This window comes from Stenella coeruleoalba (assembly GCF_951394435.1).
Source record: "Stenella coeruleoalba genome assembly, chromosome: 1".
NCBI lineage: Eukaryota > Metazoa > Chordata > Mammalia > Artiodactyla > Delphinidae > Stenella > Stenella coeruleoalba.
The window spans coordinates 82,201,347-82,262,294 of NC_137169.1; the positions used below are offsets into that span (position 1 = coordinate 82,201,347).

The following is a 60,948-nucleotide window of genomic DNA, read 5'->3' on the forward strand; positions in this document are numbered from 1 at the left end:
TTAAGGACTTAATGCTAATAACAGAAGACAAGTGGATTAATAAGGGTTTGAATACCTAAGCCCCAAACCAGTGCTTCTGAAACTTTAATGCAAATAAATCACCTGGGACATCTATTAAAACGCAGATTTGGCTTCAGCAGGGCCGGGGTGGGGCCTGAGGTCCTGCATGTCTAACCGGCTCCCAGGTGATGCTGAAGCTCCTGGGCCATGGCCAGCATTTTAGCAGGAAGGGCAGAAAGCACTTGTTCTCAAACTTGCTTGCTTATGAGAATCGCCTGGGATGGTTAAACAACTAATGATGCCAGGGCCCCACCCCCAGAAAGGCTGCTTTAATTGGTCTCAGGTGCATCCTGGGCATCAGGATTCTAGCGTGTGGCAGAGTTTCAGGACACTGGTCTAACAAGCTTGTTCCCAGTTCCTTGCTGGTTCCCTCCTGATCCCTTTCCTGGGAGAAGCAGCTGCAGTGCAGGGTAACTGGGGACTTGGGGCAGGTACCTGGACCCATCCTGCTTCATTCTCTGTGGCTCGCCTTCCCATCCAGGGACAGGGGCAATGACTCTGCTCCCTCAGGGGGTCAAGAGAAGGATGGAGCACATTCATGTATTCACGGAGAACTCAGTATAGCGTCTGGCACTATGCGTTATTACTTCATGACTACTCTCGACTGCTAAAGACTTAAGATTAGTTAAGTTTTAACAGATGGTTATCCATTGTGGGCCAGGAGTGGGGAAATGCCTTTGTTTGGCGAGAACTTGGAAGGAAGAGAAGTGGGTCTGAGTGGATGGAATTCAAGACCTACTCCCACAAACTGGGTAACTGAAAGCAGAATTAAGACACCGAAGATCAACTTCTACTCCCACAAGATCATTCAGGCAACATTTCTGGACTGCCCACTCTGTACAGGACATGGTGCTAAGCCTTGGGGAGAATTGCCTAAATTAGAAAGCAAGGATATTTAGCTTTCTAGAACTTCTGGTTAAAAAAGACAAGCTAGGGAATTCCCTGGTGGTCCAGTGGTTAGGACTCCACGCTTTCACTGCTGTGGGCCTGGGTTTGATCCCCAGTTGGGGAACTAAGGTCCCATAAGTCACGTGGCACCGCCAAAAAAAAAAAAAGGACAAGCTAGGCACGTGGTCCAGTAGCTTCCTGATTGCCTACAGGACTCATCCATTTACTCAACCAATATTTAAAGGCGCTTGCTGTAATCTATCCACAAGAAGGCATGTTCCTTCCCCCCAAGATGCTTATAGTCTCGGAGAGGATACAGAAAACAGATAGAAAATTATATGACTCCCAAGGTGCTTTGGGAACCCAGAAGAGGAGCCCCTCCCCACCAGCAGACCAGGCTGAAGAAGGTGGTCTGGGAAAGCTCGTGGAGGAGGTGACATGGGCTGATCAATTTCAGGTCCCCATAGCCTTGCATTCAAAGTCCTTCGGGATCTTTTTCCCACTGACTCTCTCAGCTGTTACCTCCTGGCAGGTCAAGCTCACTTCCATGTACCTATCCACGCTCTCCTGTCTTTGCTCAAGATTGCAGGGTACATGGGAGCAAGGAACGCATTTGTCTTCCTCACCACAGTGTCCCCAGAGACCAGCAGAGACCCTGGCATTTAACTGTGCTCAGTGCTTAAATGCATAAATGTGCTTTCTGCCGGCTCAAAGGCTGTGCATCTTTGAAGATCCAGGTCAGGCCAGGTTTGGCCTCTGTCTAGCCGTCTCGACAGCAGGTAGTGACTGCCACCTACAGGATGGTCCTATATCCTACCTGAGCTCTTCCAGGCTTGGAAGCCTGTTCAGCAGCCCTAGTCAACCAGCCACGAGGTCTGGAATCATTGGTGCTGCCTGCCTCGGACACCTGCTTCTGCCTTAGTTTCCCTTTGTGAGTAGACCCCCTTCTCTGAATACCAGCCTACTGGTCCGAGACTTTCAACCACCTCTTCTCAAACCCTTCCCTTTGGGGACTGGATCATGTTCCATTTATCCTCAGCTGTGATTCTTGCCCTCTTGTGAATGGGCTGACGGCACAGAACCGGAACTGATCCAAGCCGGACTTTGTGACCAGTGCCCTGAACCCCAGTGACCTTCTCCACCAGTGCCTGCTGCAACCCAGGCCAAGTTAGCTGGAGCCTTTTAGACACGGTGCACTGGACTGCTCAGCTGCTACCATTTCCCCAGCCCTGTCTTATCTTCTTCTTCCATCCCTCCAGTCTGTGTGCTAACCCTTACCTGGAATTCCTTGCATGCAAGTTGGCCCTAGGTCAGGTAGCTTTTTCCAAATGCAGTCTTCCTCCCTGCTTCGCCCTCTCAGGATGTAATCTCAGTCTCTCTCCCTGAAGTCCCAAACCACGGTGCCTGTCTCACTTGGACACCTTTTTACCTTGCACCACAGTTGTTTGTGTACCTGTGTCATCATTTTTACTAGGCAGCAGGCCAGGCACATGTCTTTTTCTTTTGTATGGATTTGTCAACTAGACCCTCAATCACTGCTTGTTGAAGAGATGAAGTCGTGAGACCAAGCACAAATCCAATGAGATGTAACAGTGTCCCCGACCCTCGGGCCTCATTCCATCCAGCCTGTATATCACCCCCCTACCTGAACCATTCTAAAACACAGCCATTCTCATGCCAAAAGAAACTGTAGCTCCCCATTGGCTGTTGCATGAAATCCACGTGCCTCATCCTGAATCAAGCTTGCCCCAGCCCCTTTGCCACATGTGGCCTCCATCCGACTTGCCCAACCTCCTGACACTTCAACCCCCTCACCCCAGCTGTACTTTCTTCAGGACCCATTTGTCCCTCTTTTCTGTGTTAATATCGAAATTTCTTCATCCTGGCACTTTTTTTTTTTTCCCTTTGCCTATTCCCATCTTGCCACCTAGTTTAGTTATTGGCCTGGCTGAAACTCAGCGCTAAGATTTTTAGGATGAAAAAAGCCATCATTCAAATGTTATGAGCAGATTTTGTCTGGCAAGAGAAGAGTCTTCACAAATCCTTCAGGGAAAGATTGTTTTCCCCTTGTTTTGGGAAACCACGCGGTGGGACACATGAAAATAAGAATCCACCCAAGGTTCTGGGGGGAGAACCGTGAGGGAACCATGAAGCTGGAGGTAGATGTTTTCAGTCTGAGAAGCTGAGCGGTCTGTTTGGTACATTATGTAGATGTGATGTCTATAGCTGAGTAGGAGTTGGGTAAGGAGGCGGAGAATGTTTCTTGGGTTGCAACAAACTTAACTGATGCTATATCTGAACTTTGGTTTGTTCCTGCAGGATGTGAGATTTCTTTATTGAGAGTTGCTTGCTAATAATAACAACAAACAGTTGCCACACACTTACCATGTGCCAGAACAGAGCGAAACCCTTGCAAGGATTAACTCCTATCGTAACAACTTTAGGATTTTTTGGATGAGGAAAAGAAGGCTCAGAAAAGTTAAAGATCATGCCTTACAATTAGAGGCAGAACCAAGATGTGAACACCAGGAGTCTGACTCCACAGCCTATGCTCCTAACCTCTACTCTCAAGAGTCTTTGATTTTTAAAAATCTCATCCTTTAGCAGCCGCATAGCACGCAGGGAGATCAGGTCGGTGCTTTGTGACCACCTAGAGGGGTGAGATAGGGAGGGTGGGAGGGAGACGCAAGAGGGAAGGGATATGGGGATATGTGTATACGTATAGCTGATTCACTTTGGTCTACAGCAGAAGCTAACACAACATTGTAAAGCAATTATACTCCAATAAAGATGTTAAAAAAAATCTCATCCTTTAAAAATTTCTTTCTAAAAAGATAATTAGTATAGTATTTATTATATACTTATTACTTGGAAATGCAAACTAAACAATGTTTTACTGGTAAGGATGCCCAATCACATTTTGACACTTTTTCATATGTCATCTTGCATTATTTTGCTTATTGTTTCATATTCACAGGTATTTCTTCCAAGGAATCTGAAGTATCCTTGAAGGTAGGGATTGTGTCTTAAACTTCCACTTTTATCTCCCACAGTAGGCCCAAATGTATCCTCCCTAAATACTCATTGAATTGAATTAAACTGGTACTCCAACGACCTTCTCCCTCTAGAGCAAAGCAAAGCAAGTGAAAATATTATAGAAATATATAGAAATAAAAAATATATAGAAATACAGTAGATTTCTAGAGCTTCTGGGGAAGGCTGAAGCTGCTTCCAAGCTCTGCAAATAGAACATAGAAATTTAAAAATAATCCTTCTGTACAAACATGAAAAATGTTATTGCAGACTCCCAGAGGCGTATAATGGATTTGAACTTTAAAACAGCAAGATGAAGTAGCGCTTAATTTAGGGAACTCATATTGGAAACTGCAGCGATCAGCCCACTCACAGGCGGTTATAGTTCATGCTTTGGTTCCCTCTGTCGGTAGAAAGGAAGAGGTGTTGTTTTTTGTTTTTGTGTTTTTTTCCTGCAGGAATTCTTGGTTCAGGTTGTGTGATGGCAGCTGTTCACAGCATGCACTGCCTGAGAAAATTCAGCTCTTAGATTTAGGAAAGGGGAAGAGAAAATCTACTGGATCTTTCTCCTTAGATGGTAACTAAATACACATTTTTATTCCTTTTACATACTACCATTGCTGCCTCTAAAGTCAGACTCATTACAAACCACTTATTAATTGTCAGAGAACACACAGAGAGTTTGTTCTGCCATGGCTTTCCCAGGCTTCTAATTGTAAGGCGTAAAAAGTACACCTTGATTGCTCACAGCGTTGGTCACACAAGCCTGGTTTTCTCACACTGTCTGCTAACCCCATATCTTGGTAATGTTTTCCATGACACAGACAAGGCGTTTTGATCTCAACTAGTGAAAGGAATCAAATATCTAAAAATTCTTTGTTTGATTTATTAAGTGGAATTAAGGACACACGCATCTTTCCTTAGCATGTGATTTCTTTCTCAATTCCCCCTTCCCAGAACTTTTATATATGAGTCTGAATGGTTACTTAATCATATCAATGACTCATCATTTGAGATTTGGCTCCAATGCCCTCAGGAGAATTCCTTTGTATGGTATTCCAAGGAAGCATTAAGTATCACTCCTCCCCTGTTCAGCCATGTGCAATTCCAAGGACCAGTGAAGACTCTGAGATGCCACTAGTGCCTGACACATTTCAGAGTTCAAAAAAGCTTTGTTTAAACCAATACAATTTGAAGTCATTTTCTATTTTAAGGGTTAATTTGGTGTATGTCGGAATTCCTCCTTCCTGCATGTGAGGATATTTGTTTTATTTCATTCATCTTAAAGGGGGCATAACAATGTTTTACATAAAATGCTTACTGTCAAGGAACTTTATGTATTATGGTAGAATGAAAGAGACATGCCTGGCATCAATCAGGGCTCTGCCACTGTTTGGAGAGGCAATGAACGTGGGCCCTTAGCATCCTTGCACATTCTTGCTGAGTGTGCTAAGAATGTAAGATCCTGCTCATTTGGGCCATTCTTCAGAGTTGTGTTTGCAGTGAGCAACCTTGAGGGATGAGGGAATGTCCTTCTGTGGGACAAAGAGCAGGCTTGCTTACTGCTTGCTACAAACTGGTAGGTCCCCCAAGCTCCGCATTCCTCTTCTATAATGCCACCCATTTTGTGTGCAAGCATCCATCTGGGCCCACCTGCTTCGTTCCTGGGAGAACTGGGGTTCAGAGAACCGACACGATCATGTTGACACTGGCTAATGCAGATTCCTCAAAGTTCTTGACACACCAGGGAGGTGTCCCTACACAAGTTATTCAAACTCCTTTAGCTGCAGTTTCCCTTCCTTATAAAGAGGACGATAGTATCTGGCTCATAGCATTGTTGTGGGGTGAAGTTAAATAAGAATGTACAGATCCCGACTCCACTAGACCCTTCCTGGGAGCTCCCTTCCCTCTTTAGAACACGGACGGAGACTGCTTTGCTTTGATGCCTGATGTAGCTGGGAAGCGTGGAATGGAGTGGACCACAGGTCACAGCAGCAGCTCCGCAATTTCTATGTAGGCGGGGCTCAGAAAACCGCAAGCCGATTGGAGCGGGGACCAAGAGTTTTGTATGCAGAGGCGTTTGCAAGGCAGCCACGCGATTTTACTTACATCGTCTCTTTCAAGTGGCTTCGGGGTCTTACTGATGCGAATTACAGGAGCACTGAAAAATACCCCCTCAGACCGACCCTCTGATTCGTGGCGACCGCGCCCTTTCGAGCAGCGGGGAGCTCGTCCGGACTCCGGCTGCGCCGCCTCCTTCGGAAGCCGGCTGCCTCCGGAAAGCCACGCGGCCACTCTCGGGCGCGCGCCCCCCGACCGCACACGCCCGCTCACGCATGCTCCCGGCGCTCCCACGCGCGCAGGCCCTTCACCGGCGCCGCCCACGCAGCCTCGTGCTCCGGGCGCGCGGGCTCCGCTGCTGCGCGGCGCCCGCGGAGGCAGTTGCCGGAGCTGGGATGAGCTATCGGAGGATGCTGCAGCGCGGGGCGCGTCGCCCCCCTCAGTCCACCAGAGCCCGGATACCTCAGAAATTCGGCTCTGGGTCTGTGGGGAGCGAAATGCAACCCAAACACCGTTTTACCGAACCCCGCGCAAATAAACACGCACAGGCACTCACACAGACGTCGCCGCGACCCGCGCTTGCCGCGGCGGATCCCGGCCACGGGCGGCCAAGAAAGAGCCCGGGACCCGGGAGGGGCCGCTGCCTACGCCTCAAAGTCCAAGGTGTCGCCGCTCGGGATCGGCCGCTAAAAGGTGCGACGTAAGTGCCCGGCGTCACCGGCCCGGCTTAACGGCTCAACGGCGAGCCTGGGGCCTGCATCGCCGGGGCGGGGCCAGGCCGGGCGGAACCGGCCGCGGGAGAGCGGGTAGGCGGGGGCGATCAGGCAGGAAGGGAGCTGGGGAGGAAGAGCGCGGGCGTGATGTGTCTTGCGCGGCCAGGTACGGCGGTGCCCAGGGCGGGCCGGAGACGGGGCTGCGGCTGTCCTCAGACGCACCAGCCGGCACCCGGCGGACTCGCGCCCGCCCTTCGCTTGCAAGACTCGCCGGTTTCGTTAAGAGGTGGTCTCCGGGTGAGGACGGGTGCTTGCGGCCGGTGTCTGTCAGTGTCCTGGCCTCTGCGATACAGACCGACGGCTAAGGGGGCGGTGGCAAGGGCGCGGGGCCGTCGCCTCTGGCTTAACAGAGCAGATGCGCAGAGAGTCCAACAGGTGGCTCCGTGGCGCAATGGATAGCGCATTGGACTTCTAGAGGCTGAAGACATTCAAAGGTTCCGGGTTCGAGTCCCGGCGGAGTCGCAGTTTTTCCCCCAGTACGTAACTTATTTTCTACACTTGACATTTCTTTCATTTTCCTGAAGGGTTGAACTGGCCTCGCATCATCTGCCCACTGCCTTCGGCTTCTGCAGCTCTTTCACCTCGAGCTGCTCGCACCTCTGGTCTCTCCTTTCCCCTGCTTCCCTGGCTCAGTGGCTCTGGGCCTGGGCCCTGCAGACTCCGGAGCCGGATCCGGGAACTGGGAAGAGCGGCCTGGGCGGCGGCGAAGCAAAGCCTCGCGGTTTCAGCCTGAGCAGAACGCGGGGGAGGCCCGGGTCTAGGGTGTTTTGGGAGACCTGCCCCCAGGTCCCGGGGGTACGCCCCTCGCCAGGAGCGCGCGCGTGGCTGCTAGGGAGGGGTGAGCAAAGGACGAGGAAACGCGCCCACACAGTGAGCTGCCCCTCCAGCCCAGAAGGCTTACGAATTGACATGTACTTGAATCCCCAGTGGGATCCTGTCAGAAATGCAGATTTCTGGGCGTCCCTCTCATTCAGTCGATCAAGGTGGGGCCCAGGAATCTGACTTTCGAATAAAAACGCCCTCTCCCGTCCTCCACGATTCCGGTGCAAAGAGACCCGAGGTCCACTCTGCTTGTCAGCTGCTCTAGGCAGGGATGACTATCTTGTACTTCTTCTCCTGACAGTTCATAGCTTTGCACGAGGTTAGGGTTCCACCTCGCTAAAGGCGAATGAATGAATGAATGAAATTTTAAAAACTCATTGAACAAACAAGTCATGCAAAAAAATACAAAATCCAAAATTGTCAAAAAAGGTACAGGGAAGAGTAAACATCCTTGTTCTTCCTGTATCCCAGCCTTTCAATTCTCTATAAGCCATCAGTGAAAATGGTTTCTTGGAAGTATTTTCAGATTTATTTTATGCACATGTCAGCATTTCTATATCTATTCTCTTTCTTTGTGTTTGTTGATGTTACTGATATAGGTGACATAGCATTACGATTGGTAGTATATTATGCTTGCTAGTTCACTTATTAATACAATAGAGCTGCCTTGTTCCATTGTACCTAATGATTTAATAGTCCCCAATAGTTGGTCGTTTAAGTGTCCAGTATTTTCCTGTTACAAACAATGTTTCAGTGAACATCCTTATTCGTACATCATTGTACACAAGTGCAAACGTATCTGTAGGATAGATTCCTAGGAAGTTGAATTGCTGTGTCAAAGGTTTATTTGTGCATTCTTTGATAGATACTGCCAAGTTGCTCTCATAGAGATTGTATCCATTTTACTCTCACTAACAATGATAAAAGTGGCATTTCAAATTAGTGTAGAAGAGGAAGAAGGTTCATTATCAGTGGTTCTGGGACAAAATTCCCACTTCACTCCTTTTACAAAAGTATATTCTGGATGAAGAAAATACAGGTATAAAAATAAAACCAGGAAAAGCACTAAAATAAAACGTGATGAAGTTATTTAATAAACTGAGTGCAATAGAAGAATTTAAAAAATTGATAAATACAAATATATGAATTTCTCTAAGACAAAAAATAAGGTACCGTAAACAAAATCAAAAAAACTGGGAAAGAATAATTACAATACATATCACAAAAAAAGGGCTGGTTTCCTTAAAATGTAAATAACTCCTACAAACCAGTAAGAAAACGACCAACGATGCAATAGAAAAATGACCAAACTCAAGAACAGATAAATTACAAAAAAGAAATACAAATTATTGTATGTATAAAAAGATGCTCACCTTCATTCATAACAAGACATGGATTGAAACTACAACTAGAAACCATCTTTCAGCTGTTTCATAACATGTAGGGTATGTTGTTGGTGAGATTTACATTTAATTTTCTTCTGTAAATGCAGCATTGTTTAAAATGGCCTCCGGAATTCCCTGGCAATCCAGTGGTTGGGACTTCACGCTTTCACTGCCAAGGGCCCGGGTTTGATCCCTGGTCAGGGAACTAAGGCCCTACAAGATCCCTGCACGGTGGGTAAAAACAAAACATTTTTTTTAATAGAATGGCCTCAAGCTGGAAATAACCTACATGTCCATCAATAATGAACTGTTTGAAGAAAGTAAGGTAGAGCCTTGTAATTGAATTGAATACAACGCAGACGTTTAAAAAATGAGGAAGATCCATATATACTGCTATGGAAAAATAACCAAGATTATATGAAAAAAATTGATACGTAAATGAGTACTTAATATTCTTTTTATGTTAAGTAATGCTAATAATAATAATAGTAATAATGTATATTAGCATGACTGTGTGTGCAGAGAAAATTTCTGGAAGGATATATGAACGGTTAACAGTGCTGGGCAGGAGGGACAGTGGTATGAAGGGTGGGGGTCTTTTTACTGATTGCCTGTTTGTAATGTTTGAGTCGTTTTCATAATAAGCCTATCTTATCCTTGTAATAAGTTAATTTTAAAAAGATAGAGCAAAAAAATTCCTAAGCTAATGAGGAAGGAATAAAAAGCATTTGGTGCCTGTTCTTAAGTTCACTTTCCAGTAGTCAGCCCTGATACTGCTTATCCATTAAAGATTTTCTGAATTTGATTTAACAAACATTTATTAACTCCTTATGTTCTGCTCCGTGCTGGATCTCAGCCATAAATACACCCTTTAGGAGCTCCTCCTACTAAGCATAGAGAAATATGTAAACAAGATATCTCTTTACAAGGTGATTCCAGCAGGGACCATGTCCTGAAGGTCTTGTACACCATGTTAAGGAGTGTGGACTTCACCCTAAAGGCAATAGGAAACCATTGCCTAGCTTTTTTCTTTTTTAAAGTTTTTTTTTTTTTTTTTTTTTAGATGTTGGGGGTAGGAGTTTATTAATTTATTTTTGCTGTGTTGGGTCTTCGTTTCTGTGCAAGGGCTTTCTCTAGTTGTGGCAAGTGGGGGCCACTCTTCATCGCGGTGTGCGGGCCTCTCACTATCGCAGCCTCTCTTGTTGCGGAGCACAGGCTCCAGATGTGCAGGCTCAGTAATTGTGGCTCACGGGCCTAGTTGCCCCGCGGCATATGGGATCCTCCCAGACTAGGGCTTGAACCCGTGTCCCCTGCATTAGCAGGCAGATTCTCAACCACTGCGCCACCAGGGAGGCCCCACCTTTTTCCTTTTAAATTTTTCTTATAGAAGTATAGTTGAGTTACCATGTGTCAGGTGTCTGGCAAATTGATTCAGTTATACATATACATATACATATGCATTCTTTTTCAGATTATTTTCCAATATAGGTTATTACAAGATACTGAGTATAGTTCCCTGTGCTATACAGCAGGTCCTTGTTGTTTATCTATTTCATATATAGTAGTCTCTGTCGATTAATCCCAAATTTCCCTCCCCCCCTTTCCCCTTTGGTAACCATAAGTTTGTTTTCTTTAGTTGTGAGTCTATTTCTGTTTTGTAAATAAGTTCATTTGTATCATTTTTAAGATTCCACATATAAGTGATATCATATGATATTTGTCTTTCTCTGACTTCACTTAGTATGGTAATCTCTAGGTCCATCCATGTTGCTGCAAATGGCATTATTTTTTTATGGCTGAGTAATATTCCATTATATATATATGGAATATATAATATTAATATAATATATAATATTCCTTGGTGGTCCAGTGGATAAGACTCCACACTCCCAATGCAGGTGGCCTGGGTTCGATCCCTGGTCAGGGAACTAGATCCTGCATGCATGCTGCAACTAAGAAGTCCGCATGCCACAGCTAAGAAGCCCGCATGCCACAACTAAAAAGCCTGCATGCCACAACTAAAAGATCCCACATGCCACAATGAAGATCCCACGTGCCACAGCTAAGACCTGGCACAGCCAAAATAAATTAAAAAATAAATATATTTTTAAAATTCTATACATAACACCCCCCCCCCCACATCTTCTTTACCCATTCTTCTGTTGGTGGACATTTAGATTGTGTCCATGTCTTGGCTATTATAAATAATGCTGCTGTGAACATCAGGGTGCATGTATCTTTTTGAGTTAGAGTTTTCTCCAAATATATGCCCAGGAATGGGATTGCTGGATCATATGGTAACTCTATTTTTAGTTTTTTAAAGAATCTCCATACTGTTCTCCATAGTGGCTGTGCCAATTTACATTCCTGCTAACAGTGTAGGAGGGTTCCTTTTTCTCCACACCCTCTCCAGCATTTATTATTTGTAGACGTTTTAATGATGGCCGTAATGACTGGTGTGAGGTGATACCTCATTGTAGTTTTGATTTGCGTTTCACTGATAATTAGTGATGTTGAGCATCTTTTCATGTGACTGTTGGCCCTCTGTATGTCCTCTTTGGAGAAATGTCTGTTTAGGTCTTCTACCCATTTTTTTTATTGGGTTGTTTTTTAGATATTAAGCTGTATGAGCTGTTTGTATATTCTGGAAGTTAATCCCTTGTTGGTAGCGTCGTTTGCAAATATCTTCTCCCAGTCCGTAAGTTGTCTTTTTGTTTTGTCTATGGTTTCCTTTGGTGTGCAAAACCTTTTAAGTTTAATTTTGCCCCATTTGTTTATTTTTGTTTTTATTTCCATTACTCTAGGAAACAAGTCCAAAAAAATATTGCTGCGATTTATGTCAAAGAGTATCCTTCCTATGTTTTCCTCTAGGAGTTTTATAGTATCCAGTCTTACATTTAGGTCTTTAATCCATTTTGAGTTTATTTTTTATATGGTGTTAGAGAATACTCTAATTTCATTCTTAAACATGTAGCTGTCTCCTTTTTCCCAGCACCATTTATTGAAGAGACTGTCTTTTCTTCATAGATTATTCTTGACTGCTTTGTCATAGATTAATTTTGACCATAGTGTGTGGGTTTATTTCTGGGCTTTCTATCCTGTTCTGTTGATCTAGGTGTCTGTTTCTGTGCCAGTATCATACTGTTTTGATGACTGTAGCTTTGTAGTATAGTCTGAAGTCAGGGCGCATGATTCCTCCAGCTCTGTTCTTTCTCGGGATTATTTTGGCTATTATTATTTTTGGAGTCTTTTGTGTTTCCTACAAATTAAAAATTTTTTTGTTCCAGGTCTGTGAAAAATACCATTGGTAATTTGGGATTGTGTTGAGTCTGTAGATTGCCTTGGGTAGTATGGCCATTTTAACAGTATTGATTCTTCCAATCCAAGAACATGGTATATCTTTCCAGCTGTTTGTGTGGTCTTCAATTTCTTTCATCAGTGCCTTATAGTTTTCGGAGTGCAGGTCTTTTGACTCCTTAGATAGGTTTGACTCCTTAGATATCACTTATATGTGGAATCTTAAAAAATGATACAAATGGGGCTTCCCTGGTGGCGCAGTTGTTGAGAGTCCGCCTACTGATGCAGGGGACACGGGTTTGTGCCCCAATCTGGGAAGATCCCACATGCCGCAGAGCGGCTGGGCCTGTGAGCCATGGACGCTGGGCCTGCGCATCTGGAGCCTGTGCTCCGCGATGGGAGAGGCCACAACAGTGAGAGGCCCGCGTACTGAAAAAAAAAAAAAAAAAGATACAAATGAACTTATTTACAAAACAGATACCTAGGCATCTTATTCTTTTTTTAAAAAATTTTTTTAATTTTTATGGCTGTGTCGGGTCTTAGTTGTGGCATGCAGGATCTTTGTCAAGGCATGCAGGATCTTTTGCTGCAGCATGCGGGCTCTTCATTGCAGTGCGTGGGCTTCTCTCTAGTTGTGGTGTGCGGGTTTTGTCTTCTGTAGTTGTGGCATGTGGGCTCCAGAGTGCATGAGCTCTGAAGTTTGTGGCACACGGGCTCTCTAGTTGAGGCGCACGAGCTCAGTAGTTGTAGCACGTGGGCATAGTTGCCCCACAGCATGTGGGATCTTAGTTCCCCAGCCACGGATTGAACCCGTGTCCCCTGCATTGGAAGGCAGATTCTTTACCACTGGACCACCAGGGAAGTCCCTCTTATTCTTTTTGATATGATGGTAAATGGGATTGTTTCCTTAATTCTTCATTCTGATACTTCGTTGTTAGTGTATAGAAATGCAGCAGGTTTCTGTATATTAATTGTGTATCCTGCAACTTTACTGAATTCATTGATGAGCTCTAGTCATTTTCTGGTGGCACCTTTAGGATTCTCTATGTATAGTATCATGTCATCTGCAAACAGTGACAATTTTACTTCTTCCTTTCCAATTTGGATTCCTTTTATTTCCTTTTTTTCTCTGATCGCTTGTCTAGGACTTCCAAAACTATGTTGAATAAAAGTGGCGAGAGTGGGCATCCTTGTCTTGTTACTGATCTTAGAGGGAATGCTTTCAGCTTTTTATCATTGAGTATGATGTTAGCTGTGGGTTTGGATGTGTGTTCTGTATCAGCCCTCTGTTCACATTGTGGCTTCCAGGCTGGAATAGCACAAGACAGGAGGCTCTACAACCAGTTCAGGGCAGTTAAGGTCATCTAGGTAAGAAAATTATGAGGGCTGGAACTAGGGAGGTGTTTGGGGAGTGTGATAAGTACACAAATTGGAGAGAGATTAAAGGAGTCCAAATTGATGGGACTTGATGAATTAAGGGATATATAGAGGAGAGAAAGGGAACAGTCAGAAAAGACTCCCATTTCTAATTAGGGCAGATGAGTGGATGCTGAAACAGTCACAAAGGAGACAGAAGGAGAGAGAAGTGGGTTTTGGGGAAAACTAAGTTCCTATTTCTATGTGTTGAGCCTGAGGTCTCTGTGGAACATCCTGGAGAAGATGTACAGTTGGCGGTTGATATTCAATGCCGAGGACATGGCAAGCTCTCAATAAATATTTATTGAATGAAAGAACTAAAGGAAAGTAAATATGTAGGGAGAGAGGAAAGGAAAAGAAGGTCTGCAGCTGAGGAGACTGATCTAGGCTTGAGATTTAAAATTTATTCACCTACAGATGGCACTTTAAGCTCTGGACACAGGTGAGATTGTGCAAGGAGAGTATAGATCGAGTAAGGAGAGATGAAGGTTGAAGACAGAAACCCAGAGCACAGACAGTTGAAGGATAGGCAAAGAATGAGTTCTTCAAAGAGAACAAAAAGGGTAGCTAGAGAGTTAGGAAGAAAACCAGGAGAAGAAAGCATTATCTCCAAGAACTGATGGAGCAAGTTTCCTCTTCAGGAGAACGGAGTCAAGAGGAAAAGGAAGACATCTCACGTTTTTGTAAACACCTGCTTTATGCCAGCAACTTTATTTAACCCTTGCCATTTAATTATCCCTCCAATCCTAAGAAGTATGAATTATCTCTATTTTATGGATGAGGAAGTTAGGGTGCGAAGATGTTATGGGGGTAAGGTGAAAGGATTAGCCTCGGCATGATGGAAAAGTGCCTGCTCTTCTGAGGCAAGTAGGAAGAGGGCAGAGGAAAAAGCATGAAGGTGGAGAAGGGAAAATCATAGGTGTTCATGTTTGAGGACCTATTTCCTTTGTGCCCTCTTTCACTGCTATACCTCACACACCCAGGATTCCAGGAAGGTAGTCACAAAGTGGGAGCTGCCCCAAAGGTGGAGACATTCCCATCCTGTGCCACCTGTACCCAGTACAGACTCTAAAGACCAGCGGCTAGGGGTGGTTTCATTCCAGCTTCCTCTTGGGCTTTGTACATCCATCAGCATTTTTAAAATATTCTACAACTTCATCCACCTTCTATTCTATTCTATATATATATATATATATATATATTTTTTTTCTCTTTGAGTACTGGCTTTGTGCAAGGAACCATATTGGAAAGAAATACAAAGTTGAGTAAGAGTGCATTTTCTTACTCAACTTTTCGTCCTAGTGAGGGGCAGGGGGCCATGGATTGGTGATTCCATTAATTAGGGTTGGTTTTGCTATGAGTGACAGGAAACCAAAGTAACAGTGGATTTGGCAAGCTAGAGGTTTCTTTTTTTTTTTAAATAAATTTATTTATTTTCAGCTGCATTTGTTCTTTGTTGCTGTGTGCGGGCTTTCTCTAGTTGCAGCAGGCAGGGGCTACTCTTCGTTGTGGTGTGCGGGCTTCTCATTGCGGTGGCTTCTCATTGCAGAGCACGGGCTCTAGGTGCGCGGGCTTCAGTAGTTGTGGCACGTGAGCTTAGTTGCTCTGCGGCATGTGGGATCTTCCTGGACCAGGGCTCGAATCCTTGTACCCTGCACTGGCAGGCCGATTCCTAACCACTGCGCCACCAGGGAAGTCCAAGATAGAGGTTTCTTTCTCATGTGAAAGTCCGGGGAATGGCAGCTGCTTGATCATGAGACCCAGGCTCCTTATTCTTCCATCTTCAACATGCAGGTTCCACCTCATGGTCCAAGATGATTGCTCCTGCCCCTGCCATCAGGTCAGCATACTAGTTAGTGGGGAGAAGATAAAGGGACAGAGCCCCATTCCAAGCTCACCCTTCTTTGAAGGACACCTCCCAGAAGTTGCACATACCACATTCACTCACATCCCATGGAAAGGTGGGAATCTTAGCTTTTTTTTTTCCCCCAAGGTGGACACAGTCCCAGCTAAAAACCATGTGTTCTGTAACTGTAAAAGAAAGGGGAGAAAACGCAGTTTCTGCTGTTGATGCTGAAATAGGTATGCAGATAGCTATAGTGCAAGGCTAAAATGAAAGTGTGACAGTTACACGTACTAGCTCTGTGACATGAGGCAGGTTACTTAACCTTTCTGTGCCTCGGTTTCTTCATTCATAAAATGATGAGGTTAATAGTAGCACCTACCTCTTAGGTTTACCTAAAGGTAACCTAAATTGTTACATATGTATGTAATATGTTTCATATGTACATACATACATAATGGTTACATAAAGTAAGTTGAAAGTCCTTAGAACAGTGCCTGGCACTTAAGTAAGTGCTATATAGTGTTTATTAAAAACAAAGTAAAAATAAGCACAAATGGAAATTTCAAGAATGTACATATCGGTGGGGAAAAATCTGAAAAAATATTTTATGAAGAAATGTAGAGTGTCAGCTCAGTGATGCCTGGGATGGTCTCATTCCTTCCCTGGGCACCGCCAGCACCTGGCACATTGCCTTGCACAGAGTAGATGCTCAAACTACTGGTTTCTGAATGGGCTTGAAAGGTCAGTAGTATTTTGTTAGGCGAGTTGGAGGCAAGGAAAATATTTTAGGTGGAGTTACCCATATGAACAAAGATAAAAGGTGAAAACTCACTGTATCCAGCACAGTAGCTGGCATGCAAAGCACTTGGTATATGTTGACTGACCACTCAATATCAACTAGTTTGGTTTGGCTGAAATCTGTCGGGTCTAGGCAGAAAGACACATCACTTTAGAGAATTTAATATGGGGAATTGTCACACAGGTGATGAAAGTGTAGGCAACCCAGATATTGCAATAGTAGGAAACCTCTATCACCCCTAGTGCCAGGGGGATAATGAGAGGAGACGGTGTTCCCAGAACCCAGAATCCTGGGGTATCCAATGGTGGGAGGTTGCCTGGTGGGAGGTGGGAGATGGCAGAGCTGCAACCTAACCCAAGGCAGAGAGGGAGAGAAATACCCTGACTTCTTGCTTCTCCTCCCCTTGTCTTAGGTCAGTGTCTCACTGCAAAGTCATTTGGCATCTGGGAAATGTCATTTCCTGTAGTCGAGAGCAGAGCAGTGAGAGAAATAGGCAGATGACCAGCACAAATGAAGTTTGGAGCATGAGCAGGGAGTGATGAATATAAACCCCTGATGGTGTCATTTTAGTCTTGAATGTCAGATCTTGAATGTAGGGGTTTCCTCATGTTTTGTTAGGCAGAGGTAGGCCATAGAAGGTAAAAAAGCAAAAAGGCATCACTAAAACTGTTTTAGGAAGGCTTCCCCAATGGGGAAGATGGAGAACAGGGAATAGTAGCTTCCCTTTGAGTACCTGTCACGTGCTAGGCACGGTGCTAAGCACTTATTCATCTCAGAAAGATGATGTATCTGGTTCTGGATATGTTGAGTTTGAGATGACGTCACGATACATGTATGGGCGTATCACATAGAACAGGAACTGTGCATCTGGAGCAGGGGTGTAGAAGTGTAAGGATGGAGACTTTGGAGCCTTCCGCGGAGAGGTGAGAGCAATGCAGAAGGAGAGGGAGGACGAGACATTCAAGTTAGTATAGCGGAAGAAGCTAAGAGGGTAGGCATTATGGGGGACCAACGAGCAGTGGGCAGAGTAAGAAAACCAGTGAAGGGAAAAAGAATAAAGGGATAGGAGAAGCTGAAAGTTCATCTTCCCGCAGGAGCAAAGGGAAGCTGGAGCTTCAAGAAGGAAAGTCAGGAGTGTCAAATAACATTTCCTTGCCAGAAGAGATGAAGACAGAGGGAAAAGCTATTGAATATAGCAGCTGGATGCATGGAGGAATCGTTTCTCTAGACAGGTGAGGTCACAGAAGGAAAAGTGGGCGTTTCCTTGGCTGGGAGTGGCAGGTGAGAGTATCAGAAAAAGAAAGAAGAAAGAACAAGACTAGTGGCACCTACAAAGACATGTCTGACCAACGGATCCAGATTGATTAGGGAGGAAGAGGTATCCTAATGGGGGTGGAGGATTGGGAGAATGAGAGGGGCTGAAATACTTGAGATCATGAGTTTACAGTCTTTGGAGGTGGGGCCCAGGCATCAGTACTTTTGGAGCCACCTCGAATAATTCCAAAGTGCATTCAAGGTTGGGTTAGAGGGAACTGGAGGGAAGGCTAACAGGATAACAGATTGGGGTAGTCAGAGTTCAGTATCTTGGCCAGTTTCAAGTAAGTCCATGATGGTGACTGACTGAGGTGGAGTGGAATTGAGGGTAACTGGAATCGATGAGATTGAGCTTGAAGGAAATGCAGGCTCATCTTGATTAAAATGCCTTCGGCTGAATCGGGATAATGATTTTCACTAAAGGAAAAACCAAGAGGCAACCCTAAAGGACTACAGTCAGGTAAAATATGTGAAAAGCGTTTAAGTTGTGATTCATCCAGCAGTCACCAAAGCACAGGTAGAGGCACTGAGCCAGTTGTGTATCTTTTCATCTCACTTTATTTGACATCCACTCCCTCCTGGCAGGTGAGGGCAGCTGATAGTTGAAGGTGGGTAAAGTGGCAGATTTGGCTGGAAGGGCAGATGTTATAGATAAATCGGCCAAGGTTTTGATGAGCTTCACATTACAGAATTAAGCCATGACCTGTTATCATTGTCTCATAGCCAGCCATTTTGGTGTGTGTGTGTACACATATATAAAAATGGGAAAAAATAGGTCTTCCTGATAATACCAAGATATAGAAAACTTTTATTAACTACAATGTGTATCTTGTTTTTGTTCTCTTTAGTACACTACTCCTGTGAACTTCCCTGGGTTATGGGGGTGGAGTAGATGTAGGAGGGTGGGGCTGAACAAAACTTCACATAAATTTTTTTTCATATAGATGACTGCGTGCACATATTTCTTTCCTACCATTTAAAAAGGTTGAGGAACACCGCTCAAAGTCATTTATAGTATCCCTCACTGCATATGAGAGCTAAAATTCATATGGTAATTGGACTAAATCTAACCATAGTTTTCATATCCATATTTCATTTTTCTTCCCTTAATGAACAAAACCTCAGAACTTCAATACATTGCATGGGGTTTGAGGTCAGGATTTTGGTGCCTGAAACCTACCAGTTCCTGCTTTGCAATTCTGCCAAGGAGGTTGTAATCATAAGGAAGATGAGCCAATGGAAAAGAGAGTATACCACTCATGGAACAGCTTTAGAGGAGCAGCCCCGACCGCAGGATTTCTCAGGTAAGCCGAGATTGAATGACATGTTCCTATCATCCCCTGCCATTCACAGAGAAAGCCTGGCTCAAGAAGGCCCCAAGTCTAATTTCCCACCTCGTTTGGAAGAGAGGATGAGAGGCCTGCCCTCTAATAGGGCAAAAGTGACTGACTGCAGATCGTTTCTGACCTGTTAATACAGCAACTTTGTTCATTTGTAAAACTACAGCTCAGTGAGTATCCTGGGCTCACTTCAATCTGGTTAGCAACTCCTCTTCCCTCAGGAGGGGTGACTAGGAAGGAGGCAGGTGGGGAAGAGCAGGACTTCCTAAACACTATGCAGTGCCAAAGTGTGTGGGTCATGTTTTGGCTTTATAGCAATTTCTATGCTATACTACCATTAAACTGAAGATAAATTTCAATTGTCATCATGCTTTTAAAAGAAAATATTACAAGGTGTCAGGCATGTCAGGGAATGTCTTAGGCCTTCCAGATCTGCTCAGCAGCCCGCTGAATACCACTGAGCGACCTCATTCGATACCATGTAGAGCAAAAATCACCTAGCTAAGCCCTGACCCACTGAATCATGAGATACAATAAAACAGTGGTTGTTCTGAATCACTGAGTCTTGGGGCAATTCTATGCAGCGATAATTGGAATGAACATACATCATCCACCACCCATCACCTGAACCTAAAATAGTTTTGCCTTTTTCACAGTTGGTGTTCAGTATTTATTGATGACCATTTCCCTTTCAGAACCTCCTCCACTGTCATCTAAAAATTCACATTTCATAGTTTGAGACATTCCAGTTCTTTGATAAAACACTGATCTGCTTAAGACATTTAATTGCAGGTCATGCTACTGACCCTGCTTCTGGGAAGCTATTAGAAATTGAAAGCATTCATTCTTCACTTAAGTTGTGTAACAATGAGACCTGAATTGTACATTCTAGTCAGATGCTTGGGGAGTTCATAAATCATTTTGTTTCAATACTAACTGAACGCTTTCAATAAGGTGTTGTAGGTAGTTATTCTGAACAGTAGTTGTCATTGCTTGAGGGATTGAACTGAATGAGCATCTGCACATATTCCAGAAGTGGTACTGAAAATTTTTTTCATGTGATGTTTTCTTATAATTTGCTATTTCTGAGAGTGGGACCCCTTGAATTTATCCCAGTTGCTCAAAGTTTCATTAAACGTTTCTATACAGTCTTTCTTCCTTTTAAAACCCTGCCATTTATCCTCTGGACAGCCAAGCATGGCCTGTAGTCTGACATCCTTGTTATGAGACCCATGCAACACTTCTTCAGGTCTTAAAAATAGGTATAATGGTGTTTCTCTAAAGCAGCTGTTTTGTTTTTATATTATGGCAGAACACTGAACACAGAGCTGATTTTTGTGTTAGATGCCAGGAAGCTCAGAGCTTGCCTTCATCAACTGTTAGTTTTCTAACTTCTTCCATCTTCATTTTCCTTTCCCTAATTTCCTCACTTTAGAAAATAAAAAAAAAACTAGCTTTGTAGGCTTTTTTTTTTTTTAATAAGCTGTCTTAAAAGCACTTCAGAAATCTTTCAAGACTGTAAGGTATTCTGAAGGCCCTCCTTTCATTAGCACACTACATCAGCACTTTGTACGCTTTACAATGCTTTTCATTTGAGAAGTCAATGTACTTCTGATAGTCATTAAGCCTTAAAATAGTTCCAGTAAGTGGACTGAGTTTAGTGACAGAAGCCAAAGTCACTAAAACTTTTTCTCAACAGTTGCTTTGCTTAAAAAAACAAGACAAATACATACATTATTCAAGTACAGACTTTTGTAGAAGGCTGGGAGCACTAAGAGACTTCGTTCTGACCTTTACCTAGTTATATATATATATATATATATATATTTTTTTTTTTTTTTTTTTTTGCGGTACACGGGCCTCTCACGGTTGTGGTCTCTCCCGTTGCGGAGCACAGGCTCCGGACGCGCAGGCCCAGCGTCCATGGCTCACGGGCCCAGCCGCTCCACGGCATGTGGGATCTTCCCAGACCAGGGCATGAACCCGCGTCCCTGCATCGGCAGGCGGACTCTCAACCACTGCGCCATCAGGGAAGCCCATAGTTTGATACTCAGTTTTGAAGATTTAAAATAAATTTGTGAAGAGCACATTTGAGATGAAGCTACTATGCATCTTACCAGTTTTAATTCCTTAAAGTAAATGTTAATAGAGATCACTTTAAATGACTTTTAGCTGAAGCATTTATTTCACTGGATAAGGTATTTTACATTCGTTGATAACTCTCTACTTTGTTCCAAGTTACTTTATGTGGCTTACAAAAATACATATAAGATAAAAAAAAAAGAATCAATGGAAACAAAAAAGGAGCGTGTTAAAATGTAACTATAATACATTTGATCCTTGAACAACACAGGCTTGAACTGAGCAGGTCCACTATACATAGATTTTTTTTCCAATAAATCCATACTAAAGTATTGATATTACATGATCTGCAAGCAGTTGAACAGTTGGTTCTCAGATGCAGAACTGTGGATACAGAGGGCCTACTGTTAAGGTTTCTGACTTTCAGCTGCATGGGGTTCAGTGCCCCTAACCCCCGTGTTGTTCAAGAGTCAACTGTACTCAAAACACGTACTGAGAGCACCTCTAAGGTGGGTTAGTGAGAGCTGAACTTGGCGCTTAGGTTCACTTCTCGGTCCTCATCACTGCTTTCCAATCCAGAGCTCTAATGCTGCTCTGTGTGGGAAGGTAGTTCTCCAATCTTGCTTTCCCTGTAAAATGCACTATAATGTACCAAATATTTGTCATAACTGCAGTTTTGAAGTATCACATAATTCAACCTATTCTAGCATTCATTAGTCAGAAACCAGCATGAAAGTTATGAATAAAGTTGACACACACCTTGAGCCTGAGAAAAAACTGCGTAAGTCCTCAATTGCGCCGAGAAACACCATACAAAAGGATTGACAGCTTTGACTGTTCTTATAGCATAGTAGCATGAGCTGAAGAAACGTTCTACTAACAATGTCTCCTTCTGGAAGAATGTGTAAAGGGTAAATTATTTCTTGTTTTTATATTTAATTCTCTCATAGCAGGTCCTTATTTTACCCAGAAGGCAAAACTTAATATTCTTGGAATAAAAGCTTTTCTATAAAAGAGAACAGATAGAGATGTTTCACTAACTCCACCTATGAATGTCATTGTTTTATTACTAGGCTGCTTATGATCCCAAGCAGTAAACACAGAATAGATTTCTTATTTACTGAAATCCCAAGAAAGCAGTATGTTACAAAACAGATGTCCCGTGAATAACGACATGAAGGAAACAATAACCCACCAGGAAGCATGAACAGAAATGACCAACACTCCTTGGGTGTCGTGAGTTGCTTTAGCCAGGATGCATATTTCTGCCACTGGAGATGAGATAGGCTGGGCCACTTTACCTCCTGGCCAAATTAAAATTATATTAATACTATTTCACTGGAACACAACATTGAATCTGGAGAAAATCTATCTTTCCTCCTGTTTCAGTTGCTAAGAAGGAAAATAGCTCTCCTGCTTCTACCTTTAACCCAGACTTTCCAAGTAGTCTATCTATCTTTTAAGTCCTTTTTATAGCTTCATTTAGTTCTTTGGTCATATACTAACATACACATGCTCCAAGAACACTTTTTTTTTTTTTTGCGGTACACGGGCCTCTCACTGTTGTGGCCTCTCCCGTTGCAGAGCACAGGCTCCAGATGCGCAGGCTTAGCGGCCATGGCTCACGGGCCCAGCCGCTCCGCGGCATGTGGGATCTTCCTGGATCAGGGCACGAACCCATGTCCCCTGCATCGGCAGGCAGACTCTCAACCACTGCGCCACCAGGGAAGCCCCAAGAACACTTTTAACATTTCTTTGGTTTCAACTGTGACTGTCATACTGGCAACAAGATCTCTGTATCCCAGCTTCACCAATTTTCTGGACTTGAATGTGCAACTGACAAAAGGGCACCATCTCCCCCCTACACACACATCTCTACATAATAATTACAATATTGCTCACGTATGTTTGATCATATTACTTTAAAATTTTTGAATGTTAGCAAACTTTATATTTTTTAAATGTTTTAAATTTTCTTTAAATAACCAAATGTTGAAAACTTTACAAAAATGTTAAATGACTGAGGTTATTTTCCTTTTTTTCCTCCTCAAAGGGTCTAAGCATGAGTGGATCCTTTGTAGACACCCCTATTTTTATCCCAAGGGGCATGTGATTAATCCTCTCTAAAATCAACTTTTTCCAAAGAGAAATCCCTATATATAAATAGGGCCAGGCTATGTTAATTTGTGTGATGGTTGTTGTCAGTTTTCAAAATATCTTTAGTAATAAATAAAGGGGAGATGTAAAATTTTGTGATTTGCTTGGTGAATCTTAATTGCGAAACAACTTCTTCTTTCGAAACTTCTTTCCTGCTGCATTTGCTGCCTTTTCAGCCATAATCTCTGAGTACTTCCTTCGGTTATATCTAAAAAGAAAAACCAAACCTTTAAGTTCTAAAGTATGACACACCAAACATTAGAAGTTAATGTAACCTTTTGGTGGGGAGAGGGGTGGCGGCGGCGGGGAGGCACTTCTAAATTTCATTTTTTTTTTTTTTGTATTTTCACTATATATTCATCACATCTGCACTAAGTTCCACCATGTGTAAGAAGCCATACTAAGTGTTGCGGACAGAGCAGTGAACCAGCCAGCCATAGTAGTCCCTACCCTCAGAGCTTGCAGTCTAGTAAGAAAAAAACGGCAACGGTAGAGAAAGACTTTTGAAAACTTTCAGCCACTAGAGACCCACGCTGTAATTTCTGAGACTGCCATCATGAAGATTACAAAATATAGGTCAATTTTAAATAAGCAAAGACTCAATCACCTTGTACCACACACCTCTGTGGGGAAGGAAACAGACACGCTTGAGAGATAGGAAAATGGGAGGGACTCTGACAGTTTGAACATGGGACTGAAGGGAGAAGAGGTATTAGGACTTGCCCTAATGGACAGAGGGTGATGCCGTTTGGTCATGAGATACAGAACACTGGGAGAGGACCAGAATGTACAGGGAGGATGAGGTCAGTAGACCCCAAGTTAGCTCTTAGAGGGGCCTGTGAGATACCCATTAGATATTCCTGAGGCAGTAGCTGGTTATGGGCTCTGGACTCAGGAGACAACTAGACTAGACATACACATTTGAAAGTCAACAGTATATAGATTAATACAAACTCTGTGGGGATGAGATTTCCAAAGAGAGAGAAGTGAGAAAAGAGCATTGCTTGTTTCTAAAAATTTCACCATAAACCAGACTCATTAAATAGTTTACGTGACACTCAAACTTGTTTTCCATGTCTATATATTACACCAGTTTAAAAAACCTTGATAAACATTTTCACTTTTGCTACTAAACGAATCTAGAAGTCCGGCAGAGGTTTCTATATGAGGTATGCTTTTAAATCTATACTATACACATACCTACTTCAAGGACATTTAAACATACTCAAATTGCCCCATCTCAGGAAAAAAAAACCAACTCCATCCACTAGCTGTGACTCTCTCATCTTGCTCACAACCAAACTTCTTCAAAGATTTCTCCCTTATTTCTTCAGCTCACTCTCAAGTACCTTACAGTCTGCTTTCCTCCCCATCACTCCCCTGAAAACTCCTTCTGCCAAGGTTACTGTGACCTCCATGTACTAAATCCAAAGTTTTTAGTTCTTACCTCAACTGAGCTCTCAGCAGCACTTATTACTGTTAGCCACTCCCTCCAGCTTACACCTGCCCGTAACGTTCTCTTTCCTTGACTCCCCCCCACCAATTTATTTATTTATTTGGCTGCGTTGGGTCTTCGTTGCTGCGCGCAGGCTTTCTCTAGTTGTGGCGAGCAGGGGCTGCTCTTTGTTGTGGTGTGCGGGCTTCAGTAGTTGTGCCATGTGTAGTAGTTGTGGCGCACAGGCTTAGTTGCTCCGCGGCATGTGGGATCTTCCCAGACCAGGGATCGAACCCGTGTCCCCTGCACTGGCAGGCAGATTCTTAAGCACTGCGCCACCAGGGAAGTCCCTTTCCTTGACTTCTATGACACTGTGCTCTCCTGGTTTTCTTCATGCCTCCCTGGCTATTCTTTCCCAGTCTCCTTTGTGGGCTCATTCTCCTCTAGTCAGCCAAATACTTTCATGCTTCCCTCTAAAGCAGTGGTTCTAAATTGGGAATGCTTATGCCCCACAGGGGCCACTTGAAACTGCTTGAAGACATTTTTGAGTGTCATGAATTGGGGGGGAGGGGAGTGCACTACTGGCATCTAGTGGATAGACACCAGGGAGGCTGTTAAAGATCCCACAATGTACAGGACAGTCCCCCCTAATAATTATTCCATCCAAAAAATATAATAGTGCTGCTGTTGAGAAACTCTGTGCTAAAGCATTTAAAAATTGTCTTGAATTTAAAGTTTATGCATATTCTAAGGGAAAGCACACATATTATGAAGTGAAACATAAATTCCTTTACCTTCTGAACTCAGAATCGGCCAGCAGTTCCTCCACAATAGTTCTCTTCCTTTGTTTCCTGGGAACTCGTGAATGGTAGAAGTCAGCTGGATTGTCAACAATGGTTCCAATCTATGAATGATTGATTGAAATAAGTCATGCTATACCTGAAGGCCAAGTATCTTTCGTATCTCAGGGTAGCTCTAACAAAGTATATTTATAGAAAGTAATGGAAAACACAGCTTACAATTTACCAATATTAAAATTAGTTTTGCCGTTTCTTAAAGAAAAAAAATCACTTATTCAATCTGCACTGGGTCCTACTAATGACATTTCTTCATTAGAGTTTACAGTAAAACCAAAATTCCTTTTATATAAGTGCTAGACAGTAAATTCTTGATGAATAGTCTAAATAGAGGAGGAAAAGTGGGACAGATAGTCTTTTGTTTTAGTTTTCCAATTTAACGAAATTGACACATACATTCTACTATATACCTATTTGATCTCCTAGGTTATCATAATTGCTGCCAACTTAGAACCTTCTTACTGACCACTCCACATCTGTTCGTATGTTCAACCAAGTAAAATTTACAATGTCTACTATGTGCCAGGCACTGTGCTAGGTGTTAGGGAAACAAAGACAAAGAATATCTGGTCCCTGCCAGTGAGGGGGCCAGAATCTTTTTAAAAAATTTTATTTATTTATTTAATTTAATTTTAAAATAATTTTTAAAATTAATTTATTTTTTTTGGCTGCATTGGGTCTTCGTTGCTGCTTGTGGGCTTTCTCTAGTTGTGGCGAGTGGGGACTACTCTTCGTTGCAGCGCACAGGCTTCTCACTGCAGTGGCTTCTCTTGTTGCAGAGCACAGGCTCTAGGTGCGCGGGCTTCAGTAGTTGTGGCTCGCGGGCTCTATAGCACAGGCTCAGTAGTTGTGGCGCACAGGCTGAGTTGGTCGGTGGCATGTGGGATTTTCCCAGCCCAGGGCTTAAACCCATGTCCCCTGCACTGGCAGGCAGATTCTTAACCACTGCACCACCAGGGAAGCCCCCAGAGTCTCAAGGAAGATCCGAAGGTACACAACTAAAAAATTAAAGCATAACCTAATATTATGCTGAACAAAACACTCTAGATGCTCTGAAAACTAAATGGCGAATTCTACCGAATGGAGGTAAAGAAGGTTTTACAAAGGATGACATTTTAGCTTGGATTTGTATGGGTAAAATTTCACCAAGCAAACATGGCAGAGCCAAACACTTGTAAAGTCAGAATGACTAGACCAGTCTGTGCATATCCTGAGAAAACTGAGTAGCTGAGTGTGTTGGAGCTTAAGAGGAGACCATGTGACCAAAAAAGGGGTAGTGAGCTGGTTTGGGTGCACATGGTGAAGGGCTACATTAAAGGGTATAGATATAGACTCTATCCTATAGGTTATAAGAATCACTGAAGGTACCATTGAATATCTTGATTATCATTGAGCAGAGGTGTGTCATGAAACAGACTGCTATTTTTTAAAGGAAAGATGACTGCCTACAATGTAGAGGATGGACCAAAAGGGAGAGCAGACCTGGAGGCAAAGGACTATTACAGTAATCCATGAGTGACAAGAAAGGTAGCCAAGAAGAATGAAATGAACTTGAGAGCTACCAGAGGGTGAATCAATTGGACTTTCATCTGAAAACACTTTGGAAACCAACTTTTAACTTGTTTTCAGAATAAAGAACCTTGAAAAAAAGAAGAGTTTGGTGTACGTGAGTCCCTCTTTCCTGCCCCATCCTGCAAGGAGTCTTGCTCTTAGGCTAATAATACTCATATATGGTACACCCATCTTGTAAGTTTCATAATTTTTAGAGAAGAAATTATGAAAAACTAGTTACCGTTCGGAAACCTAGTTACCGTCTGGAACACCATCTTGCTATATGGAAAGCCATTACAAGCTGGTGGCTGCCTGAATTGGGTTCTGGCCATTATTATACGGCCCAAGCAGATGTGCTCTGTAAATATTCATTTAAGAGTAAACAAATCACTATAGTGCTTTCCAAACTAAAATCCTCAGAACATCACTACCATTATTCTGTTTGCTTCATACCTGGAAGTACTTGGGGAAGCCGTCTCTATCATTTTTCTTGTAAAACCTTTTTGGGTCCATGCTAGCTCTCATCTTCAGTGCTTTGAGATCATTTTTCAGTTCATCTGTCAGTTCTGGAGCTTTCATACCAAACCAGCCATCACCTGCTGTTTTTTGTCGCTCTTGCTGAAATTCAAATTTCAGAAACAATTAGAAAATTCTGATTTTAATAAGCAGTGTATAAACTATACCTCACTCCCCCTAAAATTATAAAGAAAATTTCATGAAAAACAAATAAGGTTACTTTACAGGAATGTATATATTATCTCCAGATTCACCTTTCATAAAATGATTAGATCACAAAAAGTGATTTCTCTGATAAATCAGGCACAGCACTGTCAGTTTCTTAAATGAGGGCTCCTTAAAATTTACTTTGTATCTTAGTAAGAACTGCTGACTTGTTGCGAGAGTAATCCACAGCTTCAATTTTCATTGTCTAGAATACCCTACACAAGATGTAATGTATAAAAAACATTTTTACTTCTGGAGCTTTTATGTAAACATTAACACTTTTACTGAGTCACCGAGTTGTCTCAGAAAGTTACTCACTCCAGCAAGTCCAGAAATTTCTATTATTTCTAAAATTCAAAAACTTTGTTTTTTGAAAACTCCTAGCAAGTTATTTGCTTAATTTCATTTTTTGTTCATTCACACAACAAATATTGGAGTGTTTACCATGTGCCAGGGTGCTCTGGTCATATTAGTGACATTACTGGAGCACCATCCTCAAATTTCCTCTTAAGCTCTCTCAATAATTTCTTTATCCTTATTAGTTGAAATGGAAGTAGTCCCCTGTATTTTACTAAAGAAAATACCTTCTATGCTTTCAGTTGGCAGACTAAATAGGCCAGTGTTTTTAATGGTTACATCCAGTTCCCTACAAAAGCCCACAACAGAGCTCCCAGCCTTCTGTGAACAGTACCCATAAGCCAAGAGGTGTGGTGTGGACAGTGACCTCATATGCTGGCTGCCACTGTTTTTAAGGATGGTAAAAAAAGAGCTTTCACTTTGTGAAAATCTATAAGAAACGCTGTTTATGGAACCATATTTTACGGGCTCTTAGATATCTGTAACAATTTTCTTTGGAAACGTATATATTTTAGTTGTACAGCCATGTTAGATAAACTGAACATATATAGTCAAACACATTAAACATTCTAAATAATGAGTCACTGTACTCACTCTGCGTTTTTTCTGAAGTTTATACTTTGATTCACTATATGGTGGGACACAGTAGTTTTTTTCAAAATCAGGAGTAATGACGGCTTTCTGCAAAAGCTGCAAAAATATTAAACTGGTTTTAAAATGTCAGAATGTCATTATTGTTTCAACATTATTGCCTTATAAAGGAAACATCTCCCACACTGAAGACTACTTCAGATATATTAACCTTCTATATGGACAAACATACTACTGCAAACCTGCTCCTGTCCTTAAATTTGTAAATTATATCAAAATAAAAATGCTTTAGAAGACAAACTGAAGGGTTTAGGCAATCTATAAAATCAATATTCATCTCAAATTTCTTCTTCTAATCTGAATCTGCACACACCAGATATATGTTAATGTGTCCACTTGCATTTCATTGGTTTGCAACCAGCCACCTGCACCAACCAACTGGAAACGAAAGACAATAGGAACAATGCCATACAGTTCTTGAACTCCCTGGAAAAAAACCTGACTAGGCTTTAATAAGTTCTTCGATGCTGGTAAAACCGCTTTCTGTGATCTGAGGAGACCAGCTAGACTACTGATAAGAAACAGCAGTATAGATTTTGATTAAACAACATATGCTTTTTATGGTATACCAATGAAATTATGCCATCGAGCAAATCTGCTTTTGGCAACCCAACAATATATCAAAGATGCTCTTTCAATGTCAATTCATACAAAGATCAACTTCATTCTTTTTAACAGCTGTTATGCACAATTTTTCTTCTTGATATTTAGTTTAGTAAGTCTCCATTACATTTTCCATGAAACACTGTAAACACCATCTCTGCACACTTGTGATTATTTCTGTAAAACAGATTCCAAAATGTGTCATTTAAATTTTCATAGGGACTACTAAATTGCCTTGCATCCAAGTAGTATAAACTCCTACCAAGAGTTAATCAGTACCATTTTCTTTACATAGCCAACACAGGAGATTATCCTTTTGTGTTTTGTCAGTGGTACTTCATGAATGTTTCCATTTGCTGTTGATCAACTTTTTGTGTATTTATTAGCTATGTATTGTAATATAAGTCGTCTTCTGGGGTATGCCTGTATTTTGGGGGGGGGGTTATTTTTCATTTTTATACAGGGTTGTGTTCTTATTAATTTGTAGAAATGTATTTTGTATCTTGGTATTAACCTGTGGTCTTTTACTTGTCTTTAAGGTGTTTTTATTTGCCTAAGTTTTAAAATTTTAAGTAGTCAGATCTGTTAATCTTTTCCTAAATGTCTTCTGCATTTCTTGTTACTTGCCTAGGGTTATTAAATACTGTCTTAATACTGTGTATGTGACTAAAAGGAACCTGAGGGTTATTAGTCATTTCCCCAGTATAAGAACTAAAGACAGCTGCTCCTTAACCCTCAAAACAGTTCACAGGAATACAGCAAATATTAATTTGGTCAATAACATTTGAAATTATCAATTTAGAAGTCAATTATCAATTCAGAAATCCTCAATTCAGGTTCAGGACTAGAAGTTGCTGGGTAGCACAGTAGCAGTCTAGACTTTCCTATCAGAGAAGAGAGCATGACATTTATTTAATAGATTATTAAGAGCTGGTTGTGTGTCAAGTACTATAGTAGGGTTTAGACTGGTTCTCAACTGAGAGCAACTGGCAATATCTGAAGACATTTTGAGGTGGGGGGACGGTGCACTGGTAGAGATGGATGCTACTGGCACCTATGGGGTAGCGGCCAGGGATGCTGCTAAAAAATATCCTACAAGGCACAGGACATTTTCCCACAACAAAGAATTATCCAGTCCAGAAATAAAAGACAGTAAAAAAAAACAATGAATACCACATGATCAATAATCACTTAGATCTATACTGGGTGTTGCAGAAGCAGAGAGGAGGTAGGGGGAAGGACTAGGGTCAAAGAATGCTTCCTAAAGGTTGTGATTTATAATCTCTGCATTGGAGGTAGGGGGAAGGACCAGGGTGTGTTCAGGGAACTATAGTAATTTTCAATGGTAAGAACACAGCAGGTGGACAGTCAGAGCTAGAGGAACAGAGGCACCTTGAATGCTCTGAGGAACTACTACAGGACTTAAACAGAATATCATGGTCAGATTTGTATTTTTAGAAAAAGAAATCCAGCAAGACCATGGAGGATGGCTTGAAGAAGAGTAAGGAGGCCACTACAATAGTCTAGATGAAAAACACAACAGATGTCACTAGTCAGTGACAGTGGGGTGGAAAGGAGGGGGGCAGAGTAGAAAGTATGTAACAAGCACCGTCCCCTAGGCTTAGTTGTTGAGTGCAAAAGGGAAACAGATTTTCCCTTGCAAAAGGAGTAACTGGTTTAGGTAGGGAAGAGAAGGGCAATTAGTGAAGTCAATTGCCTGAGCACATCTGAATGAACAAACAATAGGCACCTGGATTTAAAGACCTGGGTAGGCTGCAAGGCTAGAAAATACTGATACTAAAGATTTGGAAGTCATTCAAGGTGACAGCTGAAACTGAGGGTTTGGATGAGGTTACCTAACCTGTAATTTCTTTCTGAAAATATATGTACCATTTTATGTCTATGCGCACATGTGCTTTTTTTCCTGGTGGGGTTAGTGGGCACTCGCAGCTTTCAGATTTTCAACACAGTCCAAAGCAGTTAAGAACTAAAAGTATAGCAAGAAAAGAAAAAACACAACCCTTGGGATCATAACTGGTGATTGCAAGAAGAGTAACACTGATCCTATATCACTCTAGTTTTCAAGCCTCATCTTCTATAGCTGGGACTTTATAATAAAAAAGAAGAAATGATTGTCCTGGAAAGAGGGAAAAAAGAAGCACAGTAGGCTAATGTGGTTGCACTGTAGGAAAATTAGTCTCTTACCAAGGACTAATCATTTCTAGAAGTGACTGGTTAGTTCTATGAAAACCAATGGGATGCTTTGTGCAACTTACCTCATTTTTCTTTTTCTCCTTGATCTGTGTTAGGGTTCTCTTGTTCAACTGTAGCTTGTCTGCATTGACATTAATATACAAACCACCCAGCTGCTTAATACTCAGACCAGGATCTATGCTGCTGCTAGTCAACTTCAGACTGAAAGAGAAATGATCACTTTTAAGTGATTAAGAAATGATCTTTAGATCATTTAGTAGTTCAAAATGGAAACAATTGAGACTGTATTTTTATTTAGAAGAAAATTATGGGATGAATAATGAATTAAGCCTTTTGGAAGCACATCAAAATTTATTCCCTAGTTTTTCTTAGAAGAGGATTAAGGCCATATTACATGACAACAGACTTCATAAAGGGATTTTATAAAGAAAGAATTACAGAAAAGAGGAGGAAATACATCTGGCAATTTGCTCAACTTCACGTATACGTAGTGAGTTAATATACGTCCACATACTTCCATCTCCAAAGCCAATGAGAAAGACAGGGTCTTCTACTCCGAACTTCTAAGTTATCCAAATTTGGAATGTTTTTCTGGGTAATTTAAGGGCATTTAGTAGTGCCTCTAAATCAGTGAGTTTTAAACAATGAGCATTCGTACCTTCCACTGGAGATTTAAAAAAAATGTAACTGTCAAACCCTGGATCCACCAAATCAATCTTCTGCAGTTGGCTTGGGCTCCTGCTATATTTATGTAATAAAAATTTCTACTTTATATTACTGAAGAGTCCTTTTTATAAACAAGTACACTTGGACTTACAGTCAGTTTCTTTCCTAATTATTCATAAAAACTGAGCAGTTAAAAGTTTTGATAATCAACCTCTACTGGAAAGTGAAATCATTCAATTGTAGTGCCTTGGCAGTGATTCTCAACCCTGAGTGTACATTACAATTATCCTGGGGAGGAGGTGTGGCTTTTAAAAAATAAGTACACCTGAGACTAGCCTCAGCGATTTCACTTGTTTACAGTGAAGACTAGGCATGTTAATGGATAGTTCCTTACCAACGATACCTGTATTTCCAGTGGATACACTGCCACCAAGGGCCTGTGCCTAGGAAAAACAAATTTGAAAAACAAACAAAAAAGAAACTAAAGAAATAGCCCCCAAAGAGTGCTTTTCAATGGGTGATAGATGGGATTATAGGTTATTGTTTTTCTCAGGTTTTCCTCTATTTTTCAATTTCTCTACAATCAACATGTGGAAAAAACCAAGTTACCTCCCTTCCCTTTTATATGTTGCTCTTAATAATCGTGCAAGAAAACCTTAACAGGTGATTTTTTGTGTGTGTGTGTGTGGTATGGGGGCCTCTCACTGTTGTGGCCTCTCCCGTTGCGGAGCACAGGCTCCAGACGCGCAGGCCCAGCGGCCATGGCTCACGGGCCCAGCCGCTCCGCGGCATGTGGGATCTTCCCGGACCGGGGCACGAACCCGCGTCCCCCGCATTGGCAGGTGGACTCTCAACCACTGTGCCACCAGGGAAGCCCCAGATGATTTTTAATGTACCACCAAACGGAGTACTTTTAGCTCTCATTGGTGGGAAAAATATGACTAACAAAGATACCCACATAAACAAGGGAAATGCTGGATAAAAAAGCTCTTCCATAAAGAACCCAAAGTAATAATTTTTTCAATTTCTATGACTAATACTTTTATGGTAAATTAGCCACTTCAAACATGTATCAAAAACTTACTTTAAAAAATAAAGATAAAACTTACAGTTTAGATTTTGTGCTATTTAGTAAGTTGTCTTCATCACTAAACTCATTATCTTTACTTCTGTCACTGTCTGATGGTTCTTCTTCACTTTCTTCCTCCTCCTCCTCTTCCTCAGTGGCAACCTCACTTGCCTTGTCTTCTTCATCCAAGCAAAAATTTTTATCAGCACTCAATCGAGGAGTTGTGTCAATTACAAACAATGCATTGTCAGGTGATGTATTTTCTGAGTCTCCATTTAATGACTCTTTTTGACCACTATTTTCAATGAAACACACAGTGTCCTCTTCATTCTCACTGTTTTCAGACTGCTGGCTTTCATCACTGCTGAGAACTAATAAAACAGAATCATCTTTATCCTGAGATGTGCTGGGCTCAACTTCACACAGCTTGGTATCACACTCAAAATCTACATCCCTTTCTTTGCTCATGTCTTCGCCAACACCTATAACTGTGCACTCTTCTTCTTCATCATTATCATCACCATCACCAAGCTCTATCCAGTCACTTGTTTTTATGCTGCTGTTTCTCTCTTCATTCCATCTGTCCACTTCCACAACTGCAAATGTTTGAGCTAACGATTTCATTACAGCCTCACAGTTCAGGTTTGAGGATGCTGAGGTGGTTTTGTTACTTTCAGGGGTTGAATGCCTTTGCGAAACTAACTGCTGAAGGCTAGTGTCCTGAAGTTCAGAAAGACTCTTCAACTGAGAATTTTTCTCATTAATTTCTTTTCCTGCATCTATTATTCCTTTGGCTTCTTCCTCTAAGCTCTTACAATTCTCCTTTGTTATTTCTTTGAGAGGTGAAACGTTGTCTTGTTTTTCCTCTCTTATATTAAAACTTTGGTGTTTTTGCACTATTAGTTTTTTTCCTGAATTTCCAAAGAAGGAGTCATTATCAGGGTCATCATAAGTTTCATTATTAGAGATATTTGGCTTATTTATCTGAGAAAGCGATCTTGCTAGCAAACGAGAAGTTCGTCTGGTATCTGAATCCTCTAAATTCACAGGTGTATTTATGATTTGCTTTTCATTTCCTGGTACAATCTTAGTATCATTCTCCTCAGTTTGTGCCTGTAATTTCCTTTGCATACTCCTTGTTGTTCTCCTAGTTGCAATTCCAGAAAATGAAGAAATGTCTGAGCATGATGACTCAGCATCAGAATTAGCTTCCACATGGGATTCTTGGTTTGGATAGGTTCGGGATTTAGCCTTACTTCTCCTGGTTCTTGTTGTTATTTCTGTGGGATGCACAATTCTAGAAATACCTGAAATATGTGATTCTGCTTCAGAGACTTCTTCTTCAGTATGAGACTCACTTACTCGAGTTATTTTCAGCCTTTTCCTTACACTGGAAACTGGGGTGCCTGCAACTAAGATCTGCCTTCTCCTAGTTACTCTTAAAATGGGATCCTGGGCCTCAGACACAGAAGAACAGTTTGACTCTGCTTCAGAGATCTCTCCATCAGTAGAAGGTTTGTTCATTCCTGGTAATGAACCTGTAGTTCCGCTCTTCCTCTTCCTGGTTTTAGGAGCTGGACTTTGTTCCCTACTAGTCTGTGACTCAGCAATACTTGGGTCATCAGATGGAGATTCCTTCTGGCCTTTTGGATGTGCCTGAATTCTTGAGGCAGCAGAATTCTACAAGCCAGTGAAAATACACTGTGATTTAGGTAGGGATGGGACAAGAGCAAAGTGAATGAGGCACTCCCCTCAGAAGCAAATTTTGAGAGAGCACTAAAAAACTCAGTAAACAAGATTAATGCAAAACAATAACAACAACCATCACCACCCACAATTTAAAAAAAAAAATCAATACTTAAATACTGGATCTGACTGCATTTGCAGGCCCCGCCTCACTAGCGTCACCTAAGTCCTGGATCTGACTTTAGGGAACAAAACAAATAATTGAAAAAGAAAATTTTCTCCACTCAAAGTCACATATGCTAGGTGGACCTACATTCCGACATAACATATAGGAAAAGACGAAAGATGGAATCGGTCGCGGTGCTTACGTTTTCATACCTAAGCGAATTAATGCTCCCTTCCCTTCATTGCAATATCAGAGGCAGCGGACGACTAACGCCACTGAATTACTAGCTGGCGTCACCACAGCCCTCCCCACGCCAGAAGGAGGTGCTGTCGGGGCACAGCCTGTCTTCCCACGTGAAAATGGTGCCTTCTCCATCCAATCCAGCTAATGAGGCTCACGCTTGGTGGCCGAAATTAATCCTCCTTAGCACGGTGTTAGCAGTAAGATTAAAAGGCCTGAGCTGTGCATCGGCATTACGGAGCTGAACTACTGCAAAATAAGTTACCTAATCTCTCTATTCCCTGCCAAGCATTACGTTAAAAGACCCTAGTGAGGTCTGAGGAGGAAGCTACAGGCTTAGCGCGGAGCCTAGTACACAGCTGCGCGCTGCCAGTTCCGGCTTTTCTGCCGCTCCTCCCCAGGCTCCGCGGGACCCCAGCGCCAGCCACCTCCCTGAGCACCGTCCTGCGAACCAGCGAGAAGAAATGAGGGAGGCTTGAGATCTCCTACCTTCTGCTGGGAGCTTTCAACTGACGTGGTTTGGATCCCGGCCTGAGGCCGCGCGGACCTAGTAACCACCATCCTCCAGGCTTGCAGCCGCCGCAGCGGCCCCACCGCGCTCCGGAAGTGCGTCAGAGAAGCGCCACACTCGCGTTTTCCCGCGAGAATCCCGGAACTCGAGAACTCGTACCGCCTCCGCCCCTCCGACCTAGGCCAAGGCTGTCTCACCCCGGGAGCCGGAAGGAGACGGGTATTAGCGTTCACGGCAGTGCGGTGGAAGACCCAGCAGCCTTGTGCAGGGAGAGACCGTCCCGGCGTGGCCTAGGGCCCTCGTCCCCGTTACACACGAACGAATTGGAAAATAGCATCATCTGTGGGAATGTAAATTGATACAGCCACTATGGAGAACGGTATGGAGGTTCCTTAAAAAACTAAAAATAGAATTACCATATGACCCAGCAATCCCACTACTGAGCACATACCCAGAGAAAAGCATAATTCAAAAAGACACATGCACCTCAGTGTTCATTGCAGCACTATTTACAATAGCCAGGTCATGGAAACAATCTAAATGCCCATGGACAGACGAATGGGTAAGGAAGATGTGGAACTATATACAATGGAATATTACTCAGCCATAGAAAGGAACGAAATTGGGTCATTTGTTGAGATGTGGATGGATCTAGAGACTGTCATACAGAGTGAAGTAAGTCAGAAAGAGAAAAACAAATATCGTACATTAATGCATATATGTGGAACCTAGAAAAATGGTACAGATGAACCGGTTTGCAGGGCAGAAATTGACAGATGTAGAGAACAAACGTATGGACACCACCGGGGGAAAGCAGCGGGGTGGTGGTGGTGGGGGGGGGTGGTGGTGGTGGTGATGGTGTGATGAATTGGGTGATTGGGATTGACATGTATACACTGATGTGTATAAAATGGATGACTAATAAGAACCTGCTGTATAAAAAAATAAAATTCAAAAATTCAAAAAAAAAAAAAAGAAAATAGCATCATCTGCTCTACTACGTCCATCCTCTCATTTGTTCAGCAGAGGTCTTAATGCAGCCATGGGTATGGCCAAAGGAGACGTTTGCATTATTTATAATACCTTAAAAAAATCATATACTCTTGTATTACTTGTGAAGTTAAATATAAAATAAAATTTAAAGACGTGATTCGGGTAAAAGATGTATATGTTAAATGCCCAAGAATTCGGAGGCTAGTTAGGAAGCTATATAATTTAAAGGTGCAATGGTGAGTAGAAATTGGGAATAAGCAGAATAGAAGAAATGTTAAATTGTAAAGGAGAGAGATTTAAAAAAAAGTTTTTGCAGTGAAAGGAAGAGAATGACTAGAATCAAGAGACACTTTGATTTTTCTTTTAGGATAAAGGGTGGAGAGCTAGGATATGTTTGAGGGTAATGGAAAGGGATTGAGGAAGTAAGTAAACAGTCGTTGGAGATGAGAATGAGCGCCTCATCAAATCTCCCTTACTTTAGAACAGAAAACCAATTTTTTTTCTTAAAGTCACAAAGTACAGAATTTTCAGTGGGCAAACTGCCATTCAGCTAAATAGCTCCTTTCATAGTTCCTCTTGCAGCCAGATACAGCTAGGTTTGGACTAATTACGGATCAATTAAGTGTTGTGTAGTTCTCTAGGGACATCTTAAAAGAGAGGAGGTCCTCCTTGCCTTCTTTAACTTCATTTCACTCTGTAGAAAGTTGTGTTCCCTGGTTTTCAAGCAGCAATCTTGTGCCATGAAGATGAGGGCCATGCTTTAAGGATGGCAGAGCAGTAGCAAAGAAAAAAATTGAGTTTCTGACAAGTTGTGGAACTGCTGTATCAGTTCTAAATAGCCTAATTTTGGAGCTGTTTCACCTGAGAAAAACACCTCTTTTTAAACCAGTTATTTGGGGGTTCTCTGTGTTTTGCAGCAAGCCTAATCCCAACTAAAGAATGGAATTAAAAAATGGAGATGGAGGAGTTAGCCACAAAAGAATGCTCCTTCCTTTGAGGCAAGAGGGAAGAGTTGATAATTGAAGCAGAGAGGAGACTATAAATGCAGGGAAATTAAAGGGGGAAGAAAAGGAGGGGATTTGAGGTAGATAACAATCTCTGTAAGAAGGTGATTCATCTGCTCAGAAGAATGAAAAAAGTTTAGATTGACTGTCATGGGGAATGTGGTAAGGAGCAAAAAGAAGGAGTTTTAGTAGGGCCAAGTAGCAATGAGAGTAGGTAAAAGAAAGAACAGAAGATGGGCTAAATCTGAAGAGGATGTGGAGTGGTGTAGAGGAAGGAAGATGAAGCAACTGGAGGTGGGTGGTGGAGACAACAGCATCAATCATAGTAATAGTAGAGCACTTACTGTATGCTGGGTACTAAGTGCTTTACATACATTAACTCATTTAATATATATGACAACTTTAACATGAGCAAATGCATGAAAATAGAAATTAAGATCACAGGTGTGGGTGTAGAAAATTGGGAGAGTATTAGAACACCAGTGTGTATTGTTCACTTACAAGCATGGCCCCTTTAAAACGAAACAAACCAAAAAAACACTCCCAAATATTTACAATCTAAAAAGTTCAAGAAACAAACATTAAATACTAAGATTAAAATGTTAGTACATATTCATAATATAAGAAGACTGAGCTGGTCTGCTGATCAGGGGCAAAACTGCAAAGTATTGTTTTTGTTTTATGCGAGCTTACCAGGTCTGCCATGTTTCCCTATCTCTACTTTCTTTACTTGCTCTCTTCTTTACCCAAAGTGGATTTGGGGAAAATACAGTATAAAAACACAGTAATTATTACACAGGCCCAAAGGGAAACTCTCCCATGACTGTCTATATTTTACTAACTAAAACTCTTAAATTATAGGGTTGAATCTCTCTCTGGAATTTTAGGCATTAACCAAAAGATGAGCGTTTTAGTGCATAAGCCTTCTAAAAGCACATTTTGCATTATTACATACAAAACATTACTTTTAAATTAAGTTTGACGGGTAAGATGGTCTCCAATGATCCTATCCTCTGGTCTTCATACCCTTGAGTATGGGCTAGACCTAGTGACTTATAATGAAAAGAATGTAACAAAAGTGATGGGTGTCACTTTCAAGATTAGGTTACAAAAAGAGCTGGCTTCCATTTTGCGATTTCTCACTTGTTCATTCTGTGCTTGTTATGAGCTGCCCTACGGGGAGGGCCATGTGGCAAGGAAGTGAGGGAGGCCTCTGGCTTACAGCCAGAGAGGAACTGAGTCCAGCCAACCACCTCACGAGCGAGCTTGGAAGCAGACCAACCTCAATCAAGCGCACAGGAGAGACTGGAGTCCCAGATGACCCTGACTGCAACGTTTTGAGATACCCAAAACGTTGAGGTACCCAGATGCAGCAACAGATACTACAGTCAGTATTAATTTTGTCTGTTCTAAAAACTTCATGTAAAGGAAATTATGTATTTTCATGTCCAGCTTCTTTTACTCACTGTATTTGAGACTCATCCACGTTATTTTGTATACCAGTAGTTATTTTTTATTGCTGATTATACTTCAACTATCCATTCAACTGTTGATAAACATGTGGGTTGTTTCCAGTTTTCAGCTATTATGAAGAAAGTGCTATAAACATTCATATATGGCTATTTCAGATATATGATTTCTCTTGAGTAAATACCTAGAAGTGGAATTGCTGGGTCACATGGTACATGTACGTTTAATTTTGTAAGAAATCCCAAGTGATTGTATTAATACCATTTTGCAGTCCCAACAGCACTATGAGAGTTGCTTCCTCCACATCCTTGCTGCACTTGGTACGGACAGTTTTTTAAAATTTTAGCTATTTTAGTGATATTTCATTGTGGTTTTAATTGGCATTTCCCTGATGACTAATGATGTTGAACATGTTGTATATTCTTATTGACTATTCGTGTCTTCTTTGGAGAAAAACATGCTCTAACATTTTGCCTACTTTTTATTGGGTTGTCTTAAGCTGTAAGAGTTCTTTACACATTCCAGATACAAGATTCTTATCAGATATATGATTTTCAAATATGTTATCCTATTTTATGGGTTGCCTTTTGACTTCCTCGATGGTGTTTCTGAAGTTTTTTAGAAAATTTATTTTATTGAAGTATAGTTGATTTACAGTGTTGTATCAATTTCTACTGCACAGCAAAGTGATTCAGTTATATATATAAATATATATATACATTCTTTTTCCATTCTTTTCCATTATGGTTTATCTTGATGGTGTTTTTGAAGTGCAATTTAAAAAATTTGATTATGTCCAATTTATTTTTCATGAGAAATATTTATTACAAGTATTTCATCCCAGTCTGTGGCTCACATTTTCACATTTTCAAAATACACTGTTTTCTTAAGTATATTTTGAAGAACAGAACATTTTAATTTTGATTAAATCTGGCTATTGATATTTTCCTTTATGATTACTTTTTTGGTGTTATCAGAAAACTCAGAAGCCCGTTTTCATTTTCTTTCTTTATTCTAATTTCATACACATAAAAATGAATAGAATACTTCAAATGAAAAAAACGTGACCAGAGGGAAAAACAGATTATTTCTAGGGAAGAAAATCCAGGTTTTCATTAGCAAGAGTATAAATGCTGGAAATCAATAGAATGTTATCTTCAAGATGCTGAGGGCAAGTGTTTGGAAACTTAGAGTTCTATAATGTCAAATGATGATTTAAGACTGTTAATAAAATAAAGATATTTTCAGACAAACAAGACCTAGGAGGTTTACTGCCCAAAGACCTTCAGTGAAAGAATTACTAAGGATATACTTAAGAAAAAAGTAAATGTAAATGGAGTAGGGGGCAAGAATCAACAGTGAGCAAAGAACAGAGGAAACAGAGCTGAGTCCAAATAAATAATGCTTATTGTAAAACATGAACCTTCTTAAAATAATGGACCAAAACACAGACCGAAATCTTGTATGACATTTTATACATTTATTCATTGCTGAGGGATACATATTAAGGTTTTGTTTGACTTTTCTGGTAGTGAAACCACATAAGCTATATCCTAATATATTTAGGGGACTGGGGCAAGTTTCTGTCTCTCTTTTACAAAATGTGACTTTTCAAACCTTACCTACTCTTGTCTCACTAGAAGCCATTCCTTTCTATCTGGCAAGAACAAGCTCTTGAAGAAAGTGTTTTCACAGAATTTCTGAAGTTTACATATAAACTGTTCATTATTCAATATCAGTGTATTTACAAACCAGGCATACCCCCACCCCATCTTACGATCCTACTCTGAGGCTAGTTCCTGCAGGGGAGCCTTTCTCATCCTTATCCTGCTTCCCAGCAGTCCCACTCCTTCCACATGACCCCACTCCCTTTTCACTGCTTCTGTCATTAACAGATGCAGCCCTTTATTGCTCTTGTTCATGTACAGATCTCTCTCGCCCCCAAAATATACTTATCTGCTCCTTGAAGATAGGGCTGTTTTCATCTGTTTCTGTCTGCCAACACCTTGCACACTGCCTGGTACATAGCAAGAATTCAATACATCTTTGTTGAATGAATGTATGAATAACGTTATGGCTTGGTATTTCATTATTTTTCATAATTTATTTTCAAACCATACTCAGTTTGAGTTTAAATAGTTCAAAACCAATATAATGTTCCAAGATGCTTACAACTATTAAAACAACTCAATTAAAAAATATACAACTCACAATTTAAATTCATAAATAGGTAAATTAAAAATTTATAATCATTTAATAATGCTTTATATTTTGCCTTCATTTTAGAGTACACTACTAAAGACACATAAAAGTAGAATTATCGAATCAAAACATTTTCCCCTCCTAAGTATATTTCTAACTCTGAAAACTATAAAAAAAATTAATAAAAATTATAGTACATATTTAAAAAAAATAAAACTGACATATCCTGCCACCAACTTTATGGGAAAATGGCAGGTACAAGTTCTGGTATGTTAGGAACTTTGAAAAACATAGATGTGGAATCGTAAGTTGGTATATTTGAGTATGAAAACACAAATGGACTAAATTCTCATTAAAACTTCAAATTTCTCTAAATGTACATTTGGCAGAAAGATGAATTGTCAGCCAATATACTATATATATATACACACAATATATATATCAACTGCTTACATTCCCAAATATTGAATCTGGGTGGAAAAGTTAGAAAGAAAATCTGCTCTAAAAAGAAACATAATTAAGACTTAGACCTTTATCACTGAAAATCAAGATCCTATTTCAGTTACTACTTGGCTCTGGTAGGGAAGTCTGAATCATTCATTCAAAATAGAATAACTTCATTTTCCACTTCACACAGCTGTCTAAAATGATCTTTCCCATGAATGGAAAAATTATGAGCTATTATTTGTGATTCAAGTTCTAGCACTGGCTATTCCTAAATTAATTCTCTATTATCATACTGGCACAATGTGGTCTTCATAATGTACACCGTGTGAACATATTTTGTGAGACACCTTGGTCCTTCTGTTGACTACGGTTTCTTAGACAAGAATTCAAAACAGACTCATCACAGAAAAAATTCCAAGTTACAGTACATTGTGTTATAAAGTAAGGCTCCAGTGTATTTTGGACATGTAATAACAAGCTGAAGCTTCTTGTCATATTTACTGGAAAAAACCTTATACCTTGGGTCACTGGATACACATGTCCCCAGAAAACATATCTGTTATATACACTATTGTTAACTTAGCTTTCAGCTTTAAGCAATTATTTGGTAGTATTATCACTCTATTTTATGGCTTTTTAAACATTAAGTCCCTAAATACTTGAAAAGCATTCACTATATTCTGATAGTTCACCAAAAAAAGAAGTGAATATCAGCTTAGAGAAGATAAAGCCTTTAAAAAAATCAGTTTTTTAAAGAAAAGGTTATTAAATAACAGAAATTAAAGGTATAGAAGCGAAACAAACAAAAAATTCATTAAAAAAAAGCCACACATGATCCCCTTCACAAAATGAATCTATAATCTTGCTACTTTGTCAAGAGTTGAGGAAAAAACACACAAAAAGCTCCTGCTGAAGTCTGGATGTATTAGCAACATACGTTTTTTTCTATTTTCAGAATGACCTTTCAAACAATCCATTTTTGTAAGTCCAGGGTTTTAAAAAATAATAAATGTGATATTAAAGTGCCCTCTTAAAATATCTTGGCCAATTCACTGTATAGGCTTAAATTAAAATGAGCATTTGTTTAAAGACTTACATTACATGGAAAAATGTTGTACATTTCCAAATTAAAAAGTTAACTATATACATTTAATAACATTACATACAATTAATATAAAGGCTATACATAAGGCTTTAGGAAGCTCAAAGTCTAAAGTTTTAGCAGGTAAATCAGCTGATTTCACATTGCAATTCTAATGATCAAATTATCCAACTAGTAAACCACAAAACATTACTTAGAACAGGAAAAGAGTCTTATTTATTTATCAATTTTTAGTGTATTTATTTTGAATATGGAACCACAGATCTTTTCCCTAAGTTGAAAAAACTTGGGCAAAATTAGTTTTATACATTAGTTACATGTATGTGTGTGTGTATGTTATGTATGTGTGTGTGTGTATATATATATATATATAATTATCTTAGTTTTATAAACCATGTATTAATATACATGGTTTAAAAGTATTAATTGAGATACAAGAGATTTTTAAAGAATTTTTCAAACTATTTGGGTTACAGATACAAATTTATAGAATTACAAAGACCTATAGTATATGCCAAAGAGGTCACAGCTTATTTATTTGCTATTTTCTGGTTCTTAAACTAATAAGGAATTATACTAAATGATCTACAGTCTCTTTTAGTTTTAAAGTTTGGGTTATATTGTTTTGATTTTAAACAGTTAAGACCATGTCTCAAAGTTATCTAAATAGACAACATGATCCTGAATTAAAGATTTTTTTCACCCCTTTTTTGGCTTTTAGTCCCTTGTAGTCAGTTACTAGTGGGGAACAAATATTGCATATTTTACTCAACTGATTCTTAATCCCTGTGCTCCCTCCTCTCTCCAGAACCCACAGTGCCCAGCACATGGTAAGTGCTCAGTACTTATTGAATATTTTTGAATGAGTAGCAAAATATTAAGGACAGATCGAGAAGTAAAAAGAATCTGGAGGTAACAATAGTTGCTTTTATAAAACCCCCAAACAATAATTTCAAAGCTCCTAGTCTCCTTTACATATTTACTTTGGTTTGTCTTTGTAATAACAGCAAGAGCAAATATGGCACAAGAATACAGGTTAAATCATTACAGGTAAACTGCAAGCAAGGGCAAATAAAAAAATTTAAGCTTCCATTCACATATTGAAGAAAGGACTTTTATTTACACTACTAGTAGATCCCAGCTATTCCAGTTACTCTGAGATATAATCATCTTATCAATGACAGGAAAAATATCTTCCAGTATTTGTTTTAACAACTGTAATTAAATTGCTTAGTTATACTGTAGAGTAAGAAGCAATTAATGAAATTTTTAGAAATAAAAAATATGTATATATATTACCCTGATGCCTAGGCCAAAATATATCTAACAACAAATTTTCTTGATTTCTACTGTCATAAAAATAAAGGAAAAATATATTGCAAGTATCTTCATTATAGACAATTTCAATTAGAAAACAATAGTTTAATGAAAACAATATAGTGGTTCATGTGAGTGAACTGATATGGAAGCAAGAGAAGTATTCAAACTTGACAGATAACATATTGTCAAATATAAAGAATATCTGCCTCAATGACACATTTACAGGCAGTAATTAGATTTTTACACATCTCAATTTTATCTTATATTCAAGGAAAATACAGGTCAGTAGGTTATGATCCTAAATCGTAGTTAAAAACCCTTTCTTTTAGCTTGTAAGATGTAGCCTTTTGATTTGATAATTCCTCTACTTTTAACAATGACTGAATATCGCAGTAGCCACAGTGGCACCCACTCATGTGCTTGAATGTCAGGGATGCTTTCCTGAAGTGCTTCTTGGAAACTTGCTTCAGAAAGCAGTTCTTAAAACAAACAAACAACAAATAAAAACCCAAACTGTTAAACTTGAAAACAAAAGCACTTTACTATGTAGGTAAGCATTTAAATACAACAAAAGAAACACCTCAAAACTGAATATAAATTATACTTATCCTTAATGTGTGCTATGAATCTGAACCAGAATATCAGAAAGACCCAGACAGTTCTTTAGAAAGTATCTATACTTGTAACCCAGCCAGGTTAATTCATAATTTCTGGTGAGTGGAGCCTGGATATCTGTAATTTTTGAAGATCTCTAGGTGATTCTAATGTACAGCCAGGGACAATACAGGAAAGTACAAGGAAGGAAAAGAAGTTACCCATAATCCTAACAACCAAAGATGGACCATTTCCATTGCCATGTATTTCCATCCAACTATTTTTCTGTATATATTTCTGTATATATGTATGTATCTAGCCATATCTTAAAAACTAGAAATCATACTGTAGTTATAGCTTAATTTGCTTATTTTTTTCACTTATATTATGAATATTTTCCCATGTAATTAAATATTCTGTGAAAGCATGTAATTAAATATTCTGTGAAAACATTTTTAATAATTCTCCCAATATTACATTTTATAGATATAATTTATACACTTTCTTATTGTTAGTCAAAAAATTAGGTTTTTCCTAGTATTTTGCTAATAAAAATAATACTTAATGAACATCCTTAAAATGCATGCCTGGCTATGGAACGACAAGGTCAAAGTACATTTTCTGAAGGCTTGATACATAGTATATTGCCAGCTGCTTTCCAGAAAGACTGTACTTTACACTTAATAGATAATATTGGAATGCCAATCTTACCATATCCTCACTGGCACCAGCAATCATTTAAAACATCTTTCCCAGTGGTTATCTTTTAATCAGCATCTCCTTGATGAAATTATTATTTTCTAATTCCACATTTATATCTAAACCCTCTACCATTGCTCTGACCTGCCACTCCCCTCCTCACTTGCTCTTCTCCAGCCACACTGGCCTCACAGCTGTATCCTGAAATCCTCAAACATATTCCCACCTTGGAGCCTTTGAATCAGCTGCTCCCTCTTCCCTGAGCACTCTTCTTCCAGATACCCACATGGCTCTCTCCCTTCTTGCAGGTCTCTGATTAATGTACCCTAGCAGAGAGGCCTCCCCAACCATCCTATATAAAACAACAACCCCTAACCTGGGCACTCTTTCCTCCCTCAGCCAACTTTTCCCCATAGCATACACCACCATTTATCACATTCAACATTTATCTTAATTTGTGTCTCATCCCATCAGAATATAATTTCCATGAGGGTTGAGATTTTTGACTTGGTGCTGTATTTCTAGTACTTAGAACAATGCCTGGCACATAGTAGGTGCTCAAATGTCTTTTGAATGAATCAGTCAATATGGAAAGATTCCACTGGGGTCTGAACCAACCCTATAGATAAGGATTAGGTGACCATCTATACAATATGATTTGGGAATGCCGAAGAACATGCCCTAAAATGAACTGCCGTGATATTTGAATAACATCAATAGTAAACTCTCAGTAAATATTAGCTATTGTCATGTGCCAGTCACTTTTCAGAGTACTTTATTAACTCTTTTAATCCACATATTAACCCAAGAGACAGGTAATATTATTTCCCTTCACAGGGGGAAACTGACACAGAGAGATTAGATAACTTGCCCAAGGTCACACAGCTAGTAAATGGTAGTTTTAATAAATGAAATGCAAATAGCTCTTGGAAAAGTAGCATTAACGTGGATTTGTTTACCAGACTGTCTAACCCTGAGGGAATGCGGCATAATATAGATTAGATTTAATGGGAATGGTGAGAGGAGGAAGGCAAATAAAAATGGGAAAGTTCCAAAGTCAGAATCACCTACTTCACAATTTTACCCTGACCGTAGTTAAACTATTACCACAACTTCTAGGACAAAGAATAATGGAAAATAAACCTTTCTGAAGAAAAAGGGTAATTTTAGAACAGAGGAAGGCCTTTAGGTGACTTATAAACAAGATTCTATTTTAGATGACAAGCAGAGTTAAATGTTTTACAACTTGATCGCTTAAAAAATAAATCTGACACAAAGTCAGAGAACTATGCTATTCATTAGCTACATACTTTTTTTTTTTTTTTCCGCGATACGCGGGCCTCTCACCGTTGTGGCCTCTCCCGTTGCGGAGCACAGGCTCCAGACGAGCAGGCTCAGCGGCCATGGCTCACGGGCCCAGCCGCTCCGCGGCATATGGGATCTTCCCGGACCGGGGCACGAACCCGCGTCCCCTGCATCGGCAGGCGGACTCTCAACCACTGCGCCACCAGGGAAGCCCCAGCTACATACTTTTAATTCAACTATGTTAACTCTTCAGAATCAGTAAACACGACAAAACTTTTAAGAGAATTGCTTCATTACAGATCAAATTGTCTGAAGATCCATCTATAGTATATGCAGGATCAAACTATAAATTCTAATTAAAGGGTTTAGAATTAAAATTAAAAAGACAGCCAAATGTCAAATTACACCAGTAAAACAAAAACATTCTTCCCCCCAAAGGATTAAATCTCTCTTTTCATATACATGTGCAATATACTTTTCCATAACAATGATGTATTAGCACATAATCCACATGCCCACATTTAGATAACGTGGAAATAAAATACTAGACACCGTAGTCTTTTCCTATTTCCTTTCCTACTGGAAAAAGGATAGTGTTTTTCAGGTGGAGGTGGAAGGGGGTACAGGACCACCCATCAGTTGTTGGTAACAATTACAGTTGGAAGAGTCCCCATGAGTAAACAGAAAAATGATATATTATTTGCCAACGTATAGAAAGTTAAAATTTCAATGGTTTATATTTTAGAACAAATCAGCACAGCAATTCTTTGATTTTCACTAAAATGACCTTTTTTAAAAAAGTGAATCTAATTACTCATGTGTGAAAGCTCCGCTGGAGGGGAAAAGTCCCTATGTCCTATTCTGGTACGACTTAAATGGAAACTGATAAGAAAGTACAGTTTCAGTCTGAAATACTACAATACTAATGTTTCAAGTCAGAGACAGTACAGTATGGTGGGGAAAAGGCTCCAAATTCAGCCAGGACCTAGATCTAAGTTCAAACTTTGCCCTATGCCAGCTGGGTGACCTTGGGTAGTTTCTTAAACTCTAAGGCTCTATTTCTTCATCCATAAAGTGTCTAGTTTCAGTTGCTGTAAGGATTACAGATAATCTCTCTGAGACATTTAGCATGATGCCTAGCATTTGAGAAAGAATATCAAAACTCCTCCTCCACTTCCTACAAAACAGTAAAAAAAAGAGGCTGAGGCAGACTGCTAATAAGGTATAAAGTCTTAAGAGGTTATCCATAAGCATCCTAAAAATAAACTGAATCAAACCACCTATATAATGCCATCTTTTTAGAAATGAAAGTAAAAACTGAATGTTTTTCTCCAGGAATCACCTATAAAATATAATTGCCTCCAATTTTTTATTAAACTAGAACTTCTACAAAAATGTCATGGAAATTTAAAACTTTCACGAGATATATCTCACTTAACTATACCAAAAATACTGTTTCATAGAGCCTGTATATTTAGTAAGTAAAATGCTTAGTATATTTACCTTTGCTCCCTAAGAAAGTGTGAAAACACAAAAATGGAGCAGACTGCTAATGAAGTGTAAAATATTATCTTCCCAGCTTTCCAAGTTATCTTGTAAAATGTTGATAAAAATTATTCTACAAAAGGCAGACAAGCCATTCTCATTAATCAAATGTTTCTGATTAACATCAAGCATATGTCTTGATATTAATGATTAATAAAATATCTAATCAAATACCTATCCTAAGATGCTGAAGTTTCAAACTGAATTTTATCTGCTTCTTTTTCCAGATATTTATCCTTTTTAATTAAGTGGCCCTTTGGTGCAATCTTTGCTATACTAGACAATATTATATGTGACACTACTTAGAATATCTTACAAGATCTTTTCTGTGTAGCTTAATATTTATAAACCTCAGCAGACTGGATGTTCAGGAAATGACCCCTTCACTTCTTTTCCCATTGGTACAAAGACAAAATTAAAGCTTTCTGAAACTAAAATAAAGGCATATATGTTTTGAACTAACTATTAAGAATAGCTCTAGGTGACAGCATTGTACCTTTATCACTGTACACAATTAAAAATTAAATTTTAACAAGTAGCTTCTTATAAGATAAAAGCTCATGATCAATCTCTATAAATGAAAATCTCAGTCTTACCTTTTGGATCATTATGAGTCAAGAGCTGTATGTCAAATTGTTTAGCAAATGCAGTCAAATCGGGTGGCATCACACAGCAGGAGGCAAGATTAACTTGGTTACTATTTGGTTTTACCTAGAAGTGGAGGAAAAAAAAATGACATCTCCATTAAATTAAGTACTACAAAAAGTAGAAAGCAATAAAAGGATTCAATTTTAGAACATATGAAATATCACATTCTACAGTACTTAAAGTTTATAAAATACTTTTACATGTATATATTTATTAATGCATGCTGTTCTGACTCAGTGGTAACAGAGGAAGGAAAAATAGCTCTACAAGGGGGAAAAAGCCAATATATTACTACACTGTTAAAAAAGTCTCATGCTCGAACCTGCCATCTAATACATCTGCCTTGGAAACTAACACGATTCTAAGTGGTATGGTTCCACCTACAAAGGAAATATGTCTTAAAGATAGAGGATCAAATACAAATGATAAGTATGTTTAATGTTGAAGTATACAATATGGTTATTAGTCAGACATTTGAAAAAGAGAAGAATCAGGTAATTTCTAATAGATGCTCTAGTTAATTTATAGATACATTTCAGATCATCTAAGTCTCTCCAACAGGATCTTAGCCACATTCTGGCTATCACCAAGCCAAAGGGACAAAGGGCAACTTTTCTCTAGGGTCTTCCTGCCCATAAGAAAATGAAAAGGCTGGGGATTATAAATGCAAAGGAATAAAGAAAAATACAGAGAGTAAACTACTTGTAAGCAAGTTCCCTAATCATTTTATAGGTTATTAGGCTAGAGAGTGGCAGTGATTGATTTATGACTCCATCTCCACATCAAGTTCTGTGAACAGAAGGTCTTATATATCTTTAAATAACAGAGCAAAACATTTGTTATATATGATATTCTCTCACTTAGGAAATAAGAACCATGGACTAATAAAACCTAAAGGAAAACATAATATTTTTATCACATAATTAAAACTGAAGGAAAGAGCCTTAATTCATTTGGCTATGAATGCTTCAACACACACTTTCTAGTGTTATTGTCAAAGCCTGCTTCAAAACTCCCATATCTGGAACAGTCACCCCACAGTGGTGTCCACTATGTGCATGATGTTTAATGGGATGCAGCAAAGACTGTAAAAGACAGGCTCCTCCTGGAGTGCTCATGATCTAGACGTCTTTTACCTGTGCCCACTGATACAGCTGTTCCAACTGGGTTTTGTCCAGATCAGAGGTACCTATAGCAACGATCTTTTTGCTGTGGACTAAGTTTTGTAATTCTTCCCAGTAAGGCTGCAAATGCTCCAAGGAAAGATTAACTCCATCTTCAATAGGAGGTGAAGCAATGATCACAGAATCCAGCTGTGCAACTCCAAGGACTGAACAGGCTGATGTGAAGGAAAACACAAGAGGATAAATGTTTGTTACATAATAAAAACAAGTTGCTTCTAATGTCCTTTAAGTACCCCACTGAATTCTGTCCATATAGTTCACTAGTATTCTACATAACAGATTATTTCATTAGGTTTCATAATTCACCTGTCATTTAGAACATTTCCATCTTTTTAAAAAGTATAAAGTGCCCATTCATCTACTTGGTCTATGTGGCAGATATGTGGGTTTCTTTGACCTGCCTCATTCCTGGGGAAACTCACAACTACTACAGGTTCCTCTTTCTGAGGAACAGCCCTCCTTGTTTCCTAGGCCCCAGGACTTTCTGGTAGCTTCTGACCTAATAGTCTATAACTGGTAGTCAGAGCAAAGAATAAGCTTGAGACTCTGAGTGAAAGACTGAATTTATGGTCTTAACCTATATATTAATCTATGTTTATAGATGTAGATAATCTCTTAATTTTTATAAAAATAATTTTAAGAGTTTATTTTTAATGATTATTGTTCACTCCATGGTTATATTAAAGAGCTATTTAGTTAACTGTTCAATGTATATAAATACTGGAAGAATATTTTAAAATAAAAAACACTGAATAACTATAATGCCATAGTAACCTAACCAAGTGCTGAAAATAGACAAAAATGCTTGTTTCTGTTGTGGTTATTCTTTTGATATTTCACCTGTAGTACTAAAAGAGCTAAGAATATGATTAAGGAGAATTTCTATCTCTAAACATATAGTTAACATTTAATTATGTTACATCTTTTACATTCCTTTTATATATCAAAATATGACCTTACATAAGTTGATGTGATTCTACAGAAGCCTTAACATATTAGGCTGGAACTTTAAAAGATAAAATTGCAATGAGCTCATTTTCTTTTTTACCTGGACCTGAACACAAGATATAACTAATACACCTACACTAATTTAAAGTCCACATGACAATAAAGTTGAAATTTTGCTTACCCATGTCAACTGCATTTCTAGTTGATGATGAAGAGTTTGATCCTACAATGAACAGTTTTGCTGGGTGACAAAGAAAACAAAACAGATTACTATATTTGAGTAACATTCTACTACATAGTAGTAATACTGCTAAAATACTAAGATGACAGATAGTCCTGAATGAATTTTTTCCTTTCCTAGTTGCATTGTTTTATAGTTTTCATTTTAAGACCTAAAAGTATATTTCCACTGTAATTTTAAAATTATATGCTAGTTGCCAACAATAATCTGATTGTCAAAACAAAAAAGCAAATATTAATTTCCCCTTTATTAGAAGGCAGGGCAGATAAATATAGAAACTTATTAAAAATGTATATTTTTATGAATTAAACATTAATGGAGCATATTATTTTCTCCAATAAACTAAAGTCTATATAAAGCCTAAATTAGAATTGCTTATAACGAGAAGAAAACTGAAAAAAACACCCCAAAAACCAAAAAGAAACAGACACTCCACAATCCTACCCTCCTAATATTGAATACAATCATTTTCATTTTTAGACGACATTACCTTCAAGTTCTTGGTCATATAAAGCAGAGTATATATTTCCTACTTCCACATACTTGGTTTACCCTTATGTAACAAATATTTTTACATCTCTATGCAGTATTATCTTAATTTTTAAAAAAATCATAACAATAATGTATTCACTCTAGAAATGAGGAAAACCTATAGGAGTAGGGGGAAAAAAAGAAAAACCAACCAACCAAACAAAAAAACCTCTACCGATAGTCTCATCACCAAAAGCAATTACTGTTTAGATTTTTATGTACTCTGGATTTTTCTTTTCTTTCTTTCTTTTTTTTTTTTTGGCCTCATGGCTTGTCGGATCTTAGTTTGCCAACCAGGGATTGGACCCTCAGCAGTAAAAGCAGAGTCGCCAGGGAATTCCCTCTACTTTGTATTTTTAATGAATAATTTTACACACTCATTTTTAATGGTGAACATTATTCTGTAATTTTGATAGGGTATAATTTACTGAATGATTTCCTACTTTTTGGACTTTTAGATTAGTTCCAGTTTTTTGTTACTGAAATAAACATCTATGCTAACTTTTTTTTCAACTTTATGCCTGAAGCATTTCCCAAGGACAAACCGTCAGAAATGTGATTATGAGTCAAAGAATATGATCTGTTTTTTGTGAGTCGTGTTCTATTTTATTTACCTACCATTTTATAAAAGATTTGTACCAGTTTACCAGAGCACTAAAAGTTAGAAGTTGCTCTCCTAACAATATAGGATGCTATTAAACAAAACAAAACAAAAATATATATTTGCTAATTTGATAAGTACAAAATATACCTGCCCAGAACCACATTAACTGGCATTTCCTTGCTTACCAGGGAAGTTGAGTAGTTTTTCGTATTTATGAAATTGAGGCTTTGGCTTGATTTCAACTCGGCTTTATATGTATATATTTACTTTATGTAAACTCACTGTTCAAAAATCTAAATTTACTCAACAAATAGGTGGAGTAATAGGAAAGCAAAGAGGAAAATCAGAAAGGGGAATGGAGAGAAAACAGGGTTAATGAAACACCCTTATGTAAAGTGCCTGGCATTCAACATATACAACAAATTTTCCTTGTACAACATTTCTTACATTTGTCATTTCCTTTCTACTGCTAGATAATCTTCCTAAAACATGGCTTTCCTCAGTTACTTCTCTATTTAAAAGCCATCACAACTTCCTCACCAGGTGAGAGTCAATCTTCACCACTTTGCTCCAGCCTTAGCTCCTGTAATTATACTCTGTGAACACCCTCCCCATCACTATCCCTCTGGCCATGAATTTGTGCCATTTGAAATGGTCTCCTCTCTCTGAAAGATGAGGCATTTTTAGGTAGGTGAAGAGAGGAAAGCTCTTGATACTTATCAAAAGCCTCAAGCCTTCCAGGAACTGAGGACAACTTGTAAGAGCTCCAATATGGATCTACACCATGATGAACTGCAATCAACCACAGAGAAATGTTGCTCTGATGTCCTTTCCAACACAAATAATAATGTGAAATTAACAGAAAGAAATGGGTTTTGTAGTCAGGCATACCTGGATGGATTCCTGGTTCAACCACTTACTTGCTGTATAACAACTTTCAAGTTACTTTTTATTTATTTATTTTTTTTGTGGTACGCGGGCCTCCCACTGTTGTGGCCTCTCCCGTTGCGGAGCACAGGCTCCAGACGCGCAGGCCCAGCGGCCATGGCTCACAGACCCAGCCCCTCCGCAGCACGTGGGATCTTCCCGGACCAGGGCACGAACCCGTGTCCCCTGCATCGGCAGGCGGACTCTGAACCACTGCGCCACCAGGGAAGCCCAACTTTCAAGTTATTTAATGTCACTTGTGCAATGGGGATAATAAACCTACCCTGCAGAATTGTTTTGAAAATTATATGAAGAAATATAAGCATAAAGTGTCAAGTACAGTGCCTGGTATAAAGCAAGATTCAACAAATGGTAGTTACTATTATTAGAGTCAAAAAACAATGCTCTATCTCATCTTACATGTTCATCCTAATAAGAGTAATAATAAAATAACAACCACCACAACCACAAATGGTAATAAATAACAGCTACCTGGCACTTACCTGTGCCAAGCACCATGCTAAGTGCTTCTTTTGTTATTTCATCTAACTTACAAAGAAGCCTGTGAAACAGGTGTATCCCCATTTTATAGATGAGGAAACTGAGCTCAGAGAGGTTAAATCATTTGTTAGCCCCAGATTATATCAGTCAGTAATCTGCACATCCAGGAATTTCAATTTAGTTAAGCTCAAGCATTTAATGACTATGTTATGCTGACTGTAGGCTGAGGACAAGAACATCTTAATTCCTTGACCTTAGCATTATCTCTGGAAAGTAGGAGTCATTTCACCTTTGTTGAATGGGTAGAGTATGTATTTGATTTCTCTTCATGCAACTTGTTGCCAAGACTTCTTTCTCTGCTCCCAGGCAACCTCAGCCATTGCTTAGCAGTATCACACCAGGAAGGGAGGGCTTATGCTGGCTTTAGGTGGGCAATGCTCTTAAGTCTTCCCTTTATTCTTTCCATTTCCTACACCTTACTCTTCCTACTGCTCTGATATCCTACAAATAAATTAATGAGAACATCATGAAGAGGTGAAGTTCTATTCTGACTCCACTGAAGTAGCCAAGAGTGACTTCCTATAACTCCCTTTTTAAAGCTGACTTTAAAATTATGTTATAAAAAATCTCTGTATTTCCCACACTTAGTGATTGAGTTACTCATTACCAGAAGTAAGGAAAGGTTTAGTCCCATGCTTGACAAAACCTCACTATCATCCACTGTATAACAAAATGAACTGTAAAGGCTGGACTTTACCAGAAACTTTCATTTCTTCTCTTTCATCGGGATTTATCTTTTCTACTGCATGAGATACAGTACATTCCAAGACATCTGGAAACTCCTATAATAAACACATGATATTTACAATAAATATAAAATTAGTGTTTCTGATTAGCTATATATTTTCTATTGTCCATAACACTCTTTAGAAGCAGAGAACCCATAAAACAATAGAGTTCTTTACCTGAGGCCTAGATGGGCTTCATAACGTTTGTAAAGCCCTGAAATAAAGGTAAAGTGCTGTGTGTGTGTGTGTGTGTGTGTCCATTTTCTGAGAAAAAGTGTCTCATTTTGATGAGATACTCAGAGGGATGTCTGATCAAAAACAAACGAATAAACAAACAAGCAGATTGGGCAGTATGTGAGGAGTTAGAACCACTAACACAGTAAACACTTTTACTCAGAAAAGAAACCAATGAAAAGTAAATAATATTTTCCTTCTGGATACTGACATGTTAAAACACTTCCTGTATATCAATCACAAACATTTTAAGCCAAAATATATATTTTTCTGAATGCAATGGAAAAAAGTAAAGGCGATTCCAATGCATAAAAATGAGTAGTTAATGATAAAATATTAGTAAACATAAATCAGAAACATACTAACTCACATTTACAAGATTAAAACAAAGTAAACGGTGAGGATTTTCCCATGATTCTTGATCATATTACAATGCCTGGCACATATTAACTATTTACAAGTTATGCACAGATGAATGGTCACTTCAGAAAAACAGAGACATATAGAAGACATTAATTAATGTCTGCCTAGCAGCCACAGTTACAAACTTGCAGTATGCTCAAGGAAACAATTATTTTCAGCATATGTCCTCTTCCATACTTTTTAAGTAGTCTATGTAATCTGTTACAAGCCTTTGGCTAAGTTGGATTCCAAAGAGTGGTTTACAGACAGGTGTTTTGTATATTAACATTTATGATAATGGCCACATACTGACATTCAATGAAACACAGTTCTTTACTGTTTCGTAAGAAACTGATACTTAAAAAATTATTTTTAGTGGCTATATTTTGGGTTATAGTCTATCAAAGCAATCTACTAACCCAAATTGTTTGATAGTCATTCCTCTACTAGACCAAATATAAACTGGAACAAAACGCATTTTGAGAAAACTGTGGTGGGACTCTTAGTAGCTTGTCTAGTTGAAGAGTTGACTAGAGTCAGATTTTCTCTTTCATGCTTAAGCCTACTGGGTCAGACTCCCACCTCAGCAAATCAACCACAATAAGTTTCATGCTAATTGCCTGTTTGACTTCCCTATCAAACCTGAGGAAGTTAATTTCCTGCTTATTACATGATTTCTTCATTCACAGTTCACTCACCCTGACCAAATCTGTGCTAATTTGGGAACTCCACTCATTCAAGGTCTTCCGGATACAATCTCGAAGCTGCAAAAGAAAAGCATTTTGAAACTGTTAATCATACAGTACAAAAGTGTACTTTTAATCATACAGTACAAAAGTGTACTTTTGTACTGTATGAACTGTTAATCATACAGTACAAAAGTGTACAAAAGTGTACAAAAGTACACTTTTCTGTACTTCTACAATAAGACTGCATTAGTCTGTTTAGGAAAAGGAACATATCAATAGGAAATACCATACAAAAATTTTAATTCTATAAGGTTTTTACTTCCTTTAACAAAGATTGATTTAGACCCGCTTTTTATCCTACTCTTAATTCTCAAATGTTCTTGACCTAAAGCAGTAATCTAATTAGTTAAAAGGTATTTTTGTATCAATGAAAATTTAAGTAAACTTCTGAGATGTAAAAGCATTCATAAAGAAACAAAAAAAATTTTTCAAGAATAAGGTTTATAAATGGAGGAACTTCAAGCCCAGGTAACCTGACTAGAATTAACATTAACCAACCACTATGCTATACTCCTCAAAGGCAAACAAATGATTCTCTAAGTGTGGCCAAAGAAATTCCTACATTAGACTCACCTGTGGTGTTTATTAAAAGTTCAAATTCCTGAGCTGCATCCTAGACCTCCTGAATCACTTTCTAAGGGCAGCAGAGCTTTCATCTTAACAAGCATCCAAGTAATCAAAATGTACTCTAAAGTCTAGAAACCACTATATCCGTATCTTGCAGAAGTCAACTTGCATAAAGTCAGTCCTTAAGTCATTTCCTAACAGTTAGGTAGACCTTCGATCTGTCTTCAATGTTTTCTTATATAAACAAACAATTTTATTACGCTAACATTATAGTATTTTGTTAATTCATTAAAGTGTCTACTTATCTTTTATCTCTTATGACAGTGTATTTCCAACTTATTTAATAGTGGTCCAAAATAATAAGACATACACTAACACAGTGAGTAAGGACCTACATACATATAACAACAAAAATTCATAAAGCAATCTTTATGCTTACTACATGCCAGATACTCTGAGGGCTTCTATTATGAGTTAGAAAAAAAATACGCTTCTCCATGACTCACTGAACTGATAACACAAATAGGCCAACACTAGCAGTTTGAAATCACTGCCTTATAAATACCAAGGGCACAGTGCTTTGCATTCTGTGGACAATCAATGAAAAAATAAATAAGTAACTAGAAGTACAGCCCTGAATTGCAAAAGCACTTTCCTAATACCAACAACAGAGATTAAACTTCTGAACTCACTATCTGATCTATGATTACTTATGATAAAAACTGACACAAGCACTTTATTGCTTATATCTCAGTACAGGTAATTACAATGGACAACTGGCTTATCAATTTAAGAGCTCAGAGTCACCTATTTAAGATTTATAGTCTACAACAGCAATTCATGTGCTAGCCACAATAACCCACATGAATCCAATTTACAGGGTCTATATCTTTATGAAAGGTATATTTGTAATCAAATTTAAGTCAGTAGATAAAAATAAGTTGATAATCATTCTAGACAGAATTACAAGTCAATATTCTTTGAAAAATTAAGGCAGCAGGACCAACTAGAAGTTAAGAATTCTATCAGGGGTGCTATGGCTCAAATCATGGGAGAATTTTTAGAAATTTTCCTCTGGAAGGATGGTTAATTTGCATAAGGCTTTTCTGATGAATTTCTCAGTTCATTACATTTTCAGAGTGTTTGCCCCCTTCTGTCAGGACAAATCATGGAACAGCCCAATGTTACAATAATATGATAAATTCATTGACTATATCACAAACCTAGTGATTTTTAATCTTTTACATGTTATCTATATGACTGAATATTAACCTTGTACTTTTTTGTTCTCTGCTCTCTTCATTCTTATTATACACACATCACATAGTATCATGGAAGATGCGTGTCATGATAATTTAGTGTATCATTAGATCTGGGGTTGTATAAGAGTTTAAAAAATGCTACATGATCAAATACCCTAATAACAAATAACTGGTCAAAATAGTCCTATAATGGCCCATTTTAAAAACAAGATTTGATTTCATAAAATTCTAGTGAAACAAAAAATCTGGGCAGAGATCATAGAATAATTAAAAAAAAAAAACAACCAAACAATAGACTAGAAAAGACCTTTTAGGAAATTTAATGATCTCTCTCTACCCAATGTGCAAATTTTCTCAATAATGAGTGATTTATTCAGTTTCTTTATTCAATGAGGTTAAACTGTTTCAAGTAGTGTATCCCAATTTAGAGCTCTGGTTGCTACAAAGCTCTTCTTTACATAGAAACAAAACATGCCTCTCTATTCTAATCAAGCTGTCATGTTTTCTCTACATATGCTATCATATCTTCAAGTTTTCTCAAACGTTTTCAAGTTTCTTTAGTTTTGAGTCCCTCTTACGCAGCACCCAAAGTAATATACACAAATCACAATTCATCTTTTGAACGATGTTTCTTAAACAGTGGAGTGTGACTCATTACTGCATTAAGAAATCAAGTTTTTAAAAATTAAAGAGAAAAAATCAGAATACACAGTATATAGTAAGAGTTAAAATCTTTTCATGAAACTGGTGTGTTTGTGTGTGTGTGTGTGTAAAACACGAATTGGACTGCCAAGACAAAATGCATTTTTTTTTTTACTGGGTTTGCAGACAAACTGAAAACGACTACTTTAGCATGTGTTGAGTGAGATAAGAGAGAGAAAATTTCACCCAATATTATTTACGTGCAAAATGCTGTATTGAACCATCAGCCCTGGAGAAATTAAAGGTGTAGTATAAAACACAGAAGTATTTATCTTTGGGAGAAATAGCACAAGTGAGGGTAGTTTAAAAAAAACAAGAGAGACAAACTGAGCTGCATCCTGGACACAATATGGTAAGGATTCTGATTCCTACTAAAGTTACAATCAAGAGCACTGACAGAGGCGGCACTGGGTGTGAAGATGCACCTGCCGAAATTTTAAAGACGCTGTGCCCCCAACAGCAGGTTCGGATGCGACATCGCGCCGACAGCCGACCCAGCCTCCTCCGGCGGGCGGAGCCCAGGTGCGCGCCTCTCCCGCGACTACTGCGCACCCGGAGCCCGACCACCCGCCCTCACCTCCCAGCGCCTCCCCGCCTCTCGGAGCCGCCCGGTCCGGCCCGCGCGGCCTACCCCGGGAGCCCTGCGCCTCCGCCGGCACGCACGCCACCCTCACCTCCTCGCTGTGCGTGGACGGGCACTTCTTCCGCAGGCGGCCCCAGTTCAGCAGGTTCCCTGTCTGCAGGTGCAGGGTGCTGGCCCGCGCCAGGAGCGCCCCGGCCGCGCGGCTGTCGGTGCCCATGGCAGCAGCCGACGGACCTGGCCCGGCGGCGACGGGGCAGCAGGCGGGGAAGGAGGCCCCCCGTAGGACGCGGCGCCCGAGGCCGGAGAGCAGAGCGCGAGGCTGCTCGCCCCGCGCGGCGGGACCCCGGCCTGCGCTCGGGCCCGAGGGAGGCCGGGAGGCGGCAGGGCGGCGGCGGAGCGGCGGCCCGGGAAGGACGCGCTGGTGGCTGCGGCTCCTGCTACTGCGGCCGCCGCGGGAGAGTTGACTCCCAACTGAAGAGTCGTTTCCTGGAAGACAATGACTAAGCAGAAATCGCGGCGGAGAAAGTGCTTCGTAACAGTTACCCGTCCCGCGGCAGGGCGGGGGGGGGACGCAGCGACCAGGCTGCGGGGGCGTCGGCCCGCGGGTGATTAGCCCTCGGCCTGTGGCCGGCGTGGCGCCAGGCGGAGGGCTGGCGCAGTGCGGAGAGAGCAGAGAGCTGGGGGCGCGCGGGGCGGGGCGGGGCCGGCTGCCTGGGGCCCGGCGCTTGGCAGGGCTCCCCCTGTCGGTCAGAGGGCGGCGCGCCACCTCCACCTAATACCTCAGACTGCGCTCGAGGTCTCACCTCCCAGCCGACCGGCAGTCACGCTGGTTATACTCCTATATATCTCTTTAAAAAGATAAATTAGGGGCTTCCTTGGTGGTGCAGTGGTTAAGAATCCGCTTTCCAAGCAGGCATAAACAGGTTCGAGCCCTGGTCAGGGAAGATGTCACATGCCGTGGAGCAACTAAGCGGGGCGCCACAGCCACTGAGCCTGTGCTCTAGAGCCTGCGAACCACAACTACTGAAGCCCGCGCGCCTAGAGCCCGTGCTCCGCAACGAAGAGTAGCCCCCCGCTCGCCGCAACTAGAGAAAGCCCGCGCGCAGCAATGAAGACCCAACGCAGCCAAAAATAAAGAAATTTAATTTAAAAAAAGGGAAGTTACTGAGGCATTGAAATACCAGCCGGTTTCAGTTCTCAGAAGCGAGCCTTAATGTACAAGGGCTCCCTTCTCCTTCAACTTTGCTTTGCTGGCCACTTACTGGTTCATTTCCTTTCTCAAGGGCTTTCCCCCAAAGTGCTCATTTTTCTTCAAGTCCGTTAATTAAAGGTCTGTTGATTCATACTATTTGCTGGCCAGTGTGTGAAGTCAAAGAATAAGACAATCTCTGCCC

At 40.0% G+C, this 60,948-nt stretch overlaps 2 protein-coding genes across 2 annotated transcripts; both read right to left on the bottom strand.

Moving 5' to 3' along the window:
* Positions 1–20,968: 20,968 nt before the first annotated feature.
* DNTTIP2 (deoxynucleotidyltransferase terminal interacting protein 2) lies at positions 20,969–36,852 on the bottom strand. The gene is made up of 7 exons (XM_079944094.1): positions 35,981–36,852; positions 33,440–35,079; positions 31,727–31,865; positions 28,791–28,886; positions 27,570–27,734; positions 25,503–25,612; positions 20,969–23,481 (listed from the first exon to the last, which is right to left on the bottom strand). The coding sequence occupies exons 1-7, from the start codon at positions 36,050–36,052 to the stop codon at positions 23,388–23,390; spliced, it is 2,316 nt and encodes a 771-aa protein (XP_079800220.1). The 5' UTR covers positions 36,053–36,852; the 3' UTR covers positions 20,969–23,387.
* A 7,275-nt stretch (positions 36,853–44,127) lies between these two features.
* GCLM (glutamate-cysteine ligase modifier subunit) lies at positions 44,128–60,140 on the bottom strand. The gene is made up of 7 exons (XM_079936521.1): positions 59,646–60,140; positions 56,390–56,455; positions 55,025–55,109; positions 51,645–51,704; positions 50,468–50,670; positions 49,280–49,394; positions 44,128–45,019 (listed from the first exon to the last, which is right to left on the bottom strand). The coding sequence occupies exons 1-7, from the start codon at positions 59,769–59,771 to the stop codon at positions 44,850–44,852; spliced, it is 825 nt and encodes a 274-aa protein (XP_079792647.1). The 5' UTR covers positions 59,772–60,140; the 3' UTR covers positions 44,128–44,849.
* Between the last annotated feature and the right edge of the window lie 808 nt (positions 60,141–60,948).

Bases quoted from the DNA above. Each gene is read 5' to 3' on its own strand.
- DNTTIP2 (XM_079944094.1), bottom strand. From the start codon at position 36,052: ATGGTGGTTACTAGGTCCGCGCGGCCTCAGGCCGGGATCCAAACCACG. The intron at 28,887-31,726 runs GTAAGTTGCACA...ATATTTTTGCAG, and splicing joins AGGAGAAAAAGAAAAATGAG to CTTTTGCAGAAAGCCGTCAT. The intron at 25,613-27,569 runs GTATGAAGCAAA...AATCATTCATAG, and splicing joins GCTTCCCCAAGTACTTCCAG to ATTGGAACCATTGTTGACAA.
- GCLM (XM_079936521.1), bottom strand. From the start codon at position 59,771: ATGGGCACCGACAGCCGCGCGGCCGGGGCGCTCCTGGCGCGGGCCAGC. The intron at 49,395-50,467 runs GTAAAAGACGTC...CTCCACTTCTAG, and splicing joins AGCTGTATCAGTGGGCACAG to GTAAAACCAAATAGTAACCA. The intron at 45,020-49,279 runs GTAAGACTGAGA...GTTTGTTTTAAG, and splicing joins GACTCATAATGATCCAAAAG to AACTGCTTTCTGAAGCAAGT.